Raw genomic sequence first — 72,089 nt, 5'->3', positions numbered from 1 at the left:
AATTTAATAAAGATGGAGAAAAAAAAAGTAAAAAAGAGTTTTGAGACAAGATAGTAAAAAGTAGTGCCTCTGACTAAAACTGTGCTGGACTGCATCCATGTGCTACATCTACTTTCTGCACGACAGTGTGAATTATTTGATTCTTCTGCATAATCTAACCCTAGACCAGACATAGGTCCTACTTGTCACTTGCTTAGTATTTCTGTCATTAACACTGGTAAAAGACTATTATATTAAATATAATTAAATGTAAATTTAACATTTATTTACTTATGTAAGTTTTCACAGTATTATGCTAAAATACTTTTTAAAAAATGTGTTCATTTTCATATAAAATACTGGAGAGTATTGTAAATCTGCCATGTTCTTTTGTTTTGATTTTGTTTTTTGCTATTGTCAGCTAATGATTAGAGGTTAGTTCTGTGGTGCTAATCATTTTATCTATAATTTATGGTGCTAAGGTTGACATAATTTTATAAAATTTAGAACACAAAAAAAGTAATGGGGGTGGTGATTTTTAAAGGTGGGATTAAGAGGAGTAGAAGGGAGTTTTGATCGGGATATAATATTAATAAATACTGAATTACAGAAAAGGAAAGAAGATAAAAGAGAATATGGATAGACAGCTAAGTATTCAAAAAGTTAAATGAAAATTTAACAAAAACACATACAGCATTAAAAAGAAGCAACAGAAGCCAAGAAATTAATGCAAATTAATTAACTGGTTAAAATCTGCAAAAATAAACTAGATTATAGATATGCATTTCTCTATTGTTGCAGAGCTAATACCATGGCTATTAAAACTAGAAAGATAAGAAAGTGCTGGCAGTTGGAAGTCTAGTCAAACCACTCATCCAGCCAAATGAGTGTAGCCAGAGCTCTCAGTTGTAAACAATTACTCATGTTGGCCATGCTTTTTGTCTCACACAGACACAGAGTGTTCTGCTCCTCTCCGCATAAAAAACACATTAACAGCTGGGCTACCTCAAGCAAGGACATTTTTTGTTAGGGTCTGTATCACTGTGGGAGGAGCATGGGTACCTTGCACGCAGTAATAAACTCCCAAATCCTCAGCCTCCACTCCACTGATTTTGAGTGTGAAATCTGTTCCTGACCCACTGCCACTGAACCTGTTGGGGACCCCAGATTCCAGTCTGGATACCAAATAAATTAGAAGCTGTGGAGATTGGCCTGGCCTCTGTAGCAACCAATGTAAATAGGTGTTTCCATTACTATGTACGAGACTCTGACTTGACCTGCAAGAGATGGAGACCGATTGTCCAATGGTAGCCGATAAAGTGGGTGGAGTCTGTGTCAGCACAACATCACCATTGGTTCCTGAAATTAAAATAGAACAGAACAAAGTCATGTGCAAATTTTGCAAGCAGCCTTTGTGAATTACTTTTTGTTACTCATTTCATGTGAGATCCAGGTATGTTTTGTGATTTTTAAAAAATATATCAAATGCTTTTTTACAAAACAATCAGTTGCAGATCGTAAAGGTCATACACCTTCTCATCTACATTAGAATCCTCTTAGCACAAATCTTATCTCATCTGTAATTTCTCACTATCAAGTAATAGAACCTCATGTGTGCATCCTAGAAAATAAGACCTAACCTTACCACACATGGACAGCCGACATGGGCAGGGAGAACTCACCCTCCATCCACATTCTTCTCCTGTACCTCATTCTCTACTTACCCAGAATCCAAAGCGATAACAAAAACAGGGACTGGACAGGACTCATCATTGTGAGGAAATGAACTTAGGAGAGGAATTACTGAAAACAAGAGTACAGCTGAGCTTTTATCTCAGTACAGCAAGGCAAGGACCTCCCTGGGGAACGATATGCAAATACCCTACCACAGATAGAGGTGCAAATGGGGGACAGTTTTGTGGGCTTCTTGTATTTTTAAAATAACTCACACAGGTCTTCTGTATCAGGAGTGAATGTAATTAAAAAAAATGTCATGACTGATGGGAGGCTAGCAGGATGCTGAAAGACTGGCAAAGTAGTTCAAATCCATTTTGCTTTTATTATAATTTTTTTGACATAACTTCTTGATGCACATTCTGGTAATTCCCCAACTCTCCCATTAACCAGCATAGACATTTCAACAGGGAAGAGGTTTTAGGAAACAAAGTAACTGTTATATTTTTTCTATTTTCTTGAGGGATGGGAAAATGCAGGAGGGAAACTTTTTATTTTAGTAAGACTGTCATTAATTAGGTTGAATGTAGATTTTCTATTATAACCTCCAGACTGTCCAGACTGTTATTAAGTAGGCTCCAGTACTCTATGTGAATGATAAAAACATCTTAATGTTTTTATCTAAAAATTGCCATATCTAAGCTGCTGGAGATTAACTAGAGGAGACAAAGAAGAGTACAGCAAGAACTCCATCTCCCTTTCTAAGGGTGTTTTCAGGGATAGGAGAAGGCTGTCTACTTCTGATAAATCCTCACAGTAGGTGGTGACACAAGCAAAACAGCTGTGCCAGTCCAAATTATTACCTCTGCTTCCTTCTGGGGTGTCTGTTATGACATGTATCACTGTGGGCTGGGAATATTACTATGCTCTTGGCAGTAAAAATTTCCAGAATCTTCTGACTCCAAGCTGCTGCTGAGAGGAAAATCTATCACAGACCCACTACCACTAAACCTTTATTAGATGCTGTCTTCCAAGATGGATGCCAAATAAATTAGACGTCTAAAAGTTTTCCCTGGTTTCTGCTGATAAGAAACTATGTCAATGGCCAGTGGTCTCATTAAACTGATTAGTGACAGAGAGAACAGACACAGTGGGAACAGAGTTACCTGGATGTCACATTGTGTACCTGGCATTGGAAATGCAAGCATGCATTGTTATTTATGAAAAAAAGTCCTTTAAAAACATGCAGTATTGATCATAGTATTCCAGCAACCGTTGGATACAATCTTACCTTACCTTAGCAAAGCAGCAGGATATTGAAGGGGTGATTTATTTCTCTGTCTGTTTGTCCTGTGTATATTTGTTCATCAATTTTCTATCTTGATGGAAAGTTTTACAGAAGTTTTCTGATGAAATTTTTAGTGTTTTTATGCATAAAATCATATTATCTGTCAATAAAGATATTTTCAATTCTTCCTCTCCTATTTGTATCCTTTGGATCTCTTATCAATTGTATAAAGGAGCGTTACTGATTTCTTTGAAATAATTTTATATCCAGCCACTTTGCAGAATTTGTTTCCCACATGTAGCAATTCTCTGGTAGAAATTTGGGGCTTGATTATGTATTCTATCTGTGATGGTTTATATATGCTAGGGCCAGAGAGTGGCACTATTAGAAGGTGGGACCCTGTTGAAGTAGGTCTTTCACTGTGAGTGTTGTCTTTACGACTCTCATCCCAACCTACCTGCCTGGAAGCTAACATTCTGCTAACATCCTTCAGATGAAGATGGATAATTCTCAGTTCCCCCTGCACCATGCCTTCCTGGGTGCTGCCACTTTCCCACCCTGACAATAATGGACTAAACATCTGAACTTGTGAGCCAGCCCCAATTAAATGCTGTCTTTTACAATACTTGGTATTGGTCATGGTGTCTGTTCACAGCAGTAAAACCCTAACTAAGAAGTTGGTGCCAGGGACGGGGATATTGCTGAGATAGGCCTGATCATGCTTTTGTTTTGGAGAATGTGGATTTTGACACACTGCATTTGGAAAGCAGTTGAATGTTTTAAAAGGGGCTTAATTGGCTATCCTAGTCAGAGTATGATACCAAGAGTGATTTGAATTGTACAGACCAGGCGCTGGTTTCAGTGGAGAATTTCAATATGTGGACTAGAGTCTGTTTTTTGTGGTATTTTAATAAAGAATATGGCTACTTTTTGCCCTTGTCTGAAGAGTGCACGTTGATCCCTCAAAATTAATATTTTATGTCTTATAGAAAGCAAGTCATTTCACATTTTCAGCCTTGTCACAGAAAGAAATCAGCTTTGAAAAGAGAAATAAAGGAAACAGTGGTAGCTTTATTTAGAGTAGAATGGAAAGTTGTTCCATATGTGGCTTTTATTCCAAATCAGCGAGCACCATCAAGAACTATAACAACAAAAAGACACATTGACCTGTGCTCTTAGTCCATACAAATCAGCAGGACCTAAGAGAATTTGGCACAGTTATGGAGCAAGTTAATCGTGGGTAATCGACATAGGCTGGGGATCCTAATTATTCCAGGTCACACATAACTGCAAATAATTTTACATTTATCATGAAAATCATAGTATAGAGTAATTCTACTTTCCAATGAACACAGTGATCTAAGGTTCTACTCACAGGTCATGTCCTATAATTTTCTTCCTCTCTGTAGGCCATCTCCTCATGTAATACATTGTTTCAATTCTTCTCTATTTTTTTCTCCTGAATAATATGATATCTTTTTTTTATTCTGATCTGGCTATTTACTTATTTTTTTTCCATCTTTATTAACTTGGGTATTTCTTATTTACATTTCTATTGTTATATCCTTTCCTGGTTTCCGGGCCAACATAACCCCTCCCCCTCCCCTTCTCTATGGGTGCTCCCCTCCCCATCCACCGCTCATTACCACCTTCCCTGCAACAATCACATTCACTGGGGGTTCAGTCTTGGCAGGACCAAGGGCTTCCCCTTCCACTGGTGCTCTTACTAGGATATTCATTGCTACCTATGAGGTTGGAGACCAGGGTCAGTCCATGTATAGCCTTTGGGTAGTGGCTTAGTCCCTGGAAGCTCTGGTTGGTTAGCATTGTTGTTCATATGGGGTCTCGAGCCCCTTCAAGCTCTTCCAGTCCTTTCTCTGATTCCTTCAATGGGGGTCCCGTTCTCAGTTCAGTGGTTTATTGATGGCATTTGCCTATGTATTTGCTATATTCTGGCTGTGTTTCTCAGGATAGATCTATATCCAGTTCCTGTCGGCCTGCACTTCTTTGCTTCATCCATCTTATCTAGTTTGGTGGCTGTATATGTATGGGCCACATGTGGGGCAGGCTCTGAATGGGTGTTCCTTCTGCCTCTGTTCTGAACTTTGCCTCTCTATTCCCTCCCAAGGGTATTCTTGTTCCCCTTTTAAAAAAGGAGTGAAGCATTCACATTTTGATCATCCGTCTTGACTTTCATGTGTTCTATGCATCTAGGGTAATTCAAGCATTTGGGCTAATAGCCACTTATCAATGAATGCATAACATGTGTGTTTTTCTGTGATTGGGTTACTTCACTCAGGATGATATTTTCCAGTTCCATCCATTTGCCTATGAATTTCACAAAGTCATTGTTTTTGATAGCTGAGTAATATTCCATTGTGTAGATGTACCACATTTTCTGTATCCATTCCTCTGTTGAAGGGCATCTGGGTTCTTTCCAGCTTCTGGCTATTATAAATAAGGCTGCGATGAACATAGTGGAGCACGTGTCTTTGTTATATGTTGAGGCATCTTTTGGGTATATGCCCAAGAGTGGTATAGCTGGATCCTCAGGTTTTTCAATGTCCAATTTTCTAGATACTTAACACATCCTAAAAGCAATAGAAGCCCTTAAAGGGAAACACACACACACACACACACACACACACACACACACACACACCTCTTAAAGAATTACTAAAAACACAAACAGGTGAAATAATTTAACAAAAATGTCTAGAATTTAAAAATAGAAATAGAAACAATAAAGGAATCACAAAGAGAAACAACCCTGAAGATAGAAAACATGGGGAAGAGATCAGGAGTCATAGATGGAAGCATCACTAAGAGAATAAAAGAGAAGAGAGAATCTCTGGGTCAGAAAATACCATAGAAAACACTGACAAAATAATCAGAGTATGCGAAATGCAAAAAGTTCCTAAACCAAATCATCCAGAAAATCCAGGACACAATGAGAAGATTAAACATAAGCGTAATAGGAATAGAAGACAGACTTAAAGGCTTTGTGGTTTAGTGAAATATAAAATTTCCATACTTTTACTCTGAGGGAGTATCTGTCTTTGTCACTAACGTGAGTTTCATGTATGCAGCAAAATCCTGGGTCCTGTTTACCTATCCAATCTTTTAATCTATGTCATTTTATTGTGAGAATTTATTCCATTAATATTAAGAGAAATTAAAGAATATAAAATATAATTTTTTTTTTGCTGGAGAGAGCAAACACTAACAGCTTGACAGCACATCCAAATGCTCTAGAACAAAAAGAAGCAAATTCCCCTAAGAGGATTAAACAGCAGGAAATATTTAAACTAAGAGCTCAAATAACCCAAGTAGAAACAAAAAGAACTATACAAAGGGCCCATAAATATCTTGAACACAATTATAGAAGAATACATCTGTAACCTAAAGTAAGAGATGCTCATTAACATAAAAGAAACCTACAGAACTCCAAATAGAGTGGAAAATGAAAGAAATTCCTCCCATCACATGATAGTCAAAAGAACAAATGCATGAAACAAAGGGAGAATATAAAAAGCAGTAAAGGAAAAGGTAAAGTAACATATAAAGGCAGACCTATCTGAATTATGCCAGACTTCTCAACAGGGACTATGAAAGCTAGATGATCCTGGACAGATGTCATATAGAACGTAGGGGAAGAGAAATGCCAGCCAAAGGTACTATACCCAGGAAAACTCTCCATTGACACAGATAGAGAAACCAAGATTTTCCATTACAAAAAAAAAATTTACACAGTAACTTTCCACAAATCCAGCTCTACAAAAGAAAATAGATGAAAAACTCCAACAAAGGATGGAAACTACAACCTAGGAAAATCAAGAAAGTAATCTTCTTTCAATAAACCCAAAATAAAGCAGCCACAAAAACATAATTCTACCTCTAACAACAAAAATAACAGAAAACAAAAATCACTATTCCTTAATTTCTCTTAATATCAATGGAATCAATTCCCAAAATAATAGATTGAAAGATTGGATAGGTAAACGAACCAAGGCTGTTGCTGCATACAAGAAACTCACCTTAGAGACAAAGATAGATACTCTCTCAGTGTAAAAGTATGAAAAATTTTTTGATGCAAATGGTCCCAAGAAACAAGCCCGAGTAGCTATTCTATTATCAAATAAAGTCGACTTTCAACCAAAATTTATCCAAATAAATAAAGTAGGACACTTTATACACATCAAAGAAAAATTCAGCCAAGAATAGTGAACATCTATGCTCCAAATGCAAGGGCAACCACATTCATAAAAGAAACTTTACTAAATCACAAAGCATGTGTTGCACCATACACAATAATAGTGGGTGACTTAAACACTTCACTTTCATCAATAGGCGGATCACAGAAACAGAGAAACAATGAAACTAACAGAAGTTATAAAATAAAAGTTTTTAACAAATATCTGTAGAATATTTAATCCTAGAACAAAAGAATATAGCACCTTCCACTCATCAACTCAGGGGACCTTGTCAAAAAGTGATGATACAGTTGTTCAAAATTAAAGCCCTCAACAGATACAAGAAGATTAAAATAATCCTATTAATCACATCAGATCATCACAGACTAAGGCTGGTCTTCAATGACAACAAAAGCAACAGAAAGACCACATACACTTGGTCTCTTCCCAATGATAACTTGGTAAATGAAAAAATAAAGAAATTAAAGACTTTTTAGAACTTAATGGGAATAATGACACAACATACCCAAACTTATAGAATACAATGCAGTGATAAGAAGAAAACTCATACCTCTAGGTGCCTTCAAATATAAGCTGGAGAGAGCAACACTAACAGCTTGACAGCACATCCAAATGCTCTAGAACAAAAAGAAGCAAATTCACCTAAGAGGAGTAGACAGAAAGAAATAATTAAAACAAGGGCTCAAATAACCCAAGTAGGAACAAAAAGAACTATACTAAGATTCAAGAAACCAGGAACTGGTTCTTTGAGAAAATGAACAAGATAGATAACTTAGCCAGACTAAACAAGGGCATGGAGATAGTATCCAAGTTAACAAAATCAGAACTGAAAAGGGAGACACAACAAGATAAATGGAGGAAATTCCAAAAATCATCAAATCCTACTACTAGGACAATAGAAAAGTAAGTCATTAAATAAATGATAACTAATTATGATTCATAGACACAGTGAAGTAAGGCATAGAGGAAAAAATGGAAGAGAAACATATATCTACCAGGGAGGGAAAATTAGAATATGTGATATGTGTGACCTTTACATTTTCTCTATAGCCAGACCCTCCCCAAAGCTCTAACTGGGTAGCTAATAGCACAAATGACATCCAAATTATCGATATGACCATGAACATGCCAGACCCTGCCTTTTAAACTAATACAGATAGCCTATCTCTAAAACTCATTATAAGAAATGACATGTACCCTGGATTAACTTTCTATTTAATTACACTTCTTTGTATACCCAGAATTATATAACACTGGGAAATATTTTTGTTGCTTTTCTTCTTTTATTTTTAATGAGTTATGAAACCCAAACCCTTGTTTTGACACTAGACCAGGGGAAAGGACTGTGATTAAACGCATAGAAAAATGTTCCCTGAGTTGTATATAAAAATGTCACATTGATATTTTAGTCTTGGCAAAGAGAAACATCTCAGTAGCTGAGCAGCTGGAGACATCAGAAGGAACATTTGGAGCATCTCACTTCTGCTTCCCTGTGTGGTTTATGTCATGGCATTAATCACCTTGAGAGGGGGTGCTTAAACATTTTGACAGTAATGCCTTGCAAAATCTTCAGGCTGCAGGTTGTTAATATTGAGAGAATACTTTGTGACAGATCCACTGTCACTGAACTGCTATGGAACCCCATCTTCCAAGCTAGTTGCACCATAGATTAGGAGCTGAGGACAGTTTTCTGGTTTCTGCTGATAACATGCCAAATTACTGTAAATGTTCTCACTTGCTAGTCACGTGATGGTGACACTATCTCCCACAGATGCAGTGAAGGAGGTTGGAGACTGAGTCATCTGGATGTCACATCTGGCATCTAAGTTTGGAAAATTTACAACAAGCCCCACATGATTAATTCTCTCACAAAAGGATTTTCATTGAAACCAAACATCACTGATTACACCCAACCAAATAAATTTCCATTGTTTCCTTCCTTATCTGTAAGCCACAGCAGCAGCATACCAAGGAGCTGAGTGGGCACACTCATGTCTGTGCTGTGACCTGTGAGGCTGACTCTAGCACAGGTTGTGATCTGCTATAAAGAAGCCCTCGTGTCAGTGGGCTGTGCTCTGGGTTCATGCAAATCAGCACAGGGTTGGCACAGGTGCACAATTCATCAGGTCAGTACTTTATTACAGACTTGTGGTTCTCCTATGTTTCCAACTGAGACACAGTACAGGTTTATTTGTAGGGAAGGTGTTTCTCTTTGAACAGAGAACAGCAACTGCCTGTGAGTTGCACCTTATTTTGACTCCTGTTATGTTCCACATAGAATTTCCTGGCTATGTTTTCTTCCATGTTATGTTTTTTCAGATATGGTACTGTTATAGACAGTACAAAATTGGTTCCATTTTCCTTTAATAATTAGATGTAGATGTTATTGTACCCTGGCATGTTTTTCAGGGTTTTTTCTATCTTTGTTTGTGAGCCTGAATTTCAGTTACAGCATTTTGCCTTATTTTTCCTTATTCCAAGTCCCCAAAAATATATTCCACTGTTCTCTTTCAAATTCATGGCCTCTCTGTCCACTAATTGTTTTTGTATGCACTTATGTGTTTGTACACACACACACACACACACACACACACACACACACACACACACCTCATACATACAGACACACTACTAATATAACTCACTGAGTCCATATAACATTACTTAAGTTTTCAGGGCTTATGTTTTGAAATGGGACATTCAATTGATATGCTCCTCCCTGTGAAGGACCACTTCTGCTGACAGCTTTATCCACTTCTCCCTAATGATTTTTTTGAAGATGTAAAATCTCACAGACTTTTGCCCTTTTTGTTTCTCATGTTCATCAGTGTCCTACTGGTTCAACTCACATTTGAGTAGTCAGGTAAGTAACATTTTGCAATTATAGTTCGTGTTGTTAGTGAAAGACACAACCCGACAGCAATGAACTTACCCTCTGGCTCTATTGATTTTCCATTTTTTAAAATGTTCCCTCCCTGTTCCTTGGATATGGGAGCTTTTTGTAGATATATCTCTTATTTAATGTGGAAAAAGTAAAAGCCCTCCCCACAAAGGTGAAAAGAGTCTTCTGAGATTTGAAGCTCACATTCACATTGGTTCCCAGCCAATTTCTTCAAAGCCTTAAATATAAAAGTGTTGTAATATACAATCTATTTTCTATAAAGCTGCACAGAGACTCCCAAAGAAGAAAAAAACAAAACACTGAAAAATTCATTTGCATAGATTCAAACTATTAAAGATAGATAAATAGAGAAAAGCAAGTTCTCCAAAAGCCTAGGAAATGTCACACCTTAAGGGTCTTTTCACTTTCTATTATGATCCTTCTAGATCAAACTGGAGATATTGTATGTTTGCCCCATTTTGTCAAGTGTTTTTTCTTTCTTAGACTTACTGATTATATGGCTTCCTATGTCATTAAATGTTCTCAGTTTTGAAAAGAATTAAGGATGCTAACAAGCACCCTCTATACAGGTAATAAGGATATGCAAGATTGGGTTCTAATTGTGTTAAATTGGTTACAATTTACAGAAATTTACACTCATCATTTAAAAACCTGTGAAATTTTTGAGCATTGATATTCTCATGTATACAAATATTCCTAGAAACTTCAGGAAGTAAAACTTTTAATCACTCTACTGTGTGGAATTTTTTCACCTCATCTAGTCCTCACTAATTATATGATACCCAATGCACAGGAATGGTTCAAATTGGAAGCAGAAAATTGTTACTCATGGTAACAGAGGACAATATTATAGGGGAATATGATCAGAGAGGGTGTGGATTTCAAAGTTATAGGAGGCGGGTAGGATATCAGAAGATTTCAGAGAAGACAATGTAGCTGCTTTTATTCTAATGCTAATTGTGCCCACAAAATTTTTTTACAATAGATGGTCTGCACAGACCTTCTGGGAACCTGCCTCCATTTTATTCTGATTGGTAAACAAAGATGCCAACAGACAATAGCTGGAGAGGAGAGACATAGGCAGGGTTTAGGGCTCCTGGGTTTGGAACCACAAGGAGGAAGAAAAGGAGAGACACAGAGACTACCATGGACAGGTAATAATATCCAGGATGAAGAAGCAGAGGGGCCAAAAGAAGTCAGCCCAGAGGGCTGCTCCAATGGGTCAAGAGCAGCCAAGATGGAACAAAGAAATTAGTAAGTAGTAACAGGGAGTTTTCTATCTAATCTTCTGATGAAAGAAGATCTTATATTCACTCTCATTTTACCTGTCATTTGAAATAACAAACTTCTATGATTAGAGGTCAACTTCTTATCCTTCAAAGAGACCTTACAATAGTAACTGTTAAGCTATTCAACAACTGAGATGATCCAAAAATTCAAACATCATTGTTTTGGAGAAGGAGCTTTAAAACTACTTTAAATACTTTATAGACAAGAAAGAAACTGTGCTAGAACCAAATTATTCATCATCATCATCTTCTTCATCTTTGTCTTCCTCCTCTTCTTCCTCCTCTTCCTCATCCTCTTCATCCTCCTGGTCATCTTCCTCTTCCTTCTTTTTCTTGCTCTTCTCAGCCTTGACCACCCACTTTTTTGCTGCATCAGGTTTTCCTTTAGCTCTGTAGGATATCCGTCTCATACTTCTCCTTCAGTTTGACACACTTCTTCTCATAGAGCAGCTTGTCATCCATAGCAGTGTTGTTCCACATCTCTCCAAGTTTCTTTGCAAGATCACCAATGGATGAACCAGGATGCTCGCCTTTGACTTTTGGGCAGTGTTCAGAACTCAGGACTTCTAACACACCATCAGGCCTCCCCTGATGATGCCCTGATTACAGCTGCACCCGAAGGAGAGCACCCTCTTCAAGCACTTCCTGGTGAGCAGTACCTACTTAACCTCTGTGTGCTTTCTTGATCTCAGAACTTGACTTTCCACAATGTACATATGTTCTAAAGTGAGTGTTCCTCAGCTTGGAGCTACCTGTGTTACCCCTGGGGATGGATCCTTTCACTGACCCTTGTTTTATGACCTTTTCCCTTGGGTGAGATTTTTCCTCTCTTTTGTTTCAAACAGTTTAAAATGCCAGGCCAGTTCTAGATAAAGTGCCCTCTGGCTCAGGAGCATTGGTTCTATCTGTAGCCCCAACACTGGTAGGAGCGATTAATAATCCCTATTCCCACCCATGGGTCTACTGGTCTTTACCTCCTGTTCCCAATTCCTGGAAGGTTTTGGTCTAATTTACACTAAGCAGAAAGCAATATCTCTTTCTGGTACCATCCCCAGGACACCTGCTCTTCCCTTCCTCATTGCTGTGACTCCTGGTTCAAGCCTTTTAAAAGCGAGTCTGGCCCCGCCCCTTGTATTCTGCTAGGTATTAGGACTCTGTACAGGGATTAAGCCACTACCCAAAGACTGATTCTGGGCTCCAACTGAATAGGTAGCAATGAATAGCTTAATAAGCGCACCAGTGGAAGGGGAAGTCCTTGGTCCTGCCAAGACTGAACCCCCAGTGATCTAGATTGTTGGGGGGAGGATGGGGAGGGGAACAGCCATCTAGAAGGGGAGGGGGATGTTGGCCTGGAAACCGGGAAAGTTTATTAAATTGGGTATTTCATTTGAAATGAAAATAAGAAATACCCAATTTAATAAAGATGGAGAAAAAACAAAAAACAAAAAACAAAACAAAAGACACTGTGCAAACGAGCTCTCTCTTTCTGTTTGGGACTTTGCTCCTGTGCTCAGCCTACCACAGCCTCAAGAAAAACATCTTTCACACTGTCATTTCAAGTGTGCTCACACCACCACGCCTGCAAAGTGCTTCAACAAGTTTTGTAGATCTTAAAGAATGTTTATGTTGTTAACTCATGTTGTTATTTCTTTTGTAAGCTTATAAGCTTCTGGAAATCCACTCAAACCAAGCTCTCATGGACCAAATAGACTCCAAGCAGATAAGTAGATCTTCTTAAGGTTCCCACTTAATACCTATTCCAAAGGGTGGGGTTCCTCTGGGTTTCGAATGTACATCTAAGAGAAAAAAAATTCTTTTCTCCCAAATGCACTTAATCTTCTCCTCTACCTATAATAAATATATATGTGTGTTTCAGCATCTTGTCAAGTCCAGAAGCAATGTTTAAGATAGAAAAAAATGGTGTAAAGAGATTTCTCAATAGTTGATGAAGTGCTACACCTTGATGTTCTTTTTACTTTCTATCATGATCCTTTGAGATCAAGCTAGAGATAATGAATGTCAGCTGCATTATTTCAAGTAATTTTTTTCTTATATTACTTATTATATTTCTTCCTATGTTATTTAGTGTTCTCAACTTTGAAAAGTCTTAAGGATACTAACAAGCAACCTCCTTTGAGGTAATAAAGATGTAATCCAGAAACTGCATGTGCTTTGTACTTGACTACAGTAGATGAAATAAAGAAGAAAAAAAGGTATAAAACTGAACTGAGTAGCCAGAAAGATAATTTTTTAGGGCCAGAGTCCTAGGACCAGCATTTCTATATCTGCGCAATAAGGCATTGTCAGGGTCTCTACTCTCCACTGACTATCAGTAGGTGTGAAATGTACACACATTACTCTCACAGAAGTGAGCAGGATCTATAAGAAAACAATGGATGCCCAGTGATTTAGAAACTAGAAATTTCTCTTATGCCTAGTGTCACAGAAATCTTGACTAGATGGATATACATTTTTTATGGCCTCATTCTGCTGGAAAGATTGTTAAAATGAGAGTATGCTAAGGTCTTGAGGATGCTAACAAGCACCATCATGCATTAATTAGGATAATTAATACAATAGCTGCACATCAGCTGGTCTGAAGTGTGTGAATGGTAAACAAAGAAAAAAGATATAAGCTGATCCTACTAACCAAGAAGGTGATTTTTTAAGGCTAGAGTCATAGGACCAGAATTTCTCCATCTGCACCAAAAGACATCAGGATTTCCAGTCTCCATTTTCTAACATTGGGTATGAAATGTGTACTCCACTCTCCCAGAAATGGCCACGGTCTACGAGAAAATACTGGCTACCCAGTGATTTAGAAATTAGAAACTTCTCTTATGCTTAGTGATAGCAATCTTGAGCAGACATTGTTACCTCTCTTCTTCCTGGAGAGATTGTTAAAATGAGGATAGTGTTAGGCTTTTGTCCAAGGAGAACCCTGATAAAGTAGACAGAATTTATGGAGGATTATAAATTCTCCATAAATCTTGGGAGGTATAACTCGGCTGTTTCTTCCTGTGCATAGTTAGCAACTTTAAGAATTATAGAGTATCACACATAAACCTAAATAGGAACAGATGCATATGTGGTCCAATTTTAATTATTAAGAAGTAGGAAATACTGTGTTTGAAGGTAGCTTAATTGATGTCATCTATTAATTTAACAATATTCCGTGTATTCAACTTTACTTAAATCCTTATTCCTCTTATAGTCCATGCATATTTTCAAGCATATTGTACTTGCTCAGAGATATTGGACTGGTTTGATACTTTGAGTTGCTGTCAGTTCTCACATGGAAGCCCCACATTCGGAGGAGACTGGTTGACTTTGTTAGTTCTCATGGACTGTCATTAGTTCTCCCATGGGAGCTCCATATCCCAAAGAGACAGGCTGGGTGTTCTGACTACCTTAATACCCTATCCCATAGCAGGTAGCAAGTTCCTAATTCATGCTATTTTAAACTGCACCATTTTCTGTCAATTTATCCAGTTGAATACAAAGATAGCACATAACATTTAGACTTTAATTGGTATTATTCATGTTTTTAAAATTAAAACAGTATCACATCTATGACACATATATTTATTTGTTTTAATTATCTTCTCTCTGAGAGGAAGCATTTGTATTCTGCATTACCAAGCTTATAATTAACATGAAATACTGTTCATAAACATAATGATATATTTTTATTCTCTCACTTGGTGGTCTCCCGATCCTTAGTTGGATGTTTTGCTTTCCCTGAAAAGATAAAAGCAAACAATGCTACACTAACCCTAATTCTGGCTCCTTACATTGACAAGCAAAATATATCTTTCCTGGGGCAAAAGGATTTTTTTCTAAAACAAAAAGCCTTATCTTTAATACTGAAATTATCAATAAATTTTATATGGATAAGTATTCCTACACTCCTCTTTCTTTTCATATAAATTTGAGGTTGATGCATATTTATCTTTGAAAGCATTAAGGAAAGTTCTGTTTATGATTAAGCGAGGTGTACATAGTATCTTTAAAGAAAAAAATGTGTCATTTTGGACTTTAGGCTGATGTTTGGAAGTGGCTTTATCTTATCATCAGTACATCATGACCTGACTTCATGTTGTGGAGTTTACAGGGATCTCCCTGTCTCTGTCTCCTGTATGCTGGGAATAAAAGTGCACACCACCAAAAATGCTGAAAATGTCACCTCAACTCCAAACCATTATCACTTATTAATTTAGAAAATACTTCTTTTAGTTTGCAGTCTTTAATTTTTGTCTATTATGTAATAACAGTAAACCCCTCATCAAGAAATTGGCAATTTTTACCAAATTATATTGGTCAAGTTATATGAACACATAAACCTGAAAAATACTTTTTATTGAAGATATATTCACTTTTTACATCATACAAACAGAGGGAATTTTGTAACAGTACCAAGGATCTCTGAGTCCGAGCTTTAGTCATTTTGCGCTCATGAGCATATTATATGCTATGGATACAGACACTGCATCATCTAAACTTCCAACGATTAAAAGGGTAGGGAATAACCAATTATTCCTTCTGCCCATCCAGCATGATATTTTCTCTGTTTGCAGTATACTCGAGGATGATTGTCTGATAATACCAGGATGATTGTATGCTATATATCCAAGTGCTGGAATTGAGTGAAAGAAATTCAGACGTAAGACACATATTGAGTCTTCTTCACTCCACATATTTCTGTAAACCTCACATCTGGCTGTATCTGTGAAACATTTTGAAGAAGGCTAAGGTACAAACAAAAACAACTAAAGTAACCCAGACTCACACTTCTGCTTTCCTGGTGATTTTTTGCTATGGTCTGCGTCACTGTGGGGGCATGCTGTTACCTTGTTGACAGTGATAAATTGATAAATCTTCAGGCTCTACTCCATTGATACTGAGAGTGAAATCTGTCCCAGATCCACTGCCACTGAACCTGGAGGGTATTCCAGAGACGGACTGGGAAGCATACTTGATGAGAAGCCTTGGAGACTCATTTGGTTTTTGCTGATACCAGTGTAGATTTGTGCCAACACTCTGACTGGCCCTGCAGGAGAGACTGACTCTTTCTCCTGGAGTCACAGACAGGGTGGCTGGAGACTGAGTCAGCACAACGTCCCCTCTGGAGTCTGGAAATATAGAAGATATAATAATCAAACACAACATTGAATATGAAACTCTCTTCTAAACTACTGAGAAAAATAGAAGACTTTTATTGTCTCAATTTCTTTAAACAGAAAGTCAAATCCCATGTGATGCTGTCTTCCAAATAAAGCAATTGTATTTAAATGACATCTCTACTTTTGCCATGTCCAAGCAGTCATACCTGAAATCAAGAAAAGGAACATTACAAAGAACTGAGGTATGAACTCCATCTTTGTGCCTTCCCTGAAGTAAATAATGACGCAGTCCTGAGTAACCTTCTTATAATACTCTAAGACACAAGAATACTAGAAGGGAGAAATATTTATGCAAATCATACTGACTTCATATTGCTTATAAAAAAGACCTTGCCAGAAGAAGAAGCTCCTGCTGCCTTAGAATATACATCTCCCCTTCTGATTACCTGATGAGATTTTGCGTTTTAAAGGAGACTTTGCTCCTACGTACGTGGTTACATAATTAGCACAGTCCAAGGGTGTCTGTCGGATTCAATTAGTATTTGAAATGAAGAGTATCTCAAATCCATTTTTTATTCAGGGATTATGTGGTTTTCCTGGATGCTTCTTACAATATGGTTTGAAGCATCTTTAACTGTCTGAACATTCCATGAAGCATCACAACATATAATACTAAAGTGATGTCATACTAATCTGATTTCATGAAAAAGATGTAAGAAAGTCTGGATGTCCTATGAAAACATGTGCCTCCTGAGGAGAGAATGAAATCCCTATACATGTTTACAATTTCCAACAGTAGATATGAATTTCAGATGTTGAGATATCAAAATTTATTTTTAGCACTTTCTAATAAGAGCCAAATATTACATTTTGCATGTATTACCAACAAGAGTGACTTATTTCTAGAAAACTCAAACAAATTCCTTCCCTAATACATGATTTTTCATGCTACTTAAATGACTATAATTCTGAGACAGTAAAAATCAGGAGAGAAATTCCCATCAGGTTCATTTAAAAGAATAACTGTTCCTGTCACATTGCCCATATAACCAAGCAGGATCATATTTGTTATTTAAAAACTGTATCTGAGCTTTTGAAAAGCCTCACTAGCTGCAACTCAGACTACCAAGACTCTAGAGCAATATGGATAGGAATAAAGAAAAGCCTCCATTCACTGATGGTGCAAATGCAATAACTATAAAATCTTGTGCAATTTTCTCAAACAGCTACAAGTATCACTACTACCTTCCCCAGCTATGCCATTCCTGTGGTTATACCTAAAGAACTCTATAGCCTACAAGAGACATAATTTCACATCCATGCATTCTGTTGCTCTATTAACAATAACTATGAAATGGAATCAATTTTAATATATGCTACAAGATAAATGAATAATTAAAATGGAGTACATTCATTCAATGTAGTTTTTTAGGTATGAAGAATTATGAAAATTTTTGAAAAAATATGTGGACCTGGAAAATTATAATGACCAAATTACTCTAGCTCCTCATATAAATTTGACACATTTCTCTCTCTTGTGTGAACTGGAACTTCCAAATTTTCAATTTGTCTGTTTGACTTGCACTACATTTTGATGTAAGAAGCTAGAATATGAATCCCAAATTGGGAGGTTTTGGAAGGATTAGAATAAAACACATATGCTAAGGAATTAAAATAGGCAGACACACTGGAAATGTTTGTTTATGTTTGGGATGAGAGTTTGAGAAAGAGGCTTCTTAAAAATCTTAAGATTATTCTATTAATCCATAAAGGATAGAGATCAAAATAGTAAATCATACTTGACAAGCAAGTTTAGGATTAGTCATTGGAGATAATGGAGTATCTTCTGGCTTGCTTTATATAAGAATTCAGTAAAAAAAAGCAGATGTGTGCAATTATCACAGTCATTATTAATAAGAGAAGTCAGTAAGGTGAAACATCATGCACAGAATATTAAGATTTATATTGATGCTGCATCTGCAACCATCAAAACCCAAAGACGCATAAAAAAATTAAAGTATCATAGACAATAGTTTGTCTTTTCCTTCCTTCTTTCCTTTCTTCCTTGTTTCCTTCCTTCCTTTCTTTCTTCTTTTCTTCCTTCCTTCCTTTATTTATCCTTTCTTTCCCTCCTTCCTTTATTTCTTTCAGTATGTCTTTCCTTTTTCTTTATTTGCTTCCTCCTTTCATCCTTTTGTTTTTTTCTCTTCTTATAAATTTATTTTCTTCCTCACATAAAATATTCTGATTATGTTTTCCCATACTTCTATTTCTACCAGCTCCTCCTCATGACCTCTTCCCTCTAGATCTCCCATCTTTATTTATGTGATTAGAGAATAATAATGCTTCTATGCAATAGTAATTAATAATAATGATGTATGATAATAGTAAAGGAAAATAAATAAATATAAAAAGATCAAGGGCCAACATCAAAACTGTCAAAAAAAAACCAGAATGAAAATCAGCACAAGAAACATACAAACTACCTTGCATACTCACCATTGCCATACAAACACTGAACTGGAAGCTTGCAGTCCATGTGTGTGTGTGTGTGTGTGTGTGTGTGTGTGTATGCAAAGGACATGTAGAGTAAAAATAGAGCAAACTATGTATAAATAAAATTAGATTAAAATCTGAAAATAATAGATAAAATTATGAAAAATGAAGAACCTTGATATTATTCTAAATAGAGTATGGTAGATATGTTTGCTAGTATGAAATTACTTTGAGATCCTGATTGATATGGTCACTGGGCCTTCTCTCAAAAATGTCTACAAGGTACTGACACTTAGAAATGGGGATTGGCTAGGAATGTGGGGAATAAAGGTGTTCAGGGGAAGGAGGAGTGAAGGGTGTTCCACCAGAATCTATTTAGAGACCTGGGAATATGGCAGAGAGTAGTGAAGGGCCAAAACAGATAGTCAGCTACAGAAAAGGAAATAAGACTTGGAGTTTCTATATTTTGGAGAGGATGAAGAGTGAAGATCTCCACGTAGCTTACCTGCATCATCAGCCTAATGCTATGCTGGCAGGCTTTGCTAGAAAATTCCCATAAAATGACTGCTGGTATTGGGGGCTGGAATATTAGGATAGGATGGTTATAGGAAAAGATCTGTGTGAACCTCTCGAAAGGGAGGCAGAGAGGTAGGGAAGGCCTCAGCCGGCAGTGATCTACAACAGAGATAGTGATAAGACTGAGATATTGGATTTGGAGGAGAGGACAGAAAGGTGAAAATATGTAGTTATGGTACCTGCTTCCTTCTCCTCCCATATGTATACCTCCCATATGACACAGGCACAGCATTCTTGGGCATGTACTAAAAGTACTCTATTACTAAAAGAACATTATCACTGAGATATTTACACATCCATGCTTATTGTTTGCCTCCTCCTAAGAGTTAAGAAGTAGAACTAGCATAAATGTGATAAACAAGAAGGAATACAAAAATTGGAGTATGTACAGAACACAGGAATTTATTCAATTGTAAAGAAAAAACAAAATTGTGGAATTTTAAGGAAAAACGATAGATGTGGAAACTATAATAAAAAATAAGATGACCCAAAATCAAAAAAAAAAAAGTTTACCCTCATATACAGAGGCTTTTCTATAAAGTATATATGCAGGCATTCACACACACACACACACACACACACACACACACACACACACACACACAGAGAGAGAGAGAGAGAGAGAGAGAGAGAGATGAGAGAAAGAGAGAGATCACATACAACACATCATTTAAAAAAAGATATATGTTTTTAAAACATTAATTATAAGAGCCTGAATAGACTACTCTGGGGAATATTTTCAGGTCTAATTATAGTATTTTGTTAGTTTTTTGATAGTTTCATTCTCTTCATTACACCCCTATTCAACCCTCTCTACCAACACCATTCAAATATACACATCTCTAACCTACCTTCAATGCATTAACTACATTTAACTGTCTTTTTATGTACAATATTTGATTCACATACTGCTACTAAGAGACATTTTTTTTTCTTCAGTTGAAACGCTAAACTATTCCTAGACCTGGATGTATTTGATTTAGAATTTTTTTCTTATTCCAGCTATACCCTCTCCCTGTGGATTGCAGCATTTTGGCTTTTACCATTCACTACTCAGACATCTGTGTTCATTCCCTTTATACAAGTGCTATACTGAAGACCCTTTCAAGTGGATTCACCAGGTCTTTTTCTGTTCAGGTCAGGTTACCTTCGGCTCTGTGTCATACAGAGAAGGTGACTGCCAGTCAATCCAGGAGAGCTACTGTTTGATCTGTAATTCTGGTGCTCAGGTAAAGTGAGTTCAAATGCAGGATTGTTCCCTATGTTCCGTTACCCCCAATAATTTTATGAACTGAAGGCTTATAATAATGCCTCCAGTCTTAGAAAAACGCTAGATCAAATGGACACATCACAAGGAGCAACTGGGGCAAGAAAACCTCACATTTCTGCTTCATTAGGTAGATTATGCTCTGTATCCTTGTGGGAGGCAAATTATTTCCTTGTTGAAAGAAACAAGCTGAAATCTCTTCAAACTGGCAGCTGCTGATGGCAAGGTGAAATTTGTCTGTCTCTCACCCACTGCCACTGAAACAAGAGGGAACCCAGAAAATAAGGGAAGTATACTTGATATGGACCCTTGGAGCATGTTTTTGTTTGTTTTTGTGTTGCTTTGATTTCTGGTACCAACATCAGCTTATTCCAATGCCCTGCCTGGCTCTGCAGTTGTTAGTCACTTTTTTGCCTGTAGTTACAGCAGGACTGCTAGAGACTGGGTCATCACAAAGTCACACATTTAAGTTAAAAGAATTCATGAAAAATTAGTAGATACAAGGGAAAATACATTATCTGTTTAAATTTTTAGATCTAAACAACAAAAATTCTCCATGACTCAGTATTTCCTTATATAAAGCGAAAAGTGGTTATTTATTTACCACCATCTGTTTTTTGCTTTATTTAGTAACCTTACCTGAAATCCAGATTAATGCTCCAGTGATCGTTGATAAGGACAGCATCCTCTATTTTATTTCACCTTTCATATGCTGAGCATGCCACAGAACAGGGAAGGACATTTTAAGGAGCAGGGATACCAGGTAAAAGAAATATCTGAGCAAATAATGCTGACTTTATATTGTTGTAAGTACCGGGACTGTCAAAACAGACTTTGCTCTTCTCTGCCTATATTATGACTCCCTCTCCTGGCCACTTGATGAAGTATTTGTACTTGAAAGGCATCTGTGTTTGCTGCACCGCATATGGTATTGAGCAGGGATGTATAATATATAATTCAGTTCTTTGTATACCTAGAGTCATCTAGAAAGTACAGCACCTCAGGTCCTTTGTCTTTGTTTATGCTTGTTTTATTTCCCTTGTTGTTTCTCAAAATGTAGGCTAAATTGATTGATAATTTTATCATCTGAATATTTTATAGACTCTCATACTATATAACACTATAGTGCTAGTTAAAATTAATGAAAAGGACATGGAAAGATTTGAGGTTTAAATAGGACAATTTTCTTCCATAGGGGTCAAATGTAAAGTGTAAAAAGTCCATGGTCAGGATGGAGAGATGGCTCAGCCCTAAAGGGTTAGGTTCACAGGCTAAAACGTCTATGGGCATAAACATTGAGACATAGAAGTCTGAATACCAAAATGTTAGTTTATCCCATTACAAATACAAAAGAAGTCTTACATCTTGTATTTCCTACAACTCAGTGTGAATGCAAAGTGTTGGGCAGGCACTCTGAATGCAGCACAGACAGGATGCTGTCAAAGGGAATAGTATGCTGAGAAATGCCCTCATGAGAGGGCATTTAAGCAGGTATTATCTTGTAAAGACAGTGGCCTTTCAATAGGGTTATACAAACAAGATAGAGAATGTTTGTTTACTAGTGACAGTTCTTATTAAAGCATTAAGAATTAAGCATCAATATCAAGCTTTAAGATCATAGTTCAACACTATATGTTCATCACAAAATACAAATTGCCCTTACTATGTAATCATAACAAAATACAGATTGCCCTTTGTTCCCAGACCATGAGGATTTGGGAGACATGTGGAATTTTATGTAATAAGTGTTGGGATTGCCAAACCTGCGATGTTAGACGTGGCAAGCTTTATTATTTGGTTGTACTCAGCAGTGGTCATTTTTAAGATTGAAATGTTAGCTTTAGTCTTAGACCTTACAAGCTTTAGTTTGCCTCTTATTTGGTATGGGCAGATGTATACCTGAGTGTAATAACATAGTTTGTAATCACTTGCATATCTTTATATTCTGTCATAAATGATTAATACAAATTCAGAGTACCAAGGAAATGGAGTTTTTCAGTAAGCTTATGTCCAGAGATGGAGATATTAGTGCTGTCTAGGCCTAAATTATGTTCTGGTACCTGAAAAAGTCAATAATACTATAACACAGCAACACTCATGGTAGCTGATGAAGAAAATTGTTGAGTTAGTAGATATTCAAAATGGACAATAATCATCTGTTTCATGAGAATAGAGGTGTGCCTGCAAGGTGCCTTGAGCCATTCAAGCTGGAGGTAAATACCAAGACCAGTTATTTAGAGTTAATTAATGGAAATCACACAACCTTTGTATGTCAAAAGCACTCATAACTTCAGATGAATAGAGAAATTTCTCAAAGGCAGTCTCTGATGGAAAGGGTCTTGACAATACCAGGACATGGAAAATGAAATGATTCTCTGGAGGACCAGTGGTTAGGTGATGACTAACTGTATTTCAGAGAGATCAAAGAATAATCACAGGATTTTATTTCCTTAAATATTTTTGTTATTGACAAATGTGTATGAACATCCATTATTAAGTAAAACAAACTAATTTCAAAAAGAAAATTTCCAGTCATTTTAAAAAAAAATAATAAGCACTGTAAATTTACATTTTTTGAATGGCAGCTTAACTGTAACCTATTCCAAGACTTATTAACACAGACATATTGGCACTTTAAAATTTTTCTGTGTATGAATGTTTTATCTGTATATAGCTATGTGCACCAAAAGAGGTCAGCAGAGGGCATTAGCTCCTTTGAAACTGGAGTTATACGTGGTTGTGCCCTTCCATGGAGGTGATGACTTCTTAACACAGCTTCTCTGGCACAAATGCTCTTCACTGTTGAGCATCTCTCCAGCCAATGCCTCATTTTGTGCTTTTGGTTTGGTTTGGTTTTTTGTTTGCTTTAACATTACATAATCTTTCTGTATAGAATTTCTCCACCCAAAGTTTCTAACAGCATGCTGCGTTAGAGTAGAAAAACACACGAAGATATCTTTACAATATGAAATGGTTATCCCTAAAATTGACAAAATTAGATTCTGTGTAAATGAATGTTGAAAGAGCAGCAGAATAAATTAGTTGATAGCATGAAATAAAACTATTGGAGCTGAGGGATGGATTCCCAGCAGTAACTGTAGTAATGGTGCAGGGCTCATCAAGTAGTTTATATTAAATAAATGTGGTTCTTTCATAGCAGACATTCATCAATAAAGTGGCCTTTTATTTTTAAAAAATACTGTAATGTAAAAATTAAAATTAAATATGGCAAAAAATCCAGTAAACAAAACTAAATGCATAACTATACCCATAACTATAAATACAGCAGGCATATTACACTGTTTATACAGTTTTGCAAACAGTGATCTAGTCTTTAATCTACAATAATCAAGGAATTCTAGGCAACTTGTATGTAAACAGGGCACTCATGACATGCAAAACAAGAATTATGTGAGAACTATCCGTTTCTATAATATTTTAAAGAAAAATATAAATGCCTTTTTTTGTTACCTGTTACACTATTGTTTATTCAAGATTAACCATTTTTACTTTTCATATTTCATGAATTTCTGGAATAAATATCTACTTTGAATGTTTAATGGATACAGAAGACATAAATATAATTGTATTTTTATTGATATATTAGGGTATAACATAATTTATATTTTGGATCATGTTTCTTCACCTAATAAGACTAAAGTATGTTATTAAACTAATATACAAAAAGTGCAGTGAATATATTTGTTATTACATTTTGTTCAGTAATATTCACTTGCTCTGATTTTGTTTCCTAGTGATCTGTTGATGAAAGTGAAGGTGCCCCTTTTATTGTATGGTAGCCATTGTCTCAATGTAAAGCCTGAAATAGCCTATTGTACTGTTGATTAAAATGTGTACATATGCACATAGTTTATGAATCCCTATATATATATATATAAAACTTCTAAATTAACTACTTCCTATGACATAAGTCTGGTAGTATGAAGAAAAATCCAGCTACTGCACTTGAAATCCTATCTCTATCCCCTGGCAATATTTCTTTCTGCTACATAAATGACCTTGAATTTATTATAATTCTCATTATTCAGAAAAATTCAATACGTATGCTCCAGTCCTTTTCCATGCTTTTTATCTATGTTCAATATGTTTTGATAGAATGTAACAGAGAGAATATCTTCAAAGACTCTTGGAACCTCTGGACAATGGCTATGGGAGGTGCGTCTATTCTGTTATTAAAACATTAAAAGCCGAGAAAGAAATTAGGGAAACGACGCCCATCATAATAGTCCCAAATAATATAAAATACCTCTGTGTGACTTTAACCAAGCAAGTAAAATATCTGTATGATAAGAACTTCAAGCCTGTGAAGAAAGAAATTGAAGAAGACCTCAGAAGATGGAAAGATCTCCCATGCTCATGGATTGGCAGGATTAATATAGTAAAAATGGCCATTATACCAAAAGAGATCTAAAGATTCAATGCAATCCCCATCAAAATACCAATCCAATTCTTCAGAGAGTTACACAGAACAATTTCCAAATTCTTCTGGAATAACAAAAACCCAGGATAGCTAAAACTATCCTCAACAATGAAAGGACTTCTGGGGGGATAACTATCCCTGAACCCAAGCAGTATTACAGAGCAATAGTGATAAAAACTGCATGATATTGGTACAGAGAAAGACAGATAGACCAATGGAATAGAATTGAAGACCCAGAAATGAACCCACACACCTATGGTCACTTGAATTTTGACAAAGGAGCCAAAACCATCCAATGGAAAAAAAGATAGCATTTTCAGCAAATGGTGCTGGTTCAACTGGAGGTCAGCATGAAAAAGAATGCAGATCTATCCATTCTCATCACCCTGTACAAAGCTTAAGTCCAAGTGGATCAAACACCTCCACATCAAACCAGATACACTCAAACTAATAGAAGAAAAAAATGGGGAAGCATCTTGAACACATGGGCACTGGAGAAAATTTCCTGAACAAAACACCAATGGCTTATGCTCTAAGATCAAGGATTGACAAATGGGATCTCATAAAACTGCAAGGCTTCTGTAAGGCAAAGGACACTGTGGTTAGGAGAAAATGACAGCCAACAGATTGGGAAAAGATCTTTACCAATCCTACAACAGATAGAGGCCTTATATCCAAAGTATACAAAGAACTCAAGAAGTTAGACCGCAGGGAGACAAATAACCCTATTAAAAAATGGGGTTCAGAGCTAAACAAAGAATTCACAGCTGAGGAATGCCGAATGGCTGGGAAACACCTAGAGAAATGTTCAACATCTTTAGTCATAAGGGAAATGCAAATCAAAACAACCCTGAAATTTCACCTCACACTAGTAAGAATGGCTAAGATCAAAAACTCAGGTGACAGCAAATGCTGGCAAGGATGTGGAGAAAGAGGAACACTCCTCCATTGTTGGTGGGATTGCAGACTGGTATAACCATTCTGGAAATCAGTCTGGAGGTTCCTCAGAAAATTGGACATTGAACTAGCTGTGGATCCAGCTCTACCTCTCTTGGGCATATACCCAAAAGATATCCCAACATATAACAAAGACACATGCTCCACTATGTTCATAGCAGCCTTATTTATAATAGCCAGAAGCTGGAAAGAACCCAGATGCCCTTCAACAGAGGAATGGATACAGAAAATGTGGTACATCTACGCAATGGAATATTACTCAGCTATCAAAAAAAAATGACTGTTGGGGGGGGAGGGTGGCAATAGGGGGAGGATGGGAAGGGGAACACTCATATAGAAGGGGGGGTTAGGGCTATGATGGTCCAGAAACTGGGAAGGGGAATAACAATCGAAATGTAAATAAGAAATACTCAAGTTAATAAAGATGGGAAAAAAACACAGTCAAAGGAAAGATACTATCTAACTAGAGAAATATGAGTATTTGAGAAAATCTATAAAATGAAATGAGACATCAAGAAGACACCGATGTACAGAGAGAATCGAACAGCCTTGAAAGTAGGATATGAAGTACCCTGTGTCTATTACTTTATGCCACTCTATGAAAACAACTTACAAGCAAATGAATCTTCTGGAGATGTAAGAATGTTCAAGTGAACATCAATTTCTACACATACCCCTGAAGCCTTTGTGGCTGTTAAATCTTGCCTCTCAGACACATAGGGAGCTCCTGCAAATTCTCACTATTGCACTTCTTCACAGAAGGCTCCTAGTATGTATTGTGCTCTCATCCAACAAAGAGTTATAAACACACATAGTCTCCCAACTGAAGATACTGAGGAACCTGGATTCTCCAGACAGAGGAAACAGTGAAGAACCTACTTACTCAGATGTGTACTCAATGTCCTGCCCTAATCTGCCTTGCATAGAAATGTAGGTAACCAGACTGATTTGATCCACCCTTCTGTAGGAAAGCAAGACCCCAAATTTTAAAGTTTAGGTCACAGGAGACACTTGTAAATTTGATGAATTATATAGTCTGCAATAATATTCATATACTGAACCAAGTCCAAACTATGGCAGCATGTTTCCCATCTATATAAAGTCATAAATATATAAAGATAAATCTATATATAATATAAATCCACAATAAATACATTCACAATAAAATTTAAAGAACCAAACATTCTGCTAAATTCAGAAATAACAATACAAAAACTTAAGAAATATTTAAAAGACAGTAAAACTAAATATGCAAATGAATATAATTACTTTCTGATTACATGACCCTTTGAAAAAGGAAACCTATACAATTCTTTTAAAAGACATTCAAAATAAGGTTTTACAGCTAGTTATAGAAACAAAAGCGAATATGGATAGACATCTAAGTATCTCCCATGCTCACAGATTGGCAGCACTAATGTTGCATAAATGGCCACCTTGCCTAAAGCAGATACAAATTCAATAAAATCTCCATCAAATGGATACAAAAAATATGGGACATTTACATAATGGAGTACTACACAGATATTAAAAACAATGACTTCATGACATTCATAGGCAAACGGGTGGAACTAGAAAATATCCTTAGTGAGGTAGACCAATCATAAAAACATGCATGGTATGCATTCACTGATAAGTGTTTATTAGCTCAAAAGCTCAGATTACCCAATGACACAATCCACAGACCACATGAAGCTCAAGAAAAAGGTCGACCAAAGTGCAGATGCTTCAGTCCTTCTTGGAAGAGGGAACAAAAATAATAATAGGAGGACATATGGACACAAAGTTTATAGCAGAGACTGAAGGACTGGCCATCCAGATCCTGCCCAATCTGGGGATCCAGCCTATACATATACAGCCACCATCCAAGTCAGTATTGGGGAAGCCAAGTAGTGCATGCTGACAGGAGCTTGATATAGCTCTCTTCTGAAAAGCTCTACCAGAGCATGAAAAATAGAGAGGTGGAGGCTTGCAAGCAAACATTGAACCAACAGGGTCCCCATTGGTTGAATTAAAGAATCGAAGGAGCACAAGGAATTTGCAAACTTATAATGACAACAATACCAATCAACCTGAGCTCCCAGGAACTAAAATACCACCCAAAGAGTACACATGGACAGACCCATGGCTCCACTCTGCTTATGTAGCATTTATAGCAGAGAATGGCTTCAACCCCCCAGTGTAAGGGAATGTCAGGGCAGGAAGACAGGTGGATGGGAGGGGGATCACCCCCATAGAAAAAGTAATGGGGCTTGGGATAGGGCGTTAATGGACAGGAAACCAGGAAAGGGGATAACATTTGAAACATAAATAAAAATATTCAATAAGAATATCACTCACTATTAAAGTATAGAATTGGTTTTAGTTTCCCATATACCCAGGAATACCAAGGCTGTGAGATGAAGATACACCAATTGAGAAAAAAAAATAAAAAAATAAAAGCAGAAAAAGCAAAAAGATCCTAACCAGAAGTTAAAAAGCACAACTAAGTGAGTGAGATTTTATATAGAGAAACCAAATCAATATGTTATCTTCTATCCTAGCACCTATAATAAATCATTAATTCCCTTTTATGACTTTTGGTTAATAGTTTTACCTCTTGGAATGTGCTCTGAGTAGTACAAAGTCTGGTTACTATCTAGAAACAATTAGCTGGTGATACATGGGAGATCTATAGAACACTCAATGCAGTTTTGACTGTCAGACCAATAGCAGCCCCACCATTAAAGAGCTTAATAAATACTGATATAATTTTAGGAATTCTTATACAATCATCTTTAAGAATTAAGAAGTCATCTATTTGTCTATATAGCATCACTACAAGACAGTACATCTTCATAGATCTACAGAGATCTGCTCAAAATGTGTAGAATAATAACTTGTGATTATTGTATATATTTAATAATAACAGGAAAAGCATATTAATAGCAGGAATCTTTCATAAATTGATTTATTCCTTGGGCTTGCCTAGTGGAACTTTGTCTTAGCTATAACCTAAATTGAAATCATTTCAGGAAGATCACCTGCTAGGATTAGGTTGTCTTATCATGGTTCCTGACAGACATCCTTAGGGAGCAAAAGGAAAATATCCTCATCTGCATAGCAATGTACATTGTGCCAGTTTTGTGTGCCTCTTGAATTTGAAGAAATAAGTGAAACAGGTCTTCTATATCAGGAATGAAAGTAGTAGAACAAAATGAGTCAATTGATGGAAGAATAGCAGTATGTTAAAAGAATGACAAAGTGATTCAAATAAATTTTTTAATTACTTCTTTTTACATGATCTATTTGAAGCAGATTCTGGTAACTTTACATTCTCCAAGGAAGGAAGCATCCTGGACAACAAGCAAAGAGGTTTTAGAAAATAAAGTATCTGATAGTGTTTCTCTTTTTCTCAAGTTCACTTGTATTGAGAGGAAAAAACATAAGAAGGATAAAACTCATATTTTAGTGCAATTGTCATTACTTAGGTTGTGAGTATGTTTCCTATTTTTTACTTCCATATGGTTGCTAAGTAGGTACCAGTACTCTGTGTGAATTGAAAGCATCTTAAAGAAATCAGCCAGGCCATTTCCATGTCTGTATGTCTGTGCCCCTGGAGATTAGTAAGAGGAGAAAAACCAGTCTGTAGCAGGGACTCCATTTTCCTTTCTATGGGTGTCTTTAGTGACCCTCCAAGCACACCTACTTCAGTAGGTAATGGTACAAGAAAAAATCAGTTGTAGCACCCCAGCATCTATTTTCTACTTCCCTGTGGGGGAGTTATCATGGCTTGTATCACATGGGTAGGGAAAGTCACTATGCTCTTGGCAATAAGTTCCAGTGTCTTCAGACTTTTGGCTGTTGCTGCTGAAAGTAAAATGCATCACAGGCCCACTGGCACTAAACCTCCGTGAGACACTATCTTCAAGGATGGCTGCCAAATAATTTAGGGGTTATCCTTGGTTTCTTTCATAGTCTGTTTGTTCTTCATGTGTAGGAATTTGATTGATTTTTGGGCATCAATTTTCCACCCTGCTACTTTGCTGAAAGTGTTTATCAGTTGCAGAAGGTTCCTGGTGAAGTTTTTAGGTTGTTTTGTTGTTGTTGCTTTGAATAAAATCATATTATCTGCAATAGTTTGACTTCTTCCTTTCCTATTTGTATCCTTTTGTTCCCTTTAAGTTGGCTCATTGCTATAGCTAATTCTTCAAGTATTACATCTAATAGATATGGAGATAGTGGGTACCCTTTTACTTGTTCCTGATTTTAGTGGAAATACTTCAAGTTTATGTCCATTTAAGTTGATGTTTGTAGATTGTTGTTTTTATGCAGGTGAAGACAGGCAAAATGTAAGGCAAGGACTGTAATAGGGCAGTGTAAATGTATGGTAGGGACAGAGATTTGTAAGGCGGGGGAGAGGAGAAAGAGGAGAGGAACCAAGATGGAGGCAGAGAAGGACAACCCAGATTCATGAGGCCTTAAGTGGCCACAGGTTGTGATGAATATTTCATAAGGGATGGATTTTTATAGGACAATTTTTCTTATCTAGTTGGGTGTTTTATATGATTATCAATTGGTTGTTAGTTTCTTGTACAGATGTTTGGTGGAGTTGTGTTGAGGTACATATCTTGTATCCTCAGTCTCCCTAAAACTTTTATTATAAAGGGGTGTTGGTTTTTCTCAAAGGTCTTATCTGCATCCAATGAGATGATCATATGCTTTTCTCTGCTAGTCAGTTTATGTGGTAGATTATATTTATTGATTTAAATTTGTTGAACATTTAAATTGTAAATGAAGCCTATTTGATCATGATGGGTGATCTTTTTGATGTATTTTTGGTTATAGTTTGCAAGTATTTTATTGAGAATATTTACATCTATGTTCAAAAGTTAAATTGGCCTGCAATTTTCTTTCTTTATTGTATCTTTGTATGGTTGAGTATTTGGAATAATTTTCGCTTTGTAAAAAGGAGAATGTAATACTCCTTCAGTTTCTATTGCAGAATTGATTTGAACAATATTATTGCTAATTCTACTTTGAATATCTGGTAATATTCAATTGATAATCTATCTGGTCCTGGGCTCTATGCTCTATATCTATCTAACATCTGTCTGTCTGTCTGTCTGTCTATCTATCTACCTACCTATCCATGTATCTATGTATCTATCTATCATCTGTCTGTCTGTCTGTCGTTCTGTCTTTCAAGTTGTGAGACTTGATTATTGCTTCTATAATACAAGTTATTTTACATCTCTTTAAATTGCTTATCTGATGTTGTAACAAAGTCTCCAACATTTAATTTTACCAATGAAGATGAAGCAGCCAGACGCTGGAGTGAGCTTGCTATCTCAATGAGCAAGAGAATATACCCAGCTGACCTTCGTTCTCAACTGTCTAAATGTGGAAAAAGAAAACTCTCCTTCTTCATACCATCTTAAAAACCTCTCAGACTGAGTGCCATCCTTTCTACTTCCTGTGTGTCTCCATATTCATCCTCCTGACCTCCTCTTTTTAAATTTAGTTTATTTTTATACATTCATTTTACATCTTTCTCACTGCCACCTACCAGTCATCCTTCCCATTATCCTTCCATATACTACACTCCCCTTCTCCTCTGTGCAGGTGGAGACACCCCAACCCTGTGTGTCCCCCGATTGTGGCATTTCTCATCTCTGGAAGGTGAGGTGCTTCTTCTACTGAGGCTAGACATGTCAACCCAGCTAGAAGAACATATCCCACATATAGGCAACAACTTTTGGGATACGACATCCCGTGTCTTTCTTTTAACTCAATGATTTATTTCTATGTTCACTCCTTGTCAACTGCTTGCTTGCTCTGCCTTTTGACCTTTGGTTCACTTTATTTAAACCTATTTACAATAAACAGAAAGCTCTTGGATTAAATGTGTGTACTAGGGCTGAGCCATACCAACACCAAAAACAGGATTTTCCAGTCAATAACAGAATCTTGAGTTTCACAGAGTGATCAAATATCCTAGAACAATGTGACTTGAAACTTTGTTAGGTCATACATATCAATAAATGTATTAATTTTCTATAGATATCCTAAGATTTTTAAATGAAATTTTTAGGCAAATGCATAGAACTTGAAAATATCATCCTGAGTGAGGTAACCCAATCACAAAAAAACCACCTATGATATGTACTCACTGATAAGTAGACATTAACGCAAAAGCCTGGAATAAACAAGATACAATTTACAGACAATATGAAGCTCAAGAAGAAAAAAACACCAAACTGTGGATGCTTCAGTCCTTCTTAGAAAATGGTACAATATACTCACAGGAGGAAATACAGATCAAAATGCGAAGTAGAGATGGAAGGAAAAGTCATCCAGAGATTGTCCCACCTGGGCGCCCATCTACAGTCATGGACATCCTGCAGCTTTGAATCTGCAGGACTGAACTTTTCACATGCTCCAGAAGTTCATACATGATGTAGATATTAGGGTGGGCTAACTGAAAGCCCTGAATCTGGGCATAAGTAGTAGCTGAGTTGATCACACTGCTAGCACCACTGTATCCTCACCACTGGTGCAATCTCTCCAGCATTGCACTGGATAGCTCATGCAAGGCTGCAGCTGGCAAAGGGCAGGGCCAGCACTCCTATTCTCATGCCTTCCGGCCTGCATCTGGGCCAGAGCTAGCTCTACTTTGTTGCTTAGGTGAGGTTCAGGGCCTGCTTTTCTGAGTGCAATAGCCAGGGTAGGGGGTGGCAAGGAAGGCAGTTCTGCACAGTCTCAGAAGAATGCCCAGACCAAGGATGTCACCATGGTCTTTAGCACTAATATAAGCACAGAACACTGACACTGACCCCTGGTGCTGCATGTCCATGGACCTAGACATGGTCAGCAGCAGAAGCATGGGCTAGGTAACTACCATGGCCTCAGATGGTAAGGCAGGACATCCATAACAGGCCAATTGCCTCCACTCTCCATTCCCCATTTCTGCTTCTTTTCACAATTCCTCAAACTGTTCAGCCTCTCTTTTTCTCCCATCTGTCCATCACATACATACATATCTTGGTGGCTCCCATTGAAGGTGGGCCATACATCCGGTGGACCTCTGGGTGAATTCTGCTCCCCTACACCAAGTGTCATGTTTGCAGATAGGCATCTAGGTGTCCCCACTCTGCACATGTTCTATGGTCATGGCTGCAGCCCTACTTAGAGACCTGCCAAGAGACATACCACACTGTGAGCTAATGGGGGATATGTAAAATAACATGATCCTTTTCCAATTAAAAATTTTCAAAATACTTTTTGAAATGTGGAGAAGGAAATAAATAAAGAACTGAACTAACAGATTGGGATCTGAAGTTTTCTACCTCTTACATCAATATGGGGCTGTGAATGCTTTGCTTATAGATTTGCAGGACTCCAGCTGGCTGTTAGAAAAGCTGATTAAGAGGCAGCCATCCTGCTATTGCTTTATGCTAGTGTTTGAGATCCCTCCTGGATGCATATTTACCAGCAGCATCAATCACCAAAACTTAGTCAAACTTCACACTCGGGTCAGGATAGGAGGGAAATGCACAGCTTTCAAGATATAAAGTAGCACATTCTCTGTATCCATTCCTCTCTTGAGGACATCTTGGCTATTTCCAGCTTCTGGTTATTATGAATGAGACTGTTATGAACAGAATGAACATGTGGCTTTACTATATGTTTGTGTATCTTTTGGGTATATGCCCAGGTACATTTACACAAAGGAGTACTACTCAGCTATTAAAAACAATGACTTAATGAAATTTGCAGGCAATTGGATGAACCTAGAAAATATCATCCTTAGTGAGATAACCCAGTTACAAAAGAACACACATGGTATGTACTCACTGATGAGTGGATATTAAGCAAGAAGCTTGAAATACCCACTATACAACTCACAGACCATATGCAGATCAACAGGGAAGGCCAAAGTGTCTTAGTCCAACTTAGACAGGGAAAGTAGAGGGAGGGGAGGACCTGTGAGGGAGAGTGGAGAGGGAGGGAAAATGGGGCAGGATCTGGTATAGGAGGAAACAGAAGGGGGAGGTGGGTGAAGTACAGAAATTCAGGAAATTAAACAGAGTTATGTAACAGTGGGGAATGGGAAACTGGGTGTAGTCACTAGAAAATCCTAGATACAAGAGAAGCAAGAGGTTCCCAGGACCAACATGGATGAGATTAGCTGAAATACCCAAAAAAGAGGAGAGAGAACCTGCAGAGACCATATCCAGAAGTTAGGCACAGTCCCTGCGATAGGTGAACATGATTAAAGATGATGATGGAACAGTTATTTTAACAATCCCAAGTTCCATGCTTCCATTCTGACAAGATCTTTGCAATTACTGGTCGTGCAGAAGCCAAACCAGTCATAGAAATGCTTTCTGGAATATTACGTGAGCTTGGTACTTTCATCTTAAAGAGACTTACTAAATTATCTAAAAGTTCCCATGACAAATAATGAATAGTAAAACACAAATTCTAGAAGACATTGATGAAGATGATAATATCTCATATATTGTAAAAAATGATGAAAAATAAAAAAATGAAGTCAAATAATTTTTTTCTGGTTTATATCTATCCTCTTCCTTCATCAAGTAGAAATAAAACATATCTGAAAAGAAAGAACAGAAAAGTTGGTTGAACTAAAGAGCAGAGAGTCAATGGAAAGGATATTTCTGCGTGTAGTGGCTCATTCCTGAGAACATCCAGGGTTTGACTTAACAATTGCTATATGCTAAGTGATCATATCTATCTGCATTCTCTGCTACCTCATGAGGACATCTAAAAATGCTCATTTTCTGTACCTGTGGCACATTAGACTCTTTCCTTTTCTCATCAAGTCCCTAATGGGTAAAACATTGTTTTCCATGCAAGACTTTCTTCTGTTTTTCCTTCATCTGTCCAAAAACTGTTGCTAAAATGCACTAGCCAAATAATACTTTTAGATCAAGAACTTTCAAAATACAAAAACAATTAAATTCAGTGTTCATGAATCCCAAAAGACCACCCAGGAACTAACTCTGATATAATCACAGTAGGGTCTTTTATTTACAAGCTTGAGTCTGGGGCTACACCATCCTCACCAGCACAGCAGGATGGGAGGGTGATTCCCAGAGTTCTCAGCAGGACAAGGCCTTAAGTGAAATAACAAACAAGTGAAGGAATTTTATCCTGGCAAGCATCTTGTATGACTATTGTAAGCCTATAGGTGGGTACTCTGAAGCAAAATCAGGAATAATCACAAATTGCCTGAGAGTACATCTGAAAAAATCAGACTAATCTTTGGCTGATGCTTATTAGGAAATAGCTAGGAAGTAGCTCTAGGGTAAGGGCCATGGACAAATCATGGGGTTCTTCCATGTACTTCAATGTAGCCTGATTCAGCTGTAGGTCAAGTTTCTCTTAAAATTCAGGCTGATTTCAAGATGGAGTAGATTTGGTCTCTCACACACTGCTGTTATACTTATACCTTCTTTCTAGATTTCCTGGCAATGTACAAAATAAAACCTTGAAGCAGAATGCTTTTAATGAAAAAGCTGTAATAATTCAACAAAATATCATCAGGTGGGCTGGAGATTTGGCAGTACATGAATCGAAAGGGTATTCAATTGGCAGAAATTTTGGCCAGTGTTTGAAGTGGAAACATGGTTTCTTTGGAAAGTCAGTTGTGTCAGAGGCTGATTTGCTGTGGCAGATATGTGAAGGAGTGTTTTCCTAAAGCAGACACAGGTAAAAGGATGTTTCACTGAAGCAGACACATGAAATATTTCATTGAAGTAGAAACAGGTGAAAGATATTTGGCTTTGTTTAACTAAACATATAAAGAATTTTTCACTAATGACATACATATAATATTTCATCTTACATTGTGTTCCTGAACCCCATTTGCAATGATATCATATCGAGAAAGTTGTAAAAGAATTTCTTTTGAAGTTCCTGTGGCTTTGTGTGACTTCTTGCTGCTTCTTCAGAAAGGAGCTCATTGCCAGAGGAATGTCAACTGACACAAAGAATCACATGGAGATTTCTCTAAGAAAGACTCACATGGTAAGACAAGAAACGTGGGAGGAAGTAAAAATAGTACTCAAGGGACAATGACAGGAGGTTTACAATGTGGTTCAAAATTGCCCTAGCTATTGAACATCTAAAACAAATCATAGCGCTCCATCGACAACCTGCATTTATCTTCCACATCTTTTGAAGTTTAGCTATTTTTCTAAATTAAGTATTCAGACTATAATTAAAAAGGAAAACCAGCATAAATATTAATTAAGCAAATTTTAATGTTTTCATCAATATTATATACATTAGATGCTTTAAATAACATTTTTAATTTTTTTAAGAATTTCAAACTTTGGAACTGTGTTTCCACCATTTTAATCATTCCCTACTTCCAACATCTTCCATGTTCCCCACTCTTTCTCAAATGATTTACTTTTTTAAAAAAATTTTATTAGATACATCTCTTTACTTACACCTCAAATGTTATTCCCTTTCCCGGTTTCCTATCAAAAGCCCTCATCCCTTACCCTCCTCCACAATACAGGTATTCCCCCATTCCACCACCCTTACTGACCCCACACCCATATTCCCCTGCACTGGGGGTCCAACCTTGACAGGACCATGGGCTTCCCCTTCCACTGGTACCCCAACAAAACTATTCTCTGCTACATATGCAATTAGATCCCGGGATCATTACATGTATTATCTTTCTGTAGCTGTTTAGTCCCTGGAAGCTCTGGTTGGTTGGCATTGTCCTTATGGGGTTGCAAGCTCCTTCAACTCTTTCAATTCTTCCTCTAATTCCCCCCAAGGGGGTCCTGTTCTCAGTTCAGTGGTTTGCTGTTAGCATTGCCCTCTGTATTGAACAGGCTCTGGATGTGTCTCTCAGGAAAGATCTATATCTGGTTCCATTCAGCATGCATTTTTTAGCTTCATCCTTCTTATTTAGTTTTGGTGGCTGTATAAACTTTGCTGCTCTAAACTTTGCTTCCATATCCCTTCCCTTGGATATATTTTCCCCTTTTAGGTAGGAGAAATTTTGGTCATCCTTCTTCTTGAGTTTCCTGTGGTCTGTGGATTGCATCTTGGGTAATTTGAACTTTTAGGCTAATATCCACTTATCTCTGAGTGCACACCAAGTGTGTTTTTCTGTGGTTGGGTTACCTCACTCAGAATGATATTTTCTAGTTCATTTCGTTTGCCTATGAATTTCATGAAGTCATTGTTTCTGATAGCTGAGTAGTACTCCACTGTGTAGATGTACCACATTTTTTTAAATCAATTCCTCTGTTGAAGGGCATCTAGGTTCTTTCCAGCTTCTGGCTATTATAAATAAAGTTGTTATGAATATAGTGGAGCATGTGTCTTTGTGGTATGTTGGAGCATCTTTTGGGTATATGTCCAGGAGAGGTATAGCTGGGTCCTCAGGTAGTGGAATGTTCGATTTTCTGAGGACGGATTTTCAGAATGGTTGTACCAGTTTGCAATCCCACCAACAGTGGAGGAATGTTCCTCTTTCTCCACATCCTAGCCAGCATCTGCTTTCACCTGAGTTTTTTTATTTTAGCCATCCTGACTGGTGTGAGGTGGAATCTCAGGGTTGTTTTGATTTGCATTTCCCTGACTAAATATATTGAACATTTCTTTAGGTGCTTTTTGGCCATTCAATAAACCACAGCTGAGAATGTTTTGTTTAGCTCTATACTGTCACGCCCACCTCGGCCTGCCAGGAAGACGCAACACGGTTGGATTCTTCTCAACAGCCTTTACTGCAGGACACCTTTATTGTTGACACGGGGACGTGAGCAGCAAAAGCGCTCGCCTTATATACACAACAGTATGCTAATATTCTTTCAGGGATTGGCAGGGCACGAGTCACCCCACTATCACCCCACTGTCATCCCAGCTACTTCTCCTCCGGAGATTGGCGATTGGCGCTGCATGAACCTCCCATTAGCATAGTACCGCCCCAGCCAGACTGACGCCAGGTGCAAAACCCCGCGCATGCACAGTACTGTTGTTCACCACAGGAGGGCGCCAGATCACCTCATTATCATACAGCTGCCCTGACAAGGGGACAAGCCTGCTCATTCGTGGTAAGTTGTTTACAATCAGACAGGGCTGGCTGTCGGCGCCATCCGCCATCTTTACTTCGCCGTGCTGCTCACTACACTATACCCCATTTTTGAATAGGGTTATTTGGTTCTCTGGAGTCTAACTTCTTGACTTCTTTTTATATTCTTGATATTAGCCCTCTCTCACATTCAGGATTGGTAAAGATCTTTTCCCAGTCTGTTGTTTGCTTTTTGTCCTAATGACAGTGTATTTTGCCTTACAGAAGCTTTGCAGTATTAAGAGGTCCCATTTGTCGATTGTTAATCTTAGAACATAAGCCATTGGTGTTTTGTTCAGGAAATTTTCCCCAGTGCCCATGAGTTTGAGACTCTTCCCCACTTTCATTCTATTACTTTGAGTGCATCTGCTTACAATGTGACTCATAATTGCCCTAGCTATTGAACATCTAAAACCAATGATAGCCATCCATAACCATTCTGTATTTATCTTCCACATTTTTTGTAGTTCAGCTATTTTTCTAAATTAGGTACTTAGACTAAAATTACAAAGGAAAATCAGCATAAATATTAAGTAAATATTTATATTTTTCAACAATATTTTATACATTAGATGCTTTAAATAACATTTTTAATTTTTTAAAGAATTTCATACTTTAGACCTGTGTTCACACCATTTTTTCATTCCCCACTTTCAAAATATTCTATGTTCCCAACTCTTTCTCAAATGAATTACTTTTATTTACATAATTGTTATAGTTTTACACACACACACATAGACACCCCCCCACACACACACACACTAATAAGTCCATTTAGTGTTGCTCTTATGTATTTGTGGTTAAGGCTGACTACTTGTGATTTAATAGCCAACAAACTGATTTGTCCTTGGAAAAGCTTGATTCTCAAAGTCTAAGCTAACATTTTCTGTACTCTTCAACTAGGGCTGGGGCTTTGTGAAATTTTCCCTATTGAATTGACATATCTACTACTATTGTCTTTTGTTGGTCTTGTTTGGTGTCTATACTGTTGATTGCATGACTTTGTGACTTTAATAATGCAAATAATAGGGAAACAGCCAATAACACTAAAACTGTTGGTAGACATATACAAGTATTGGTGTACTATGGCATCTAAAAGGGAGGTCAAGATAAGGTAATAGTAGGTGATGATTGAAGGACACAATGTAGACAAAAAAGAAGAATATAGTGCATTCATTCTTCATGTTTAAATTCTGTCATGTTAGGATTTTTTATTTTTATAAATCTATAAAAATGCAATTGACATTCAAATTATCGAACTCCAGGAATAATACCACAGCTTCATAATGCCTATGCCAATTATAGTTCTTTGAGATGAGCCAAGATTGGAATTCAGAATATGTTTGAATGGCTACCTTAATCTTGATTGTTGGTGTTTTAGTTTGTGAGTTTATTAATTATATTTTAAAAAAGAAAATATAAAATGGATGATTTATTTCTTACTAATAGGAAAAAAACATCTGTTTCTCTGTTATTTTCTCTGAGTTGCTAATGGGGGAACAGGATGATCAGACAATAAATTTGCTTTGTAGAATGTGATACATATGAAGAAACTTCAAGTCCTATCTGAGGTCAATTATTTCTAATTTTATACAACCAAGTTGGCGAAGCTTCTATGTAACTTAGAAGCTAGACAATAGGCCCTAAAACTTATCCTTATTGATTGCATTTATGAATACTGATGCCAGTGTAGTAAGTAGATTGAGTATATTGTCTTAAACCGCCCTGCCAAGGGGAGTTTGTTTAAAAGGAGTAAATTAATATCAATCATCTTTTTGTCTCTCCCTCTGCCAAGCTTTGACAAGGAGAAAAATAACTCCAAGAAACTACTGAATAACAAAATATTCAAATGACCTACTTTATTTATAATCTTAGGAGTTTGAATTTATTAAGCAACAGTTTAATAAAAGCAATGTCTAGTACAAAAAAAGACAAGAATGTAAGAAAATGGACAAAACACAGGCATTAAGTTACCTAGATTATAAAGATAAGAATAAAGCACACTGGCCCCTCAGTTTTATAGCACTATCAAGAGAAATCTCTTATGGTTAAACCAGTCTGTCCACATATAATGTTCTATCAATACCTTGGATCTCTACTACAGGATTTGATAAAGACATTCCATTTAGGGATGCATACTTCAAAGCCTTTCATCTATTCATAACACCTTTTTAAATGAGCAGAGTAACACACTGGATACATTAAAGGATATTCCACAAAGATTCATTAGCTTCTCATAAGTAATTTACAGACAGAAAAAAATATGCTAACCTGTACAAAGGTGCTTGCAAAGCGAAAAAGTTGTCAAACAACCAGTCAATATGATAATTTTTTCAGTACAATACATACTCCAACACTTAACATTCTTGAAACTAAGTCAGTTTCAGCTGATGCATATATATAATCACAAGTTGATGACACAAGAACCGGTTTTCAAGTGTATCCGAAGATGCAGTAGCAGTTTGCATATTCTTTACACAGGAAAAGATGGTCTGATTATATATTTTATTAATCTATAAACTTTTATTCTTAAAAATGTTGCTGGGACAGTGGGTATAAACAAAACGTGGAAAGAGGATGTCTTCTGAGATACAGTGCTTGAGTTTATGGTTGGATCAAGCCTTTGCATACTCCAAGAAGACAATTTTAGAAAGAAGTACAGGGCTGAGAGAAGGTGGGAATGAGATTTCGGAACAAAAACAGAATAACTAGTATATGAAGACAAACACAGGACTGATGCCTAGAGATGACAACGCTCTGCCAACAAGGTTAAGATTGATGATAAAGTCAATGAAAACCTATGCTTTTTCGAATTTCTACTAAATGTTTTAATGTGTTTGGTGTCTGAAGCAGAAGGATATCAAGAAGTGATAATGATTTTCATTTTGGGGAAAACAGAACTATTAGCTCCTTTATCTTGTGCTCATGAGAAATCAAACACCCATTGATATGAAGACATGAACTCCCTCAACAACACCAGTTCCAAATACTGAACTGGAGTGTAGTAAATACTGAGTAAAAGATAAGTAATGATACTTGGAAGGAAAAAATCTAAGCTTACTATATCAATAATTACTGATGCTAAAACCAAGAGCTACTTTGATGTGATGAACCATCATGACCAAAAGCAATTTGTGAAGAAAAGACTTCACTTGAATGTAACAGTTCATCACCAAAAGTAGTGAAGATAGAAACTCAAGCACGAGAGTCACGTGGATTCAGTAGCTGAAACAGAGGCCATGGGTGAGAGTTACTTACAGGCTTGTTTCCCATAGCTTGCTCAACTTACTGTCTAATGGGACTAAAGACTTCAAGCCCATGGACATGACACACAATTAATCAATAATTAGCTGAGCCTTCCCACATCATTCAATAGTTAAGAAAATGTCCTACAGACTTGTCTATAGTTTGACATTATGAAGCCATTATCTTAATTGAGGCTCCCTCTTCTCTCATGTCTCTAGCTTGTGCCTAGCTTTTGTCAAGCCAGTATATCACAAATAAGAAAATTATTTCTTAATCTAAAACACACACACACACACACACACCTTAACAAGACAAATTTTACCTCATTTTGAAGAAGTGAGACTATTTGTAATAACATCTATGTATATTGTACACTGAGCATAAAAGGACCATCTCTAAAATTATGAGAAAAAAAGTAGCCCTTTGCCTACACTTGCACCAGAAAATGGTTGTCACATTGCTTTGAAATCTGTAAAACATTTTAAAGTGGCTGTATGTTCAAATAATGAGACTGTAATATAAAATGTTACACTCTATTACATGTTTTATTTCTTCAAAATAAGGACAATTGAACAAGATTATCAGAAAATTTTCTTAGTCTCACATCTTCTTACATATATATTTTTTTTTTGGTTTAGAATTTTCACAGTGATAAAAGAAATTTCTAAACCATAAGCATATGTTTGCTCTTGAGACACTAAACTGTGTATGACTTGTAGAAGTTCTGGGAAGTATGTATTAGCACATCCAAACGTAGGTAGCATTGACTGCCATAAAAGTCATCTTTGTAAATGCATATTAGAGTAAATGAGTTTATTTCAAGTTACTTATACATCTATGAAAAAATTTCAAATTCTCAGAAGTGTACCTCATGTATCTTACTAGGTTTATGTTTTATTTAAGGCAGAATCAATGCAACCTCTGTGCAAATTAACTTCTAGTACCAAATTAGAAGAACCTACAGTCTCCAAAAACAAGGCCCAGATAAAATAAGACTCATGGAAACTTGCAAATTTATGTGGACAAATTCTTCACCCTTATCAGGGAATCTGCTTGTCTTGTCAAATTCTATCACTGTGCAAAAGACAGTTTTGTCTCTACCTTAGTTTGTGTATATATATATATATATATATATATATATATATATGTATGTATGTATGTATATATGGATGGTTCCGAAGTTAAAATAGTCATTGGCTGATTATTCCTTCAAATTCTGTTTCATCTTTACTTCTTGAATGTCTTGTAGGTACGATAAATATTGGGAATGCTTTGTGGGTGGGTTAGTATTCCCATCCCTTCCTTAGAAGTAATGCAGGGTTGCAGAAGGTGGCGATTTCAGGTTCCATATTCCCTGTTGCTAGGAGTATCAGCCATGGTTATGTTCATAGATTTTTGTAAGTCTCCCTTATTCTAAGTTTCTGGCTTGTGTTCCCTACCATTCAAAAATTTAGTTTTCTCTCCCAGTTCTCTCTCCACCATTCCTCCCGACACTTGATTTTTCCTGTTCCTCTCCTGACTCATCTCCCACACAGTGTCCTTCCTCCATTCAGCTTCAGTGTCTTTTCTGTTTCTGCTTCTGAGTGAAATTCAAGCATGCACCCTTTGTTATCATTGTTACTTAGATTCCTTGGGTCTTTGGACTATAATACATTTATCCTATACTTTAAGGTTAATAATAATTTTAAGCAATCACATACCATGTATGTCTTTCTGCATCTGAGATATGTCACTCAGGAAGATATTTACAAGTCTTTTTCATTTGGCTGCAAATTTCATGTTATCGTCATTTATAATAGTTGAGTAATATCCTATTGTATAACTATACCACATTTTCTTAATTCTTCAGTTGAGAGGTTTCTAGATTAATTCCAGTTTGTGGCTATTACGAATGAAGCTGCTATGAATATTGTTGAGCATGAGGCCCTGTGGTATGCTGGAGTATCATTTGTATATAAGTCTCGGAGCGGTATATCAGGATCTTGTAGTACAATTGTTTGAAATTTTCTCAGAGTCCACCAAACTGCTTTCAAAACTGGTTGTATAAATGTAAACTCATCCCAGCAATGGAGGAATGTTTCTGTTGCTCCACATCCTATCCAGCATGTGATGTCCCTTGAGTTTTTTATTTTAACCACTCTGAAAGACATAAGATGTAATTTCTTAGTCATTTTGTTTGCTTCACTGATAACTAAGGGTGTTGAGAATTTCCTGAAATGTTTGTCAGTCATTAGAGATTCCTCTGTGGTGAATCTATCGATCCCTACAGCATATTTTTATTGGACTATTTGGTTTGTTGGTGTCTAATTTATTGAGTTCTTTATATATGTTGGATATTAGCCCTCTGTCAGACGTAGGGTTTGTGAACATCTTTTCACATCTTATCGTCTACCATTTTGTCCTATTCCTTATAGAAAGTTTTAGTTTCAAAAGATTCTTGATTTTAGTGCCTAAACTATCTGGGTTACTTATGTATACTATCATATCATTTGCAAATAATGATACCTAGTCAGTTCTTTTCCAACTCATATCCCCGTTAATCTATTTTTGTTGTCTTATTAGAATAGAACTTCAAGGACTGTATTGAATACATACAGAGAAATTGGACAGCCTTGTCTTGTCCCTGATTTTAGAAGAATTGCTTCAAGATACTCTCCATTTAAATTAATGTTGGCTATTGGCTTACCATATATTGCCTTTATAATATCTAGATATGAACCTTTATTCCTGATCTTTACAAGATTTTTATCATGAGGTGGTGTTGGAATTTGTCAAAGACCTTATCAGCATCAAATGTGATGATCATGTGGGTTTTTCTTCAGTTTGCTTATATAGTGGATTACACTGAAGAACTTTCATGTGTTGAACCCTCCTTACATTATAGGAATAAAGCAAACTTGGGCATAGTGGATGATGTTTTTTATGTATTCTTGGATTGAGTTTGTGAGTATTTTATTGAGTGGTTTTGCATAGATTCTCATAAGCAAAATTGGTCTGAAATTGTCTTTCATTGTTGAGTCTTTATATGGTTTAGGTATCAAGGTGACTGAGACCTCATAGAATGAATTAGGTAATGTTCCTTCAGTTTCTTTTTTATGGAATAGTTTGAAGAGTATTGGTATTCATTCTTCTTTGAAGGTCTGGTATAATTTGGCACTAAAACCATCTATCCCTGGGCTATTTTTAGTTGTAAAACTTTAGTTACTGCTTCTATTTCCTTAGGGATTATAGGGTTACTTAGATTGATAATGGTTTACCTTTTATAGATGCTACCTATAAAGAAAATCATCCATTTAATTGAGATTTTCCAATTTTGTGGAGTGCTTTTTTCCTTTTACAGCCCAAACAATACTTTCCTACCAATCCCTCTTACAGATTCCATCCTCCATCTATACTTTCCCTCCCCTCTAAGAAAATGGTGTTCCCCGAGTATTCCCAACCCAGGCACATCAAGTCTCTGCAGGATTAGGCATACCGTCCCGAAGGGGGTCAGCCTTCTGCTACATACTTGCTGGAAACTTATGTCCAACCTTGGTATGCTCTTTGATTGGGGTCTCAGTCTCTGAGAGTTTCCAAGTTAGGTGATACTGCTAGTCTGCCTGTGGGGTTCCTATTCACTTCATAGCCTTCAATCCTTCCCCAAACATGAGGGTCCCTGATTTCTGTCCAAATGTTTGTCTGTGGGTATCTGCATCTGTCTTAGTCAGCTGCTGGGTAGAGCCTCTTAGAGGACAGCTGTACTTGGATCGTGTCTGTACATATAGCAGAGTATCAATGAGAGTGCAAGAGATTAGGGCGTGCTCATGGAATGGGTCTCAAGTTGAGCCAATTATTGCCTGGCTATTCCTCCATTCTCTGCTATATCTTTATCCCAGCACTTCTTTTAGATAGGGCAAACTTTGGGTGAAATGTTTTATGGGTGGATTGGTGTCCTTATCCATCTAATGGGGATCCTGCTTGGCTTCAGGAGGTAGCCTCTTTAGGTTCCATGACCCTTCTATTAGGCATCTTGACTAAGGTTGTAGCTGGAAATTATAAAAAAAATGCACCATCCCACGTTAGATACCGCACCGCTGTACACAGGACACTGGTGGGCTGTTCTCATCTCAGCAACTCTCTGGCACAGAGCACCCAAAATCTCTCCACCCGATGCACAATGTTCACATGGCATGTCGCTGCCACACTTCCACATGCTTCCAAATTCCATGACTGACTTGGGTACCCTGTCACTTTACCTTTCTCTGGAAATCAGTTGAGTCACTGCGCAAAGGAAAACATCACACAATCTTAGTTTAGAATCAACAGGTACCACAACTTCTGGGCAAAACAACTAACATCCTAATTTGTAAGCCATACTAAGTTAAATCCTCTGATAGACCTCTAGTTCATTACTTCTAGTACCTTAAACTCTTTTTATCTAAAAAACCTTCCGCAAGTCCCATTTCTCCTCTCTTCCCCTCTCTGACCTAGAAGTCTTGCCTTCTCCTCGCCCACTGATTGTTACCCGGGCATCTTTATTCATTAGGGGAATGTCCTAGCCACAAAGTTCACCCACATTTAATCCTTGGAATATCCCCCATCCAAGATTTCTGGGATTTCCTAGAGTTTCCCCACAGCTCCCAAACCGAGCAGCTTTAGATTTCCATTCCTGGCCCTCTGTGCTGCTCTTTTGTCTCTCCCAAATCCTGCCCTTCTATTCTTCTACCTGAAAATATCCAGTTAGACCAGCACCATTCGTTGAAAATGCTTTCTTTATCTCATTGTATTGTTTTAGCTTCTTTGTAAGAAATCAAGTTTCCATATTTCTATTGGTTTATTTTTGGATCTTCAATTTTATTCCGTTGACCAACCTGTCTGTTTCTGTAGCAATACCATGCATTTATTACAACTATTGCTTAGTACTACAGCTTGACAGCAGCAATGGTCATTTCCCCAGCAATACTTTTGTTGTTCCTGATTGTATTGGCAATCCTGGGATTTTTATTTTTCCATAAAAAGTTGAGAATTACTCTTTCTAGGTAAATAAAGCTGTATTGGAATTTTGGTAGGAATTGCATTGAACTTGTAGCTTGTTTTTCACTATTTTAATCCTACCTATCACCAATCCATAAGCACAGTAGATTTTTCCATATTCTCATATCTTTTTCAATTTCTTTCTTCAGTGAAGAAGTTCTTGAACTTCTCATACAGATTTTTCACTTGCTTGGAAAGTTAAACCAAGCTATTTTATATTATTTGTGGCTATTATGAAGAATGCTGTTTCTCTAATTTCTTTCTCAGCCCATTTATGAATTGTATAAAGGAAGGCTACTGATTTCCTTGAGATAAATTTATATCCAGACACTTTGCTGTAGTTGTTAATCACTGGTAGAAGTTCTCTGGTTGTTCATATATACTTGATATTATCTTAGAATGGTGATACCTTGGATTTCTCCTGCACAATTTGTATCCCTTTGATTTCTATTTGTTGTCTTATTGCTTTAGCTAGAACTTCAAGTACTATATTAAATAGATAGGGAGAGAGTGGGCAGCCTTTTATTGTTCTTGATTTTTGTGGGATCGCATCAAGTTTAACTCCATTTCACTTGATATTGGCAATTGGCCCACCGTATATTGCCTTGATTATGTTTAGGTACTTTTAATCCCTGATCTTTCCAAGACTTTTAAAACAAAGGGGTGATTGATTTTGTTGAAGGCTTTTTTAGCATCTTACGTTATGATTATTTGATTTTTCATTCAATTTGTTTATGTAGTAGATTATGTTTATGGATTTTCATATATTGAACACTCCCTGCATTTCTGGGATGAAATGCATTTGATAATTGTGAATGATGTTCTTAACATGCTCTGGTATTTAGTTTATAAGAAATTTATTGAATACTTTTGTGTTCATGTTCATAAGGGAAATTGATCTGAACTTCTCTTTCTTTGTTGATTTTTTGTGTTATTTGGATAGCAGGGTGACTGTGGCCTCATACAATGAATTAAGTTATGCTCCTTCTGTTTATTTCTGTGCAATAGTTAGAGAAGTATTGGTATTAGCTCTACTTTGACACTGTGTAGAATTCAGTGCTAAAAACATCTGGTTCTGGGCTGTTTTTGATTGGAAGGCTTTTAATGACTGCTTATATTTCCCCAAGCCTTATGGAGTTGCTTAGAGAGCTTGCATGATTTTGATTTAACTTTGGTGGTATCTGTCTAGAAAAGTATCAATTTCTTTTATATTTTCCAGTTTTGTGGAATACAGGCTTTTGAAGTAAGAAATAATGATTTGCTTTTTGTTTTGTTCCTTAGTTTAAGTTGTTTTTTTCTCCCTTTTCATTTCTGGTTCTGTCAATTTGAATATTGTCTCTGTGCCTTTTAGTTTGGATTAAGGTTACCTATCTGTTGATTTTCTCAAAGAACCAGCTCTTGGTTTTGTTGATTATTTGTATTTTTATTTTTCTTTCTAATTGATTGATTTCAGCTGGGCTTTTGATTATTTCTTGATTTCTCCTCCTGTGTCTGTTTACATGTTTTTGTTCTTAAGATTTCCAGTGTACTATTGATTTGCTACTATGAGATCCCTCCAATTTCATCATTAAGGCACTTACTGCTATGAACTTTCCTCTTAGCAATGCTTTTAGTGTGCCCAATAAGTTTGGATATGTTGTACCTTTATTTTCATTGAATTCTAGAAAGTCTTTAATTTCTTTCTTTCCCTGACCAAGTGATCATTGATTAGAGAGTTGTTTACTTTCCAGGAGTATGTGGGGTTTCTGTTGTTTCTATTGATGTCAAAGTCCAGTCTTCATCTGTAGTGATCTGATAAAATGTAAGGAATTATTTCAATCTTCTTGTATTTGTGGAGGCTTTTTTCCTGATTACATAGTCAATTTTGGGGAAGGTTTCATAACATGCTGAGAAAAAGGTATATTTTTATTTTTGCTTTGGGGCTGAAAGGTTAAGCACATGTCTGTTAAATTCATTTGGTTAATAACATCTGTTAGATTCACTGTTTCTCTGTTTAGTTTGTGTTTCAACAACTTGTTCATTGGTAGAAGTTGGGTGTTGAAGTCTCCTACTATTATTGTGTGAAGTTCAATGTACAATTTGAGATTTAGTAAAGTTTCTTTTATACCTGCTTTTCAGGCATATATGTTTAGAATTGAGATGTCATTTTGGTGGATTTGTACTTTGAAGAATAATAAGTGTCCTTCCATATCAGTTTTGATTACTTTAGGGTCAATGTCTATTTTATCAGATATTAGAATGTCTACTCCAGCTCGTTTCTTGGGTCTGTTTTCTTGGATAAACGTTTTCCAGCCCTTTTCTCTGAGGTAGTGTGTACCTTTGTAGCTGAGGTAGGTTTCTTGTATGCAGCAGAATGATAGATCCTATTTACATTCCCAGTTTGTTAGCCCATGTATTTATATTGGTGGATCAATTCCATTGATGTTGAAAGATATTAATCACCAGTGGTTATTAGTTTCTGTTGTTTTGATGTTGGAGATGGTAATGTGTGTGTAACTCTCTTCTTTGCTTTTGCTTAAGATGATTAATTTCTTTTGTTTTCTTGATTATACTTCATCTACTTGTGCTGTATTTTACCTTCTAGTATCTTGTGCCAGGCTAGATTACTAGAAAGCTATTATTTATATTTGTTTTTTGTAATGGAATCTCTTGTTTTTTCATCTAAAATGATTGATAATTTGGCTAGGTATAATAGTCTAAACAGACAACTGTGGTCTCTTAGGCTTTGGAAGACATCTGTCCTGGACCTCCTTGCCTTTACAGTCTCTGTTGAGAAGTCAGGTGTAATTCTGATATGTCTGCCTTTATTTATTACTGGGTCATTTTCCTTTTCAGCTTTTAATATTCGTTCTTGATTTCATACATTTGTGTTTTCATTATTATGTGGCAGGAAAATTTTTCTTTTCTGGTGCAATTTATTTGGTGTTCTGTAAGCTTTTTGTATATTCATAGCCATTTCTTTCTTTAGGTTAAGGAAGTTTTCTTTTATGGTTTCATTGAAGCTGTTTTCTGGTATTTTGAATTGGGAATCTTCACCTTATTCTATTCCTATTATTCATATTTTTAGTCTTTGCAAACTGTCCCAAAGTTCTGTGTGTTTTAGTTAGAAACTTTTCACATTTTGGCATTTAGTTTCACCAATATATGGATATCTCCTATGGTATGGTATCTTTCATACCTTAGATTCATTCTTCCATCTCTTGTATTTGGTAAGAATGCAAGGTTTGGAATGAATTCTCCCACTATTAATGCATGGGGTTCAATGTGTAACTTATGATTTACCAATATGGTTCTTTTATATATGTGGGAGACCTTGTATTTGTGGCAAAGATAATAATATTGAGATGTTATCTTGGTGGAGTTTTTCTTTGATGAGTATGAAGTGTACTTTCCCATCTCTTTTGATTAATTTTGGTTGAAAGTCTACTTTATTACATATTGAAATGGCTACTCCCACTTGCTTCTTGGGTCTATTTGCTTGAAAAATCATTTTCTAGCCCTTACTCTGAGACTAATTTTGTCTTTGTTGCTGAGGTCTGTTTCTTGTATGAAGTAGAGTGATGGATCCTTTTCTTTTCTATACATTCTGTTACCCAATGTATCTATAATGGGGAATTGGTTCCATTGATCTTGCTAGACATTAATGATCAATGATTATTAATTCCTGCTCTTTTTATGTTTGTGGCGTCTGTGTGTATGTGTGTGTGTGTGTGTTTGTGTTTGTGTACATGTGCCACGTGTGTGTGTGTGTGCATGTGTGCCTGTGTGCCTGTGTATTTCAGTCAGAAGGCACATCTCAACAGACACAAGGAATTTGAAATAACTCCTTGTATCTTATCAGAGTACTATGGATTAAAGCTGGATTATAACAACAAGAGAAACAGCAGAAAGCCTACAAAATCATGGAAACTGAACAATGAAAATTTAATGGTCACCAAGTCAGGGAAAAAAAAAGTTATTAAGGACTTTGTAGAATTCATTGAAAATGAGTGAGGTACAGAGCTTAGCAAAATTCTCAACATAGGAACCTCAAATGGCGTAGAAGCACTTAATGAAATGTTCAATATCCTTTGCTATCAGGGAAATACAAATCAATAGGACTCTGTGATTCCACCTTTTTATCATTTGGACATTTTATGTATTTACATTTCAAATGTTTTCTGCTTTCCTGGTTTCATCTCTGGAACTTCCTATCTCATCTACCCTCCCCCTGTTTCTATGAGGATGCTCCACCTCCCACATACCTACCCTCACTTCACTTCCTTAACACTCTTCTATACTGTTGAATAGAGCCTTCACAGATTTATCAAGAACCTCTCTTCTTATTGATGCTAGACAATGTCATCCTTTGCTACATATGTCACTGGAGCCATGGGTCCCTTTGTGTGTATTTCTTGGTTGCTGTTACATCCCAGGGAGCTCTAGGGTCTCTGGTTGATAAATACTGTTGTTCTTCCTATGAGTTTACAAACCCCTTCAGCTCTTTGCTGTTTTCTCAAACTCCTCCACTGAACTCTCCCTGCTCAATAAAATGTTTGGTTATGAGCATCCACCTCTGGATGGATGACAGGAGTCAGCTGTAAAAGGCTCCTGACAGCAAGTACTTCTTGGCATCTGCAAGTGTCTAGGTTTGGTGTCTGTATATGGGATGGATCCCCAGGTGGGACAGTCTCTGGATGGCCTTTCTTTCAGTCTTTGCTCCAATTTTTGACCCCAATTTTCCTTTAGACAGGAGCCATTCTGGGTTAAAAATTTGATGACGAGTGTGTATCACCATCCTCCAACAGGTAAGGGGGCTTATTTAACCTCTGGATATGGTATTTACAGGTTCTTTCTCCCGTTTGTTGGGCATTTTAGTTTATCTGATCCCTGTTGGGTCCTGGGAGCTTCTTGCTTTCCTGGCATCTGGACTTGCTAGTGGTTACACCCCTAGTTAAAATTCCTAATTTGTGAAATATAGAGACTGAATTGTAACCTTTAATAAGGCAGGACTTCTACTGGAAGAAGGGGGGGCTTTAATTCACACAATCCAAAATGTGTCCTGTCTGCAAGATACACAGAGATAAAGGTATAACAGAGACTGTGGGGATGGCCACCCAATGACTGGTCCAGCTTGAGCCCCATCCCTGGACATAGAGTCAACAGTACTGATAATACACTTTCAGACCGGAACCTAACACAACTGTCTCTTAAGAATTTTTAATGAAAAGTACATGGAAGCAAATGTAGAAAAAAATCATAAAAAATCATCAAAAATCAGGCAGAGCTGGACAGTGTTATGGAAGACTAGGGGATAGAATTGGATTAGCTGGAAGGGTGATGGATATAACAAGAACACTTACAGATTTAAGTGCCATTGGATTCCCTTCCACAACCTAAACTGCATGATTGGGCTTCAGTGAGAGAAAAGGTGCTTAGTCCTACTGGGAATAGCTGTCCCAGGGAATGGTGGTACCTAAGGGAGTCTTCTCCTTTTCTACGAATAGACAGGTGTAATAGGAGGTGGAGATTTTTAAAGGTGGGATTAGGACGAGAGTAAGCAATTGTGATTGGGATATAATGTGAATAAGTACTGAATTACAGAGAAGAAAAGAAATAAAGATAATATGGACAGACATCTAAGCTTTTAAAAATTTAAATGAAAATTTAACAATAAGCACATACATCATTAAAAGGAAACAACAGACGACAAGAAGTTAATGCAAAATTATTAAGTGGTTAAAATCTGCAACAACATACTAGATTAATGAGGTGAATTTCTCTATTGCTGCAGAGACAATACCATGGCTAATAAAGCTAGAAAGATTAGAAATTGCTGGCACTTGGAAGTCTAGCTAAAACACTCAACAAACCAGATGAGTTTAGCAGAGCTCTCAGTTATAAACAATTACTCATGTTGCCCATGCTCTTCCTCTCACACAGACACAGAGTGTTCTGCTCCTCTCCATATAAACAGCACATTAGCAGCTGGGCTACCTCAAGCAAGGACATTTTTTGTTAGGGTCTGTATCACTGTGGGAGGAGCATGGGTAGCTTGCATGCAGTAATAAACTCCCAAATCCTCAGCTTCCACTCCACTGATTTTGAGTGTGAAATCTGTTCCTGACCCACTGCCACTGAACCTGTTGGGGACCCCAGATCCCAGGTTCGATACCAAATAAATTAGACGCTGTGGAGATTGGCCTGGCCTCTGTAGGAACCAATATAAATATGTCTTTCCATCACTATCTAAGAGACTCTGACTTGACCTGCAAGAGATGGAGACCGATTGTCCAATGGTAGCAGACAATATGGATGGAGTCTGGGTCAGCACAACATCACCGTTCGTTCCTGAAATTATAAAAGAACAGAGCAAAGTCATTTGCAAATTTCCCAAGCAATCTTTGTGAATTAATTTTTGTTACATAGTTCAAGTGAGATTCTGGTATGTTTTGTGATTATTAAAAAATATATCAAATGCTTTTTTACAAAACAATTCAGTTGAAGATCCTAAACATCATACACCTTCCCATCTACATTAGAATCTTCTTAGCACAAATCCTATCTCATCTGTAATTTCTCATCATCAAGTAATAGAAGCTCATGTGTCCATCCTAGAAAAGAGGACCTGCCTTACCATACATGGACAGCCAACATGGGTAGTCAGAACTCAACCTCCATTCTTCTCCTGTACCTCATTCTCTACTTACCCAGAATCCAAAGCAATAATAAAATCAGGGACTGGACAGGACTCATTGTTTTGAGGAGATGAAATTAGATGTGGAATCACTGAAAGCAAGAGTACAGCTGACCTTTTATCTGAGTACAGCAAGGCAAGGACGTCCCTGGGGAGCAATATGCAAATAACCTGCCACCTAGAGTTGTACATAGGGGACAATTTTGTGGGCTTCTTGTATTTTTAAAATCACTCACACTGGTTTTCTGTATCAGTAGTGAATGTAATTAAACACAACGTCTTGACTGATGGGATACTAGCAGGATGAATGAAAAACTGGCAAAGTGGTGGAAATCCACTTTGCTTTTATTATAATTTCTTTTGACATAATCTATTGATTAAGATTCTGGTAATTCTCCAACTCTTCATGAATAAACCAGCCTAGATGTTTCAATAGGGTAGGAGGTTTTAGGAAATAAAATATTTGGGGCTGGAGAGATGGCTCAGAGGTTAAGAGCACCCGACTGCTCTTCCGGAGGTCATGAGTTCAATTCCCAGCAACCACATCGTGCTCACAACCATCTGTAAAGAGATCCGATGCCCTCTTCCGGTGTATCTGAAGACAGCTACAGTGTACTTATATATAATGATAAATAAATAAATCTTTAAAAAAAACAGGAAATAAAATATTTGTTATAATTTTTCTATTTTCTTGAGAGAGGTGCAAAATACATAAGGGGAGCTTCATATTTTTAGTGAGACTGTTATTATTTAGGTTGAGTGTAGATTTTCTATTTTTACCTCCAGACTGTCCAGACTATCATTAAGTAGGCTTTAGTACTGTATGTGAATAATAGAAACATCTTGGTGAAGTCAGGTGGGCCATTGCCAAGTCTAAGCTGCTGGAGATGAGCAAGAGGAGACAAATAAGAGTACAGCAAAAACTCCATCTCCCTTTTTATGGGTATCTTCAGGAAAACTCAAAGGATTCTTACTTATGAAAAATACTATCAGTAGGTGGCGACACAAGCAAAGTTATGCTAGCCCAACCACTTTCTTCTGCTTCTCTGTGGGGTGTCAGTTATGACATGTATCACTGTGGGCTGGGGAAGTTACTATGCTATTGGCTGTAAAAATTTCCAGCAACTTTAGAGTCCAAGCTACTGCTGAGAGGAAAATCCATCACAGACCAGCTATAACTAAACCCTTATGAGACACTGTCTTCCAAGATGGATGCCAAATAAATTTGAGACCTAAAAGCTTTCCCTGGTTTTTCTGATAAGAAACTATGCTAATGGCCAGTGTTCTCAATAAACTGATCAGTGATAGAGAGAGCAGACACAGTGGGAACACAGTTATCTAGATGTCACATTGTGTACCTGGCATCAGAAATGCAAACATGCATTGTTATTTATACCACTGGAAAAAAATGTCCTTTATAAACATGCATAACTGATCATTGTATTTCAGCAATTTCTGGGCACCATCTTTCCATAACTTAGCAAAGCAGCAGGAGATCTAAGGGGTGGTTTCTTTCTCAGTCTGTTTGTCCTGTGTATATAGAAAATTAACTGATTTTTGTGCATCAGTTTTCTATCTTGATAACTTGTTGAAAATGTTTATCAGGCAGAATTTTTCTGATGGAGTTTTTTTTGTGGTTTTATGCATAAAATCATATTATCTCTCAATAAAGACATTTTGAATTCTTCTTCTCCTATTTCTATACTTTTGATCTCTTATCAATTGTATAAAAGAAGGTTACTGATTTCTTTGAAATAATTTTATATGTGGCCACATTGCAGAATTTGTTTGACACCTGTAGGAATTCTCTGGTAGAATTTTGGGGTTTGCTTATGTATTCTATCTGTGATGGTTTATATATGCTAGGCCCAGAGAGTGGCCCTATTAGAAGATGTGGCACTATTGGAGTAGCTCTTTTATTGTGTGGGCTTTAAGACTCTCATCCTAGTTGCCTAGAAACTAGCATTCTGCTAGCATCCTTCAGATGAAGACGTGTAACTCTCAGTTGCCCCTGCACCATGCCTGCCTGGGTGCTGCCATGTTTCCACCTTGATGATAATGGACTGAACCTCTGAACTTGTAAGCCAGACCCAATTAAATGTCTATTACAATGTGGCATTGATCATGGTAAAACCCTAACTGAGAAGTTGGTTCCAGAAACTGGGGTATTGCTGAGATAGGCCTGACCATGCTTTTGTTTGGAAGAATGTAGATTTTGGGAATATGGGTTTGGAATGCAGTTGAATGTTTTAAAGGGGGCTTAACCAGCTATCCTAGTAAGAGTATGGAAGACATTGTTACAGAGAGTAATTTGAATTGTATAGACCAGGCCCAGGTTTCATGGAGAATTTCAATATGTGGCCTAGCGTCTGTTTTTTTTTTTTTTTTTTTTTTTGTGGTATTTTAGTGAAGAATATGGCTACTTTTTGCCCTTGTCTGAAGCGTGCATGTTGATCCCTCAAAATTAATATTTTATATCTTATAGAAAGCAAGTCATTTCATATTCTGACCATTGTCACAGAAAGTAATCAGCTTTGAAAAGAAAAATAAAGGAAACAGAGGTAGCATTTTTTAGAGTAAAAGGGAAAATTGCCACATTATGTGGCCTTTATTCCAAATCAATGAGCACCATCAAGTACTATAACAACTAAAAGGCACATTGACCTGTGCTCTGGCTCCATACGAATCAACAGGATCTAAGAGAATTTGGCACAACTATGGAGTAAATTAATCACAGGTAATGAACATGGGCCTGGGATCCTAAACATTCCAGGTCATACATAACTGCAAAGAATATACTTCTCTCTAGAAACCATAGTGTAGAGTATTTCTACGTTCCTATGAACAGAGTGGTCTATGGTTCTACTCACAGCTCATGTCCTATAATTTTCTCCCTCTCTATAGGCCATCTCCTCATCTAATACATTATTTCCATTCTTGTCCATTTTTCTTCCTGACTAATATGATTTCTAATTTTGTGACAGTCATCCAAAATCTATTTTTTTCCTTTGGTTTCCTTCCATTCTATATACTGATTTGATGTCAATGGACTTTTGTTGTTAATGGTGCTTTGTTTGTTTGTTTACTATTTGAAGCTTGTTAAAATTATTTTATTGATTCTTTGTGAATTATACACCATATACCCAAAATCCATTGATTTTCTAGTCCTTCCATGTCTGTCCTCCACCGTTGTTACCACTTCACAAAAGAAAGTTTTTAAAAATGAAAAAATAATTAAATAAACTTGGAAAGATTGTAACAAACTGATTTAGCTCCCTGGCATTGCCTCCATAAGGAAATTACAGTACATGTTCTAAGAGGCAGAATTTTTCCTTGTGAAAACTCACCCTGGGAGAAGCTGCGAGAGGAATTAATATTGCATGTGAAAAAGAGTTTGGAAAGCACTATAGAAATATTTGTTTAGATGAGCTTAATAAAAATATGTTGTAAATTAAGACAAGTTGAAAATGTTATCATTACTATGACCCGTTTAGCACCTTTCTGTTCACACTAATGCTCTAACTACAATGTTTTTTCCTGGGCAACATGTGACTTGGAGATTTTTCTGACAGTAAAAATTAATGTATAGCTTAATTTTATGCGATTTTCTTTGTTCATTCTGCTTTTTGGTGCCCAACATAACATGAGTTTTTCTTAGGAAAAATAATAGACTTGAGGAAAATAAAGAAAAGTTATTTGATTATATTTTATTGTACAGCAAGGAATTATGTGACAAATAAAAGACTAAGGTGAACACCAATCCAACCCCATTGTTGAGACCCTCGAAACAACCCAGGATGGTACTCAGCAGTAATATTTCTCAATGTTAGAGAATCTAAAATGTGAGAATCCTTACATCCAATCTCCATGTTTCAAATAATTACAGAGGAAAGTGTTCAACTCCTTTTAATAATTGTGGCCTGATTATTCTTTCTCTAAATTCCATATGCTTTGTCTTCATGTATTTTGAAGCTGTTCTATAAATGCCTGCTTTATCCGATTGTTTTTTTCTCTGGTACTCAAATAACTATGCAAATACATTTTTAGTATAGTCAGGATAGAGTTTTTTATTCTATTATTTATTACGACAGATTTATTTAACATGCGGTAGTTTATTCCTCATTCTAAATTAAAAATGACTTGGAACTTCTAATCACCATCTTTCCACTCCACAAGTGCATGGCCCAATATTATGTGAGAAAAATACCCCAACTGAGGATTCAAGGCAATCTATATAAGTGTTCAATCAAATAGTCTGAATCCCCACACTTATGCTTAATGTTTGAACAACCTAAAAAGTTACGTAATGGTTTTATTTTCTTTTGTTTTTTATTGAAATTTATTTTTATTTTTATCATTTTTTCTTCTTTATTGACTTGACTATTTCTAATTTACACTTCAATTGTTATTCCGCATCTCAGTTTCCAGGCTAACATCACCCTAACACCTCCCCCTCCCCTTCTATATGGGCTTCCCCCCCATCCTCCCCCCATTATCACCCTCCCCCCAATAATCACGATCACAGGGGGTTCAGTCTTGGCAAGACCTAGGGCTTCCCCTTCCACTGTTGCTATTACTAGGCTATTAATTGCTACCTATGAGTTTGGAGCTCAGGGTCAGTCCATGTATAGTCTTTGGGTAGTGGCTTATTCCCTGGAAGCTCCGGCTATTTGGCATTGTTGTTCATATGTGGACTTGAGCTCCTTCAAACTCTTCTAGACCTTTCTCTGATACTTTCAAAGGGGGTCCCGTTCTCAGTTCAGTGGATTGCTGATGGCATTCGCCTATGTATTTGCTGTGTTCTGGGTATGTCTCTCAGGAGAGATCTATGTCAGGTGCCTGTCGTCCTGCACTTCTTTGCTTCATCCATCTTATCTAGTTTGGTGCCTGTATATGTATGGGCCACATGTGGGGCAGGCCCTGAATGGGTGTTACTTCTGCCTCTGTTCTAAACATTGCCTCCCTATTTCCTCCCAAGGGTATTCTTGCTTCCCTGTTAAAGAAGGAGTGAAGCATTAGCATTTTGGTCATCCTTCTTGAGTTTCATGTGTTCTGTGCATCTAGGGTAATTCAAGCATTTGGGCTAATAGCCACTTATCAATTACAGCATACTATGTGTGTTTTTCTGTGATTGAATTACCTCACTCAGGATGATATTTTACAGTTCCATCCATTTGCCTATGAATTTCATAAAGTCATTGTTTTTGATAGCTGAGTAGTATTCCATTGTGTAGATGTACCACATTTTCTGTATCCATTCCTCTGTTGAAGGGCATTTTGGTTCTTTCCAGCTTCTGGCTATTATAAATAAGGCAGCTATGAACATAGTGGAGCACGTGTCTTTGTTATATGTTGGGGTATCTTTTGGGTATATGCCCAAGAGAGGTATAACTGGGTCCTCAGGTAGTTCAATGTCCAATTTTCTGAAGAACCTACAGACTGATTTCCAGAATGGTTGTACCAGTCTGGAATCCCACCAGCAATGGAGGAGTGTTCTTCTTTCTCCACATCCTCGCCAGCATTTGCTGTCACCTGAGTTTTTGATCTTAGCCATTCTCACTGGTGTGACATGAAATCTCAGGGTTGTTTTGATTTGCATTTCCCTTATGACTAAAGATGTTGAACATTTCTTTAGGTGTTTCTCAGCCATTCATCATTCCTCAGCCGTGAATTCTTTGTTTAGCTCTGAACCCCATTTTTAATGGAGTTATTTGTCTCTCTGTGGTCTAATTTTGTGACTTCTTTGTATATTTTGGATATAAGGCCTCTATCTGTTGTAGGATTGGTAAAGATCTTTTCCCAATCTGTTGGCTGCCGTTTTGTCCTAACCACAGTGTCCTTTGCCTTACAGAAGCTTTGCAGTTTTATGAGATCCCATTTGTCGATTCCTGATCTTAGAGCATAAGCCATTTGTGTTTTGTTTAGGAAATTTTCTCCAGTGTCCATGTGTTCGAGATGCTGCCCTAGTTTTTCTTCTATTAGTTTGAGTGTATCTGGTTTGATGTGGAGGCCCTTGATCCACTTGAACCTAAACTTTGTACCAGGTGATAAGCATGGATCGATCTGCATTCTTCTACACTCTGGCCTCCAGTTAAACCAGCACCATTTGCTGAAAATGCTATTTTTTTTCCATTTGATGGTTTTGGCTCCTTTGTCAAAAATCAAGTGACCATAGGTGTGTGGGTTCATTTCTGGGTCTTCAATTCTATTCCAGTGGTCGATCTGTCTGTCTCTGTGCAAATACCATGCAGTTTTTATCACTATTGCTCTGTAATACTGCTTGAGTTCAGGGATAGTGATTGCCCCAGAAGTCCTTTTATTGCTGAGGACACTTTTAGCTATCCTGGGTTTTTTATTATTCCAGATGAATTTGCAAATTGTTCTGTGTAACTCTCTGAAGAATTGGATTGGTATTTTGATGGGGATTTCATTGAATCTGTAGATCGCTTTTGGTAAAATGGCCATTTTTACTATATTAATCCTGCCAATCCATGAGTATGGGAGATCTTTCCATCTTTTGAGGTCTTCTTCAATTTCTTTCTTCAGAGGCTTGAAGTTCTTATGATACAGATATTTTACTTGCTTGGTTAAAGTCACACCAAGGTATTTTATATTATTTGGATCTATTATGAAGGGTGTCATTTCCCTAATTTCTTTTTCTAGGCTTGTTTCTCTTTTTTGTGTAGAGGAAGGCTACTGATTTATTTGAGTTAATTTTATACCCAGCCACTTTGCTGAAGTTTATCAGCTTTAGTAGTTCTCTGGTGGAACTTTTGGGATCACTTAAATATACTGTCATATCATCTGCAAATAGTGACATTTTGACTTCTTCTTTTCCAATCTGTATCCCCTTGACCTCCTTTTGTTGTCTGATTGCTCTGGCTAGAACTTCAAGAACTATATTGAATAAGTAGGGAGAGAGTGGGCAGCCTTGTCTAGTCCCTGATTTTAGTGGGATTGCTTCAAGTTTCTCTCCATTTAGTTTAATGTTAGCAACTGGTTTGCTGTATATGGCTTTTACTATGTTTAGGTATGGGCCTTGAATTCCTATTTTTTCCAGGACATTTACCATGAAGGAGTGTTGAATTTTGTCAAATGCTTTCTCAGCATCTAATGAAATGATCATGTGGTTTTGTTGTTTCAGTTTGTTTATATAATGAAACATGTTGATGGTTTTCCATATATTAAACCATCACTGAATGGTTGGGATGAAGCCTTCTTGATCAGGGTGGATGATTGTTTTGATGTGCTCTTGGATTCGGTTTGTCAGAATTTTATTGAGTATTTTTGCATAGATATTCATAAGGGAAATTGGTCAGAAGTTCTCTTTCATTGTTGGGTCTTTGTATGGTTTAGATATAAGAGTAATTGTGGCTTCATAGAAGGAATTCGATAGCGCTCCATCTGTTTCAATTTTCTGGATGAGTTGGATAGTATTGTATGAGGTCTTCTATGAAGGTCTGATAGAATTCTGCAATGAACCCATCTGGACCTGAGCTCTTTTTGATTGGGAGACCTTTAATGACAGCTTCTATTTCATTTGGAGTTATGGGGTTGTTTAAAGGGTTCATCTGTTCCTGATTTAACTTAGGTACCTGGTATCTGTCTAGGAAATTGTCCATTTCCAGCAGATTTTCAAGTTTTGTTGAATATAGGCTTCTGTAGTAGGATCTGATGATTTTTTGAATTTCCTCTGATTATGTAGTTATGTCTCTTTTTCATTTCTGATTTTGTTAATTTGGACAGACTATCTGTGTACTCTCATTAGTCTGGCTAAGGGTTTATTTATCTCGTTGATTTTCTCAAAGAACCAACTTTTGGTTCTGTTGATTCTTTCTATGGTCCTTTTTGTTTCTACATGGTTGATTTCAGCTCTGAGTTTGATTATTTCTTGCCTTCTATTCCTGTTGTATTTGCTTCTTTTTGGTCTAGAGCTTTGAGTTATGCTCTCAAGTTCCTGATATATGCTCTCTCCTGTTTCTTTCTGCAGGCACTCAGAGCTATGAGCTTTCCTCTTAACACATCTTTCATTGTGTCCCATAAGTTTGTGTATGTTGTACCTTCATTTTCATTAAATTCTAGGAAGTCTTCAATTTCATTCTTTATTTCTTCCTTGACCTGGTTATCATTGAGTAGAACATTGTTAAACTTCCATGTATATGTGGGCGTTCTTCGCTTATTGGTATTGAAGACCAGCTTTAGCCCGAGGTGGTCTGATAGGACACATGGGATTATTTCTATCTTTCTGTATCTGTTGAGGCCTGTTTTATGACCAATTATATGGTCAATTTTGACTTAAGTACCATGAGGTGGTGATAAGAAGGTATATCCTTTTGTTTTAGGATAGAATGTTCTATAAATATCTGTTAAGTCCATTGGTTCATGACTTCTCTTAGTCTGTCTACTTCTCTGTTTAATTTCTGTTTCCATGATCTGCCCATTGATGAGAGTTGGGTGTTGAAAGCTCCTACTCTTTTTGTGTGAGGTTCAATGTGTGCTTTGAGCTTTAGTAAGGTTTTTTTTATGTATGTAGGTGCCCTTGTATTTGGAGCATAGATATTTAGGATTGAGAGTTCATCTTGGTGGATTTTTCCTTTGATCAATATGAAGTGTCCTTCCTTATCTTTTTTGATGACTTTTAGTTGAAAATCAATTTTATTCGATATTAGAATGGCTACTCCAGCTTGCTTCTTCAGACCATTTGTTTAGAAAGTTGTTTTCCAGCCTTTCACTCCTAGGTAGTGTCTGTTTTTGTCTCTGAGGTGTGTTTCCTGTAGGCAGCAGAATGCAGGGTCCTCATTGCATATCCAGTTTGTTAATCTATGTCTTTTTATTGGAGAGTTGAGACCATTGATGTTGAGAGATATTAAGGAATAGTGGTTATTGCTTCCTGTTATACTCATACTAGGATGTGAGATTATGTTTGTGTGCTTTTCTTCTCTTTGTTTTGTTGCCAAGACGATTAGTTTCTTGCTTTCTCTAGGGTGTAACTTGCATCCTTATGTTGGGATTTACCGTTTATTATCCTTTGTAGCACTGGATTTGTAGAAAGATATTGTGTAAATTTGGTTTTGTCATGGAATATCTTGGTTTCTCCATCTATGTTAATTGAGAGTTTTGCTGGATACAGTAACCTGGGCTGGCATTTGTGTTCTCTTAGGGTCTGTATGACATCTGTCCAGGATCTTCTGGCTTTCATAGTCTCTGGTGAGAAGTCTGGTGTGATTCTGATAGGTCTGCCTTTATATGTTACTTGACCTTTTTCCCTTACTGCTTTTAATATTCTTTCTTTATTTTGTGCATTTGGTGTTTTGACTATTATGTGACAGAAGGATTTTCTTTTCTGGTCCAATCTATTTGGAGTTCTGTAGGGGTTTTTTGTGTTTATGGGCATCTCTTTTTTAGGTTAGGGAAGTTTTCTTCTTTGATTTTGTTGAAGATATTTACTGGTCCTTTGAGATGGGAGTCTTCACTCTCTTCCATACCTATTTTCCTTAGGTTTGATCTTCTCATTGAGTCCTGGATTTCCTGTATGTTTTGGACCAGTAGCTTTTTCCATTTTACATTATCTTTGACAGTTGTGTCGATGATTTCGATGGAATTTTCTGCTCCTGAGACTCTCTCCTCTATCTTTCGTATTCTGTTGGTGATGCTTGAATCTGCGGCTTCTTGTCTCTTCCTTTGGTTTTCTGTATCCAGGGTTGTTTCCCTTTGTGCTTTCTTTATTGCTTCTATTTCCATTTTCAATTCCTTCACCTGTTTGTGTTTTCCTGGAATTCTTTCAGGGATTTTTGTGATTCCTCTCTATAGGCTTCTACTTGTTTATTTATGGTTTCCTGCGTTTCTCTAAGGGAGTTCTTCATTTCTTTCTTGAAGTCCTCCAGCATCATGATCAAATGTGATTTTAAATCTAGATCTTGCTTTTCTGATGTGTTTGGATATTCAGTGTTTGCTTTTGTTTGAGAATTGGGCTCCGATGATGCCATGTAGTCTTGGTTTCTGTTGCTTGGGTTCCTGTGCTTGCCTCTCACCATCAGCTTGTCTCTGGTGTTACCTTGTTCTGCTATTTCTGACAGTGGCTAGACTGTCCTATAGGCCTGTGTGTCAGGAGTGCTGTAGACCTGTTTTCCTGTTTTAGTTCTGCCAGTTATGGGAACAGAGTGTTCTGCTTTCGGGTGTGTAGTCTTTCTTATCTACTTGTCTACAGCTCTTCCTGTGGGCCTGTGTCCTGAGTCCACCAGGCAGGTTGCTTGGAGCAGAAAAGTGTGTCTTTCCTGTGGTCCCGCAGCTCAAGTTGCTCGTGGGGGGCTGCTTTTGAGTTCTTGGTGACGGCAGCAACCAGGAGGGCTTGAGCTGCCTTTCCCCAGGGACCCCGTGCTCCCTAGTCCCAGATGGCGTTAGGTGTTTTCCTCTGGAGTCACAAATGTGGGCAGAGTGCAATCTCTTCTGGCTTCCCAGGCGTGTCTGCCCCTCTGAAGGTTTAGCTCTCCCTCCCACAGGATTTGGGTGCAGGGAACTGTTGACCAGTTAGCTTCGGTTCCAGGCGGTGTCTGGACTGCAGGGGATCTGCTGTTTGAATGCCCCTATCTTCCGGTTCCCAGAGGCCATATACAGTTTCCTCTTGGGCCAGGGATGTGGGCAGGGGTGGGCAGTATTGGTGTTCTCTCCAGCTCTGCAGTCTCAGGAATGCCCACCTGTCAGGGAGGTGAGCTCTCTCTCCCAAGGTGTTCGGGAGCAGTGAGCTGTGGGCTGGGAATTTTTTTTTTTTTTTAGGGTGTATGGGTTCTATTCTTTTATTTTAATTTTATTTTTTTCATTTTTATTAACTTGGGTATTTTTTATTTACATTTGATTGTTATTCCCTTTTCCGGTTTCCCGGCCAACATCCCCCTAAACCCCCCCACTCCCCTTCTTCATGAGTGTTCCCCTCCCCATCCTTCCCCCATTGCCGCCCTCCCCCCAACAATCACATTCATTTGGTGTTCAGTCTTAGCAGGACCAAGGGCTTCCCCGTTAAACTGGTGCTCTTACTAGGCTACTCATTGCTACCTGTGAGGTTGGAGCCCAGGGTCAGTTCATGCATAGTCTTTGGGTAGTGGCTTGGTCCATGGAAGCTCTGGTTGGTTGGCATTGCTGTTCATATGGGGTCTCAAGCCCCTTCAAGCTCTTTCAGTCCTTTTTCTAATTCCTTCAATGGGGGTCCCGTTCTCATTTCAGTGGTTTAATGATGGCATTCGCCTATGTATTTGCTATATTCTGGCTGTGTCCCTCAGGAGAGATCTACATCTGTTTCCTGTCAGCCTGCACTTCTTTGCTTATCTAGTTTGGTGGTTGTATATGTATGGGCCACGTGTGGGGCAGGCTCTGAATGGGTGTTCCTTTTGCCTCTGTTCCAAACTTTGCCTCCCTATTCCCTGTCCCCTTTTAAAGAAGGAATGAAGCATTCACATTTTGGTCATCCTCTTGAGCATCCTGTGTTCTGTGCATCTAGGGTAATTCGAGCATTTGGGTTAATATCCACTTATCAATGAGAGCATACTATGTGTGTTTTTCTGTGATTGAATTACCTCACTCAGGATGATATTTTCCAGTTCCATCCATTTGCCTATGAATTTATAAAGTCATTGTTTTTGATAGCTTAGTAATATTCCATTGTTTAGATGTACCACAATTTCTGTATCCATTCCTCTGTTGAAGGAATAAATAATTAATTTATTTATTTTGCAACCCCTTCACACCCTATTTTCTGTCCTCTCTTGCCAAGCCCCATTTCCATCCCCACCCCTCCATTTTCCTGTCCTTCCCTCTCCATGAGAAAGTCTTAGAAAAAGAGGGAGGACTCCCGTACATATCAACTGTCTCCAGTACATGTAGTTGAAGTAAGTCTAGGCTCTCCTACTCTAGCTAGGTAAGGAAGTCCAGCTAGAGGAAAGGGATCCAATGACAGACAAGAAAAATCAGATATAGCTCCTACTCTTACTGTTAGACAGTTCTAAATGAAAGCCTAGTTGCACAATTGTTACACATGTGCCAAGTGCCTAAATCCATCCAATGTATGCTCTCTATTTGATCATTTAGTCTGTTGGTCTATAGAGGCCCAGGTTGGTGGATTCTAATTCCATGTGTTTTCGTGTGGTTACCTTGACTTCTCTGGAGGCTACAGTCCTTCCTCTTCCTCTTCTGTAGAATTCTCCAAACTCCATGCAACAATGTTGCACCCTGGTTCTCTGTTTCTGTTTTCATCAGTTGCTGGGATAATTATCCCAGAAATATAGGAGAATGTTAATCATTAATAGTGTAAGGGATGTTCTCTCTCTCTCTGACTCTGTATCTCTCTCTCTCTCTCTCTCTCTCTCTCTCTCTCTCACTCTGTGTGTGTGTGTGTGTGTGTGTGTGTGTGTGTGTGTGTGTGTGTGTGTGTGTGTATCTCAAGCAAGGCCAGTCATTGCTTGGCCATTCCTTCAACATCTGCTTAATATTTACCGCTACACTCCTTGTCTAATGTTTTGTGGCAGGGCTGGTGTTCTAGTGCCTCCATTGAAAGTCTTCTCTGGCTACAGTGGAAGATCATCTCAGGTTCCATATCACACACTGGTAGGAGTCCCAGCCAATATGAATCTAATAAGTTCCTGGGTGTTTCCATTGTCCTTTGTTTCTAGCTCATCCCAGACAACTCATCCCTACCAATTCCAGTTCTCTCCTTAAATACTCTTTCCCTCAGTCCTCCCCTCACTTTATTCCTCTCACTCTTCTCCTCACCCCAAAACAATTCCTTCCTTCCATCCATTCAGTATGTTTATTCTATTTCCTCTTCTCAGTATTATTAAAGTATCCCTCCTTAGTGTTACTTGTTATTTAACTTTTTTGGACCTGTGGATTATAGCATGATTTTCCTGTACTTTAGCACTAATAGCCACTGATAAGTGAGTGCATACCATTTTTGTCTTACTGTTTGGGGGATACTTCGCTCAAGGTGTTCTTTTCTAGTATCATCTATTTGCATACAGAGTTCATGATCTCACTGTTTTTTAATAGCTGAGTTATATTAGGCACCTAGAATAAAAGAACAAAAAATAAAAAGGATGTATTGAATGTGTTCCAGAGTGCTTTCATTTTCATTTAGTTTCAAGAAATTATTTCTTTATTGATTACTTCTTTGATCCATCCATCATCTAGTAATGAGGTTTTTACTCTGCATGGATTTTTGTATTTACTAGAGATCTGCTTGCTGTCAACTTACAGTTATATTGCATTGTGGTCAGATAGGATATAAGGGGTACTTCCACTTTTCTTGAATCTGTAAAAATTGTTTTGTGTACCAAGATGTGATCAATTTAAAAACAATCCATATCCTGCTGAGTAGAACATTCATTCTATTGTATTTCAGTTTAACTTTCTACAAATATTTGTTAAGTCTATTTGATGTGTTTGATGGTTTCTATATGCTCAGCTCAGGGTGTGGCATTATTAAGAAGTGTAGCCTTGTTGGAGTAGGTGTGTCACTGTAGGTGTGGGCTTTAATATCCTCATTCTAGCTGCCTGGAAATGAATCTCTTTATAGCAACCTTTAGATGAAGACATGGAACACTCAGCTCCACCTGCACAATTCCTACCTGAACCCTGTTCTATTCTGATCTTGATAATACTGGACTGAATCTCTGAAACTGTAATCCATCCCCAAATAAATGTTGCTTTTACAAGAGATGCCTTGGTCGTTGTATCGGTTCACAGTACTAAAACCCTAACTAAGACAATGTATGCTATCAATTTATTCTGATGTTTATCTGTTTATTTTTTGTCTAGATGATCTATCTAAATGGATTAAAGTTTATCTGTGTTTTATAACAAGAAATATTTTTAATGAAACTGTGTATACCAGAGTTTGATGCATATATGTTTAAATTATTAATGTCTTTTTCGTTAACTGTTCTTGCTCCTTTGATTAAAATAAAATGTTCCTTTTTATCTATCATTAGATTTAATTTGAAGTCAATTTTGTCAAAAAAGGTTAGTGATGCTGCTTGCTTCATGATCCTCTTTGATTGGAATACATTTGTCCATCCTTATACTCTAAAATGATGCTTATCTTTAAAACTAAGGTTTTGTTTCATGAAGCATATAGACAGATGCTTTTCTCTTAATCCATTTAGTCAACCTTTCTCTTTAAATTAGAGAACTGAGCCACTGATACCTAAATTTAAGATTACAATGAATGTATTAGTTCTGACCATAGTGGGGTTTCTTTAATGTTCTCATTTGTGTTCTCAATAACACCTTGTATCTTCTTTCTACAGTCTCTCTACTCATTTTTTGCTATGGCCCAAAATATGGTTTCCTGCACTTTCTTAGGTTTGATTTGTTAGAATTAACATACTTAAATTGTTGGCATTATGGTACATTTTTATTTCTCCTTTAATTATGGTGGATAATTTTTCTGGGTATACTAGTCTAGGCTGGATACTGTGGATTTTTAGGACTTGAAATACATTACTCCAGGCTCTGCTGGCATTCAGTGACTCAACTAAAGAAGCAGTTTTAATTTTGATGTGATTTTCTTTTTTGTGTCTTGTGTTTTTCCCTTTGTACTTTCTGTATACTTTCTTGGTTCTGTATACTTAGTTTTTTTTTTAAATGATATGTCATGGGGATTTTCTTTCCTGATCTTTTCTATTTGGTGTTCTGTAAGCTTTTTTTAATCACTATGAATGTATCTTCATTAGTTTGGGAAAACTTTCTTCTGTGATTGTATTGAAAATTCGGTCTAAGGCATTGGCTAGGAATTTTTCTCTTACATTTATATCTATAATTTGAAAATTTGATATTTTAATGATGTGCCATATGTTGTGTTATCCAATCCTGTGTTTCTTTATATGTTTCCTAGTCATTTAAATTTTACTTATTCTACATTCTCTGCTTTATCTTCCAGTCCGGACTGTCTTTCTTCTTTTGTTGAAAACAATTTCATGTAATATATTCAATCACTGTTTCTTGTCACACAACTCTTCCCATATCTTCTCCACCTTTCTAGCCATCCAACTCTACCCTCTTTCTTTCCCAATTTCTTTAAAAAACAATCAAAGAAAACTAACAAGGAAGGGAATATTTAAACAACATTTCTGTTAGAGGGAATTTTTCTTGGCTTTCATTAAAACAATATTTAAAAAGAATGAAAAACAACAAAAAACACACTTAAAATATCTGAAGCCATAATATATTCACCAAAGCCCTGAAAGACAAAGTTGTCCAAGTGATACAATATGAAACAAAAATCACCATAGCATTGAGTTCATTTTATGTAGGCCATCTATGTCTGAGCATATGGCCTACCCTTAAGTGTGGTTTATATTCCAAGGGAGACTTCATTGGATAGAAATAATTTCTTTCTTCTGCAAGTGGATACCAATGTAGATAGCTTCTTGGTTGGGGATAGGAGTCCATGTTCTCTAAATCCTCTCATACTGTGACTCTGCCCAGAGTGAACATGTGCAGGCCCTGTGCATGCTGAAACAAACTCTATTATGAGTCTTATTGTGTCTGGGGGACCCTGTTTCTTTGGAATTATCAGCCTCCCTAGCTTGTACAATCATCTCAACTCCTCTTTTACATACTTCCCTGAGTGTTGAATATGGGAATTTGATGGTAGCATCACATTAATAACTGAATATTCAAATATCTCTCATTCTCTGCACATTTTACAGTTTTATATCACTGTGTTTGTTATCATGGTCTAATGAGAGAAATTTTCTCTGACGATGGCTGAGTAGCTTTCTTATGATTCATTTCATTGCTATGTTCATAGAGCATATGTTCATGAAATATCCAGACGCAAGTTCTTGAGAACCTGAGCAGTTTTCAGTATGGGTTCTATCATTTGGGATGGGAATTGAATCTAAAACGGAATGGTTGGCTATTCCTACCATTTCTGCAACTGTTGAAACAGCATATCCTTCAGTCAGTTGTACAATGGAGTTCATATTGTTCAGTTTTGTAGAACTTTCTATGAGCTGGTAAGTAGAAGTTACACTTTTTGGTGTATGGCTGAAATAGCCTACTAAAATCACATTGGTTCATTTCCTTTTAATTCCTCATTTCCTTATCAATGATGACTTGTGTATTGGTAAGTATGGAACACTGAAAGCACCCATTATAATTAAGTGAAAATTAATATGTGATTTTAGCTGTAGCAGTAATTAATTTATGAAAGTTAGTGCTTTTATGTTTACGGCATTGGTAAGAATTCTAATATCCCTTTCTGTTTCCACATGTGCTCAAAAAGGTTGTCCTACAGCTGTCCATACCCAAATCCTGCCCAGAAGTACTATCACTTCTAAGCCTACAGACGAGACTACCATGTTTGCTCCAATAACTGTCCAAAGAGGAATCCACCAGCAGCACACAGGGGACAGAATCCGTGGAACAGCATGGGACAGGAGGCTTCCTGTCTTAATCTGTGCCCAGAGTTATGGCTTTCCCACAACCCTCCATACTCAAATTCTCCCCGGGGAGAGAGATGGTCTCCTAGGAGTCCTCTCACTCCTAAGATCACAGGCTCACAGGCAAGCTAGGGGGATAAACTCCATTCAGAAACAGCAACACCAACTAACATCAGAGATAACCAGATGGCAAGAGGGAAGCAGAACAATCTAAGCAACAGAAATCAAGGATACTTGGCCTCATCAGCACCCAGTTCTACGACCACAACAAATCATAGATACTTAATGCACCCTAAAAGCAAGATTGGGATTTAAAATCACATCTCATGATGATGTTAGAAGACTTTAGCAAGGATATAAATAACTCCATTAAAGAAATGCAGGACAACACAGGTAAACAAATAGAAGCCCTTAAAAGGGAGACATACACACACACAAAAAAAATCAATTGAAGAATTATAGAAAAACACAAACAGTTGAACAAATTGAACAAAAATGTCCAGAATCTAAAAATGAAAATAGAAACAATAAAGAAATCAAAAGGGAAAAAACCCTGGAGATAGAAAACTTAAGACAGAGATCAGGAAACATAGATGGAAGCATCACCATGAGAATACAAGAGAAGAGAGATTCTCTGGGGCATAAGATACCATAGAAAACATTGACACAAGAGTCAAAGAATATGTGAAATTCAAAAAGCTCCTAAGCCAAAACATTCAGGAAATCCAGGACACAATGAGAAGATTAAACCTAGGATAATATGTATAGAAGACAGAGATGATTCCCAGCTTAGAACGCCAGTAAATATTTTCAAAAAAATAATAGAAGTAAACATCTGTAACCTAAAGTCAGAGACGCTTATGAACATAAAAGAAGCCTAAAGAACTCTAAATAGATTGGAACATGAAAGAAATTCCTCCCATTGCATGACTATAAGATTTTGCAATTCTACCCTAAATCCAATGATAAATAATTTTTAAGTCTTAAGCAATGAAATATTTAAAAATCAAGAAGAGAGTGTAAGTATTGAATGAGCATTCACACAACTATCTATACCTAATGAGTAAAGACATACGATACTTTTCATTAGTGGCTCTCCCTCCTAAAGACATAGTCTAATAAAGGATGAGTTAGCCTGAAACTTTAGATATCAACTACAAATCTATGAAGCTAAATGTCTCACAGCAAACACCTTGGCTCATCTTACTCTCAATGACAAATAAAAGTTTGTACATACAGAAATATAGAAAAGAATACTCTCAGAGAATACAGATGAAAATGTCCTCAAAAAATACTGGCAAACTGAACACATCAAAAACAGAAATCACCATTATAATGTAGGGTTCTTGGAGATGAGGGAAGTTTCTACAAATAAAAAGCTGTAACTATAATATAGCACATAATCAAACTGGAAGAGTTCAGAATTGCAGACAATACTGAGAGCTCAGGGAAGACTGCTACTTCTGTTCACATTCCTGGCCAAAGAGGAAACTGCCTGGTGCCCTCTGTGCCCTCTGGTTACAGGAACCTAGGCGCAGTCAGGGGCAGAACCATTCTAGTTAAGGCTGCATCTAGAGCTGAAAACCAGGCACCAAGAGTGCTGACATACCTGAGAGCAGAAGTAAGACCAAGTCTTCTTCTCCAAGAAACCTGGCTGGAGGCCTCAGGACACACAAACCCAGGAGCAGTCTTGGACAGGACCCTTCTGCTTTCTGCCTGAACCTAGAACTGACTTGGTCCCACAGCTCTCTGTACCCAGGTCTGGCTGAAAGAAAACAGGTCTACAGGAGTGCTGACACAATGGCTTTCAGGAGGGTCAGGACACTGTCGGAAACAGCAAAACAAGCTAACACCAGAGATAACTTGATGACAAGAGGCAAGCACAAGAACCTAAGCAACAGAAACCAAGACTATGTGGCATCATCAGAGCTCAGTTCTCCCACCACAGCAAATACTGGATATTCAAACACAACAGAAAAGCAAGATATAGATTTAGAATCATATTTTATGATGATGATGATGATGGAAGACTTTAAGAAGGACATAAATAACTCCGTTAAAGAAATACAGGACAAAATATGTAAACAAGTAGAAGCGTTAAAGAGAAAACACAAAAATCCCTGAAAGAATTAGAGGAAAACATAACCAAACCAGTGAAGGAGTTGAAAAAAAAATTCCGGAATTTAAAACTGGAAAAAGAAACAATAAAGAAATCACAAAGGGAGTTAGAAAACCTAGGAAAGAGATCAGGAGTCATAGACACAAGCATTACCAACAGAATGCAAGACATAGAAGAGAGAATCTCAGGGGCAGAAGAAACCATAGAAAACATCGACACAACTGTCAAAGATAAGGTAAAACTCCAAACGATTCTAACCCAAAACATCCAGGAAATCCAGGAAACAATGCGAA

General features: G+C 37.2%; 1 gene segment (V, D, J or C); it reads right to left on the bottom strand.

Moving 5' to 3' along the window:
- Positions 1–52,545: 52,545 nt before the first annotated feature.
- Positions 52,546–53,303, bottom strand: LOC116900984. The segment is given in 2 exon segments: positions 52,546–52,898; positions 53,258–53,303. Coding segments are annotated over 2 exon segments (399 nt in total).
- Between the last annotated feature and the right edge of the window lie 18,786 nt (positions 53,304–72,089).

The sequence above is a fragment of the Rattus rattus genome, chromosome 5 (assembly GCF_011064425.1).
Source record: "Rattus rattus isolate New Zealand chromosome 5, Rrattus_CSIRO_v1, whole genome shotgun sequence".
NCBI classification, from domain to species: domain Eukaryota; kingdom Metazoa; phylum Chordata; class Mammalia; order Rodentia; family Muridae; genus Rattus; species Rattus rattus.
Note: the sequence above shows the minus strand (reverse complement) of the source record. Positions and strands in the feature narration are given on the sequence as shown.